Genomic DNA, 72,089 nt, shown 5'->3' on the forward strand with positions numbered 1-72,089 from the left:
ATGCATCATGAATGTGTCCAGGAATCGGACACCATGTATGTGCAGATTTGCAAATCTAACAACAAAACTGTAAATTTGTGCACCGATTTGTGAATATGCATTGTTTCAGGGACCGCACACCGCAATGCTGCTCGGCCGTTAGCCACCGTTAGCACTTTCTAGCGAGCCTGAATACAGCACAGGCCTCCGGTTGCACCGTTAGCAATGCTGACGGTACATCGTGAAAATGAAGGAGCGCCCGTTTGTGCTTGTTGGCAGAGCAGGAAAGGACAGTATACAGTCACCTCTACGTTTCCTTTCACCATCATTGTTCGAGAGGCGTACTCGAGGTGGAAGTGGAACTCAAGTGTTGTCCGTTTTTCCAACTTTTGAAGATACAGTAAGTACTTTTCACACATTATTAAAAAAAGCATTTTCACTTTATTTACAAGTATCTATCTATATGTAGATATATATGAAAAACAGGTTTAAAGGATGTGGAAGCCTTATAGATGGAGACTGTTCTGGATTTTGTGTAATAAAGGGAATAAATACATTGCTGATTCCTGTATAAGGCAGATGTTTGACATTGTACTGGATGTTCTACCGGCAAAGACCAATAATAGCGTTGTTTTGTGTGTATATATATATATATATATATATAAAAATAATTGACTTGACCTGACATCCCTGTGGTTTCAATAAAAGCAAGCAAGAGTTAATTGTCAATTCTCACCTTTGATACACAGGTGTTAAAATGGCAGCATGTGAGTTATGATCTACAAGGTTTGATCCACATGTAAAACTTAAAACTGTGTCGCACATCAACCAGCAGATGGCGTTAAATATTCAGCACTTTTTCATTCCTGATGTATACTGTATTCCGCTGTTGAAAGCTTTCCTTACTGCCAACACTGTGTTTGAGGCCTTGCTCATAGTCTGTGTTCCGGTTCATGGGATGGGGCTCTGTGTAGACCAGTCAGGTGCTTCTCATACAAACTGGGAAATCATTTGGTTTTTCAAAGTTCAGGCACATTATTGTCTAAAATATAATTGTGTGCTGTAGCATTTAGAGCTCCCTCAACGTAGAGATGGCTGAACATTTAAAGACAACATTGTCTTTCATGTGTGTACAGCATTGTAAAAAAAAAAAAACACCTCAGCTGTATGTTCATAGTTTCTTTATATGTAAGTTAAGTGTATGTCTGTATATGAATCCCTTACGCATAGGGGGGGTGATCCTGTGCTGCCATCTAGTGGATTGGACAGAATTTCTAAATCCCAGGTCTCATTTTACCAGATGACACTGAATTCAACTACATGTATTCATAGTTTAGTGTCCGATTGACGCACACCTGTGAACAATATCCCCATTATCTTATCTTAAAAAGTAAGCAAATATGATTTACACAAACTTTTTCTTCACGAGTCAGACACTAGATAATCCGAGGATCCTGCCCTCCCTCCGCCTATGTGCATTTATATTTATGGCACGTATGAACTACCCGGGGGTGTAAGCCAAACACAGTCTTGTCAGATATATGGGCCGCTGCGGGGCCGCCTGGGAGCCGCCTGGGAGCCGGGCTGCTGTTTGGTTTGGCCCTTGGCCACCACGCAGCAGGAGCCATCTCCCTCCCTGTCAGCTCTCATGTGGAGGAGACGTTTATCTCTGTGGAGGCGACGTTACATCACGATGAACACTTTCTCTCCGTGGGCCGGTTTCCTCTGCTGGAAAATGGAGCTTTTCATATATGCGGGGCTGCTTTTATGAGATTCTTCTCTGAAGTTACTTTCATGAAGTGGATGCGACACCTTTTGAAAAGCGGTGTCATTCGCTCTGGGACAAAAACTGATTTCTGACACTTTTCAATGCAAATGACTGTGCTATTGTTTTTTTTGGCTTCATCTTAAACTAAATCACATTTTCATTATTTCTGCTTTCATAAAAATAAATACACTAGTAGTAGATAAATAACTGATTCTGAATCTGATCATTATAACTTTTTGAAACTTAAAATATCAAAAAGTTCCCCGTACGATTCTTCACAATACAATTCCAGTGAATTCATTATGATTCTAATTATTTTGTAACTTATTTTGGCCTAAACACCACGTAATTAGTATTTAAACCAAGATTCCAGTGAGTATTGCCAGATAAACCTGGAATCATGCCAAAAGATGACTCTTCTGTTTCTAGGCAGACTCATTACAACAGGATCCGAGAGATCCCACACTCCCCCCCCCCCCCCCCCCCCACCCCTCTCTCTAGCCTGTCGGCAGGCACATCCATCCTGGGTCCTTTATCACCGCTGAACAGCATGAGTCCTTTAAACCTTTAAATAATGTCAAAGGACAGTTTAGAGCCTGTCTCCTGAAAAAGTGAGTCAAGCTGCAATTGCCAAATAATCCTCATCACTCTGCCTCATTTGTCCAAAAGGAATTCAGATAGACACGGACATGAAGGTACAATACACAGTAATCAATCCAGTAAACGTTTCACGGAATAAAACGGTGCTGAATACAAGATTGGGAGCATTTAGATCGCCTCTCAACGGCTCTCAGCACGGCGACGGCTGAGCCGGAGGCTTGCAGCTAACGGTTCTAGCGTTAACAGTTAGCGATGCATTTGTTTTTTCACAGCATTGGTTGTTTGGCTCAACAGTTTGTGCGGAGATCGTGTTTTCACCACGTTAGCTTTATTTGTCACATTTCATTTTAACAGTGATATTATCAACAACCCTCCAATCAAATCAGGGGAAGTGTCACGGTCAGCGAAAATGAATTGTGAAAAGGGAAATGACAGCAAGTACCAAAGAATGACGAGACTGCTACACTGGAAATGTCCCTTAGATGCTGGTGTGGCCCACTGACACCACACTGTCTGCATGTGTTGTGCTCCGCAGAGGAAGTTTGCCAGCTGTTGCCAATCAAACAGACAATTTGAATTGTGATGCGTTTAAGATTAGCAATTTTGTCTCAAAAGCCTGGAAAAGAAAGAAATTGTTTAATTAGTATTTTAGATTTTTCAGTACTGCATAGTAAATGTTTCTTTGAGTGATTTATGAAATATGTCCCGCTAAATGTAATTATGAATTGTTTTTGTGCTTTTGGTCCTCCTGGCTTTGTATTTTATGATTATTAATTCAGTATTTAACCAAGTTAGTCCCACTGAGATTAGAAAATCTCTTTTCTGAGGCAATAGTGTGTCAACGTAGACACAAAACCATTTAAAAAATACAAAAAGCAAACATGCAGCATCTACAGAGTCGTGTGCCCACGAGGACAGACAGGAGGAATCTATTTGATTTAATGGTGTCTTGTAAACCCATGCAGGCTGGGCATAATTATGTACATGACACATACACATTCATTCATACTGAGGCTTGAGCTGTTTCAACCACAGGTTCTGTTTTCTGTCTCCGTGTCTATCAGCCATGACGGTTTACTGCACACGGTGGCAGCCGGAGGAACACCAAGCTTCGCTGCTGCCGCTTCTTGTTGGCGGTTTTATAAGCTTTGAGGAGACTTTTTATTGAGTGAATATTACTCTTTTTCTCCCCCCGTCATAGTTTCAATGTGCACACTGAACCAGCCTCATGTAGCCAGACAGAAGCAGACGAGTTACCGCAAAGTTTAAAAGTAAAACAACAAAATAGAATTACCATAGTTAAAACATTACAAAATCCATTTGTCGTCACGTATTAAATGACCCAAAATAAACACTGTAAGCAGACTTGATTACCATAAGCAAGTTATTTAAACAGCATAGGAATGATTCTCTCCCATGTTCTTTGATATAATTTTATCTTTGTAATCGTGATCATAAGTGGTTCACACTGAAATAATACATTTATTTTAAAAACGATTGCGAAAATGGATGGTTTCATCCAGCACCGTCTGCAGCACAGAGCGAGTAAGTGGGAGATGAGGACAGAGTATTGCGAAGGCAGAGAGTGGACGTTTGACTCAGATAAATTGCTCCATCAGACTGAACTGACAATGAAATCTCATTTCAAGGACCCAGAGTCACTTCATTGCACGTCAGCAGGAGCTGTTTCCATCAGTGGAGCTTTATTACGAACCCACTTCAGGTGCAATGTGAGAAACAGACGAAGGGAAGTAGCAGCAGACCTTTGCCCCAAAGTGACGTCACCAAAGAACGTTGTGATGAATGATGATGAGAATGTCTGTTAACTTGTGGGAGGAGAGCAGCAGCGAGGAAGGTGTGCGATAGCACCGATTCACCGGATTTCAGCTGAGAACCATTTCCTAACCACAGAATAAATATTAAAATATTTACTTGGAGAAACAAATCTCACAAATGTTGCATTTGTTATTTTATATTTGATTTGGACCCATATGTCTGAAATAAAGTTCAATTTAATAAAAAAAAAACATAATAAAATGTGTATAAAAGGAGGTTTCAATGAAAATAAACCAATATTCAAAAGAACAAAAATAAGACCAGAGCGTCTGGCGAAACATATCTATGATGTTTGCTTTAAATCAAAGAAGGACCAGAACGTGCCGAGTGTTCGGTTCCTCACCTCTGTTGAGCCCTAAAGAAAGGCCGTCGTCACACTCTGATTGGGCCAAAAGGGTGAAACGCACCAAGCTGCTCTCAATTCTTAATCAGGAGCCGGTCCTCATCCCCTGCACAACAGGTGATCTGAATAACTCTTCAGTCAACTCACGGGAAGTGTGACGTTCAGCTAAAATCAACAGAAAGTATTAAAGAACGATGGACTGCTGCAAGTGTTACTGGCAATCCAGCACACATTCAAAATGTTTTGTGCCATCTGTCTTCAGCCAGCCTCGACCAAATCAATAGTTCACTATCTTTAATTAGTCACGGCACACCCGCGCAGATTACAACGAAAAGTTGGGAAAAAACATCCAATGATGACTCAAAGAAAACATGGGGACCTCTGACGAGAACTAGAAAGAGTCACCGTCTGCCCTCGCCCAGAGTTACAGATGCTCCACTCTTATCAGATTGTCAGTAGTGAATGGGGAGACCACTGCTTTTAAATGAAGTCAGAGGAGCCATTGTGATCGGCTTGTTACCAGCCTCCATAACATTCCCATTAGTGTCGGATAATACATTTTCCACATTTCACATCTGTGTTTCCGTGCTCGTTCTCGGTGCATAATACTCCTGCAGCTCCAGAAATAACAATAAAAAGTTTGCTTAAGGCATAAAACAAAGAAAAACTGGTATAGCATGTGCAGCGATAGTTTAAAAAATAATGCTGTTGCATAGTTAATAAATTATACTAAAGCAGCAGTTAGTGTCTGACGTATAGAGAGCTGCAAGAATGAGTCCTAAAACACCTGAAATCAGTCAGAATATTTGCACTTCCTGTTCCCTCGTCTTTTTTTTAACGTTTTTTTCGTTTTTTTCTTGGATAGATGCCTGACATAAGGTCTGTGGTTAACACAACCGTAGGAGATGTTGATGCTTTGTTCTACGATCTAAAATACGTCAGTGAACACCCCTCTCTTTAATTTTGAAGCTTTTACGTGTCTTAAAAAAGACGGTTGCTAACAGGTGGCTAAATGACACTCATGTTGTGAAAACGTGCGCTCATGCGACCGTGATGGAGTTTGTTTATAGCCCATCGTTAGCTTTTTTACTTCTGCCGATTACAAAAATCATAACAGCTGTGTTCATTTGTGACGATTATCTTGCCCAATCGTGTAAGTATCATAAACTTTTGTTTGCCACAGAGCTTATTCTCAGTTTTTTTTTGTCAAACGAACCAGAGCAACGCTTACTTCCGGGGTTGGCCAACAGAAACATGTTCTCTCTGCAGAGCTCTATTGACACTACTCAAGAGTGGCAGCCTCCAAGCGACGTCGGTCAGACCTCATGTACAGCAGGGAGATGACATCAGTGATTAGGTAATAGCCAGTTAGATTTCTCCATTGGTCACGGTGGATTGGACTACATTTACCAAGGGACCCGCCCCGCAGCTTTCTCACAGCTACGCTGCTAACACACACACACACGCGTTACTGTGAGAAAGCACACAGACAAACACCACTCAAACAATAAACATGCATACAAAGAAACACGTGATGCACATTAATACACTGTAGACACACAGAACCTGCTCCAGACACACTCACACACACACACACTTCTATTCCTTACATCTGGGGTAACCGGACACCTGCTCTCTCCTGCTCTGACTGACAGGCAGCAGCAGAGGGTTCAGATCCAGTCCCGGCTCTTCCTAATTGGATTTGTGAGGCATCCTGCCGTAGGCCTCTAATAGCCTCTTGTAAGCCGCCTCGGGCCTGTTGTGGACCACTTCCGACCCCGCGCTGAGAATAAGGGACCTCCTGAAAGGCACTTTTGGCTGCACAGCCTGATTCCTAAGAGCTATTAGGCCCTTGTAAATTCTGAGGGGTTTTGACAACAGTGTCAGAACAACAGAACATTTGGCAGAAAAAGAAAAAAGAAAGACAGAAAAAGAAGGACACGGTTGTAGCATTAGGATGGTTGAGCTGCTGCCAGCTGATGGTGGTTTTACACTAGTGCTTCAGTCGCTCCAGGGACGTTTCTTCAGCTGACTTGCTGTACAAGCCAGCGTTGAACTTTCAAACCCACATCAGGAAATCAACATTTTGTGCATTCACCTTAAAAAAGCCCTTTTAGTGCAGCTCGCTTCAACGACTACATTTTCCTGCGTGGTGAGGCGTGATCGTGTGTTTCAGGCAGGAAGAACTTCACGGTAACAGTAACATAGGTCAACGCGTCAGAGGACTCCGTTTACTGATTGGCTGCGGGTACTCTCTCTGGCCACATTTTGCAACTATGCCTAACCTTTGGTTTGGCTGCACTTCACCGCAGAATCAAAACATCTGCAGCTCGCTGAGCTCAGAGCAGCAGTTGCAGCTTTCCATAGACGATGCATGGCAGCTCGCCGTAGGCCGTGCTTCAGCGCTGCACTGGTGGGTTTTTAGGCATTAAAGGCCACAGCGGGATTTGTATACTAATGTCATGGCTGGTTGGGTAATTTGGCGAACATGGTTTCCTGCTCCATCAGACTTTGTTGTAGCGAAGTCGCCGTGTTCCCAGATCTGGTATTGTAGCTTTGACTGTGCGCATCATATAAAAACAATGGCCAAAATTACATAAATAAATAAATAATAAACCAAATTATCATTTTGGGCGCATTACTGAGTAATACGCCACAATGACGGATTAACATATTTATTTTTACTTTGACTAAACACACTGATGTTGGGTGATTGTTTATGAAGTAACATGATGTAATAAAAAAGTTTAAATTATACAAATATTCATTCTCAAGTCAAGGGAAATTTTTTAAAAGACTGTAAATGTAATATATTGAATCTACTGTCTAAATGAACAGACCGGCACCGTGAATCACTCGGGTACATATTTTAAAAGTATAGAATACATCACAGAAGCAAAGTCAGTTTTTCAGAAATAAAACTCCCCGAAACCCAAAGCAATGAGAACATGTTTTATAATAATGATAGTGAGTGTGTGTGTGTGTGTGTGTGTGTGTGTGTGTGTGTGTGTGTGTGTGTGTGTGTGTGTGTGTGTGTGTGTGTGTGTGTGAAAAAACGACTACTGTATTATCTGTTATATCAGCACTACATTGTAATTAATGACAGAATAAGGCCATTTTATCTGACGAAAGTTAAATGAGCTTTGCACATAGATTTATTTTAATTTAATTAATTGATTTAATTTAATTTAAGTCGCATGCATCAACACTGTACCTGCACCACAACAAAACCACTAGAGGGCTGTGAAGGGCAAACTATCTAATGCTTGGACCTTCACTTTGGATGATCAAAAGGAGAAAGTTTATATATTTAAATAGAGAGCATAGTTCGGAGGTAAGTCAAGTTTGACAACTTCATAAGCGAGCTGCAAGTTCAGATGAATTTTATTATTTATTTATTATTTTATTAATTGTAAATTGATAAAACGCTTTACTTATAAGCCTCGACCGACCAACTACATGTGTGCAGTATTGGTGGGAACAACATTATGTTCATACATAATTTGTCCAGCCTGCCTTTGCCACAGTCTGACAGGAGAGTCTTATGTTAAATTACCCTGAAGAACACAAATCAGTCTAAGAATATTACACTGAGCCGGCGGGAGAGGGCTTGTGAGAAACAACCGGTGGTGAGCCGGTCCATCCATTCCAGAGGAGGAGAAGAAGAAGTCGAACATCAGTGTTGAGCGATTAGAATAACAACAGCGGGCAGACAAGTGTGGATCTCTGCTGTGGAACATACGTGACCGCCGACTCCATTTTTCAGCCGCCGGAACGTTTGATCTATTTCTTCATGTCAACAGCCGTGTGTGTGTGTCTCTCTCTCTCACTCACTCACTCACTCACACACACACACACACACACAGAGGCCTGTCCTCCCCCACACAAGGTAGTGCGGGAAGTAGGGAGGAATGGGAGGGAAGCTCTTATATTAATGGCTGTGGTTAACCTGCGAGGGTCAAACCCATTGGAACTGTTGATGGATCTGGTCTGTAGGAGCTTTCTCTCTTTCTCTCTTTCTCTCTTTCTCTCTCTCTCTCTGTATCACACACACACACACACACATGTACACACATGTGTGCAGGCCCGGTTGCATGACCATCAGTCTCTGGTTGTGGAGTCACAATGTGATGATGATGCCGGGCAGAGAGGTGAAGCGGACGGGGAGGAGGAGGCGGATGACTGATATAAAAAAAGAACATATTGGAGTTTTAGTTACAAGCAAGTTTTTCAAAGGCGGAGGATGAAGAACTCATGTCACTGGATGAGGTAAACCTCGGTGGGCGGAGCCACAAAACCAGTGTTTCAAGCAAAGACTGTATATAAGGAGTGGACATAGTCACCATGATGTCACCCATTGGTTTGTGGACAGTTTTGATGTCTCGAGTTCGGCAATTCGGCCATCACCATCTTGGATTACGGCCGTTGCCATCTTGGCCATCTTTTTTGCAACCAATGAACGGTAGTGACCATATTTTGACTGTGGAGGAGTGACGTACTTGATTTCTTACTGAGGTTTTATTACTGAGGTAATACATCAAGGGAGAGGTCATTTTCTCATCGACTTCTATACAATCTGACTTGTTTTTGCTACCAGAATCCCCCTCTGGAGTGCCCACCAACGCACAAACTAAAAACAAGACAAGCCAGTCAGTTTTTTGTGGAGAAAAAAAAAGAATCTAGCTGTGATTCAACAAGCCATTCAGATTTGGCTCCCCAGCTTAAAGATACAAGCGCTGAAAGGTCAGTCTCTGACAACGAGCATCTAAAAATATTTTACAAAGCTCTATGAAGAACAACTCAAATATTCAGCTTCCAACATTGAGACGAGTTTATCCTCATAGATATGTAGTTAGATTAGACCAAGAAACACATCCAACACTGTTTCCATGGGCACTTCAGGATCAAGGCCTCCGTGTTATGATGCGTGCAGATAACGTACTTGTGTTCATTCTTTTGGATGGCAGTAACCAGGAAGTACCCCAAGGAAACAAACTTGTTTTTCAACCCGAAGCATCTGACACAAGTTAAAGTCCCTAATTGAATCAAGCCTACCGTTCCTATAGACAGGGTTTCCCTGAGATGCTATCCACCGCTGACTGTGATCTCAGAGCAAAACAAAAGGATGATGTCAGAAAGGAAAAAAGAAGAGAGAGGAGAAGGTATGCTCCCAATTACACGACGATAGATTAAAGAACAAGTACTGCATGTTTAAGAGGAAACATGTAGCGCCGGGGCCTCGTGGAAAAAGGCTTCTATTGATGAACGAAGAGATTAACTGTGTTTAATGATCTGACACGACTACAAAGATAGGTGAGGCCTAATTCTAGACGGAGTTTCAGGGGTAAAGTCGATTATGTTGTATATTTTTCTTGTTGTTAACAAATGTCATGCAAAGACCCAGGTCAAACAATGAATTTAGAACAATGTATCCTCATACAACGGTTCGTAAGACATCATACGAACCGTTGTATGAGCATACGTTGTTCTATGTCACATGCAGGTTCAAGAATATACCGCCCCCTATCTGATTACCTCCACCCACAGCTTAGGAACACCACATTTCTCCCATAAGCCAATCAGAGAAGACTGGGCCTTTTCAGGAGGAGGTCTTAAAGAGACAGGCGCTAAAACAGAGCGTTTCAGACAGATGGTGACTACGGGTATATTCAGACGGACAGTGTGAGAAAAATAAAGTGTTTCTTGAACATTAAAGTATGTAAACATGTTCTAGCAGAAACAAAATACATGTACGAGTCTATATCAGCATTAAAACACACGTCTCCTTTAAACACTGTATTTTTCTCTAAAAAACAAAGTGCAGCCATGCTGGAATCAAGTCACATTCATTTATTATACTTCCAACAGATATACATTTACAACACAAACTATTTTAAGACCTGCCTCCTCTGCCTGCGTCGCGTACCTGTGATACACAACAGAGGCAGACGGCAGAGATTACAGAGCTTTGCTGCAAAGCACACGGACACGTCAGTACGTCAAGTTAGTTTGCCGCCACGCTGCGCATCTTCAGTCCTGAGCTGGAACGAGGGAGGGAGATGAAAGGCGCGGGTAAAGAAAGCTTATTCACGGTGCTAAGAAATGGCTGTAGTGGTTTGGGACCCCTCCCTCTGGATCCACACGTACCCACACTGGGATCAAAATCCCACTGGAGCCTGGAGTTTCTCTCGCTTCACCTGCATTTCACTCTTCTTTCTGTCTCAATAAGGAGGAAACACTGAGGACTCCCCCGACCTCCTTTATAAAAACAACAACAATGAAAGCACAGCTCTCACCTCCACAGATTACAAGGGGTTAATCAACCATCTGGTCTGACTGTGGGCCCGGACATTACCCTGAAAGTCACGATGATTTGAATGTATTGCTGTAGTTGAGCTACATGAAGGTTTAGACCATCTCCACTGTAAAGCTACAGCTGGTAACTCTCATAAAAATAACGTTTTGTTATAATTTCTCAAAATGTCACTATATCCTAAAAAGTGGCAATCTCTGGTTCTGAAAAGTGAAAAGTAACGTAAACCTGCATTCTCTCTAATGTTCATCAGGGGGCGACTCCTCTGGTTGTATAGAAGTCTATGAGAAAATGACTCTACTTCTCTCTTGATTTATTCCCTCAGTAAACATTGTAAACATGAGTTTATGGTCTCAATCTCTAGTTTCGAGTCTTCTTCAATACAGCATGATGTTCATTTAGTAAATGATGGTCCATTTAGAGTCAAACAGACCATAAAGCAGGGGATGCTTTAGGGCGGGGCTACTTTGTGATTGACAGGTCTCTACCGCGGCGTTGTCCGGGACGGGAGTTGTCCGTGTTTTCATCTAAGAACTTTAACCTTTTTTACGGTGTGTGTTTTTAGTTCATGAAAGTTAATTGTAATGTTTTGGTCACTTAAAAATGCCGTCTTCAGTATTCGGCTGTACTGAGCTCCACTATCTCGTGTCACTTCTGGTTGCAAAAAAAAAAAAAAGATGGCGCGGGCTAAAATTCAAAGTCTACAAACCAAGAGGTGGCGTCACGGTGACTACGTCCACTACTTATATACAGTTTAGCATCCTGACAGCAGTACGTATGTCAGATGATCTTTTAGTGCCCCTGATCCACAGCGGCAAACAACCAATCAGAGCCAGAGGAGTCTCCAACGCAGCTGTCAATCAGCTCAGGGAAAACTGTCAAACTACGCAGAGCTGATCAAATATTAATTAATATTCTGTTACCAAATCGCCTATTACTCGCCTCAAATGTTTTTCAGAAACATATTTTAGTTTCGCTGTAGAATGAGACAGTTTGTGACCCGGCTGCCATGTCATAGTCAAAACGAAGCACCGCCCACCGACTGGGGCAAACTTTCTCATTTTACAGCTGAACAGTTACTGATATATGTTTCTGTAAACAAATTTGGGGCGAGAACTAAGCAATGCAGTAACAAAATCCTTATTCATATGATCAGCAGGCCTCGTTTGACAGTTTGATCGGAGTTCACAAGCTTCACCAGCAGTGACTGACGGCTGCGTTAGAGACTCTGATTGGTTGGTTTTTCTTCGGGTGCGGTGGAATCTTGCAGATGCCATTAGGAGCACTAAAAGGAGGCAGAGGAACCAGATAGTCTGTCTCGTGTACTACTGACTACTGTCAGTATATAAGGACAGTTTGAGCAAAAAAAAGTAAATTTCATTAAAGTTACCCAACTGTAGCTTTAAGTGTCTTTGAGCACTTCGAGTCTTCGTATTTTAAAGCTAACATCCAGTCCACCTTACTGTAGATCTGCCTCAGACCAGAAACACAGCTGATTGTCAGTCACACAACATTACGGCTAATGTTTTTGATACAACCTTGAGCTTACTTAGTTTTATTAAACCACAAATCCTGACACATTTTCCATTTAACGTACGTTATCCTGACTGCATTTTCTTGAGTCAGTGGAGGACATTTTGGTCAGAGTTACATGTGATGCAGATCTAAACAGCCGGGCAGCTGAACGGTGACATCGGCCCTATCACTCCAAAGCTGATTCACAACAACACAGGTGATATCTAATCTGTAGATGTTGCACTGTGAGCGACTAACAGCTTGCTTTGAATAGGATTTCAGACTCTTTGGGCATTTCCCCCCTCTTGGTACAAACTGGAAAATGTGTGAAAAGTATATATTCTTTTCCATACATGATCCAGACTTTTCCAGACATGCACACGCTCTCACATGGCCCACGAGATGTTGGCCGTGTGCTCCTTGGCCTTCATGCGCAGCACGGCTATGCTGGACGAGCGCCTCTCGAACTCGGGCTTGGTCTCGAAGGCGTGGTGACCGCCGGCGGCCGGCGTGAGGAGGGAGTCCGCGCTGAAGAAGTTGTTGAGGGAGACGTGGCCGAACTGGTTCTGCTGATTGGGGAAGCCCACGTAGCCGTGCTCGGCGGCAACGGCGGCCGAACGGGGGGAGTGGGAGTAGGAGGTGACGCAGGGAGGGGAGCCTCGGGGCAGCATGCAGGAGGAGACCACGGGGCCGCCGGGAGCCGGGCTCGGCCACAGGTTGTTGGGAATCTGTTGGGTGAATAATATTCATTATAATAGATTGATAGTTTAACACACACACAAAGAGTTCTACATAGCTGTTTTAAGTATAAGTAAAGCTTTACACATATACAGTTTAAACACTTCACATAACGTCACCTGACTCATTCCATCGGCTGATGAAGACCGTGACATGTGATTGAAAGCTCAGATTTTAGCTAGTAAGTGTTTTGATTTTAGATTATTCTGTCACACAGAACAGATGTAGTTTATAGGAGCATAGAAATCCTGCATAAAAACATTTTTTAAATGAAATTTAGTAACTAAATCTCGAAATATAAAGTCATAATGCTCCGCTTTAATTATTGTTTAGCTGTACATGTTAAAGTAATATTGGGTTAAATGTTGAAATAAGTGGCTGAAATGCAGATTTATTGCATACACAGTGAGAACTGTAAAGGATAGTTTTAACCATGTTACAAAAAATATATTATCCAATATATTTTCTCACTTAAATCTAGTGGTATCTGGATATGCAGTAGGTTTTGGTTTTATTGACCATATTTAGAGTAATCTGTCCGTCCGTACATACACATACAGACATACACTGTATTTACCAGTAAACTACGTTTACAGAGGAAATAGCCTCATTGAAATCTGTTGACCGCAGTGGATTGGAGATAACAGTAGATGAGATTAACAAAGATGATGAAATGTCATTCGCCTCCATTGCATCAAGGTGGAGGCAAAAACATCAGAGAAAGACTTCTCAAAATCTGGACAAATAAAAACAAAACTATCAACATGTCTAGAAAACACGAGCAGGAAGTGAGTTTCTTTGAGGGGTAAAGTGACCCTTTAAAAGGTAATTGTCTCAAACGCTGAATGAATGCACACGGATCCAAACAACTCCAAAGGTGGAGGTCATTTTATGATTTATCATTTCTAAAATCCGTCATAAAAGTGTCATGCTGCCTGTTTTTTGGATGATCTTAGAGCAAACAGGCCAGAGGGAACAAAGAGGACAGAGAGGAGATAAAGTCCCATCCCAACATACAGTAAACAGCACATGACTGATTTGTAAGAGCTCGAGTCTAAAGAACAGCGTGTCCTTCTTTAAGCTATCAACGCAGACTGAACTGCAGCTCGATCACGAATGACTTCACTCACGCTGACGTTTCTCATTTGGTTTGTTTGTCAGGATCTCAATCAGACTCGAGAAGACAAGCCGGCGTAAGAAAGCAGCATGTGAATAGCATGCAAAGTACGAAGTCAACGTAATGTGCCACTGTAGCTTTCTCCCCCACAGGAAATTATATTTTAAGAAAAAATTTAAACAAAGCAAAATAGATGCTCCAAAAAACTTCCTTAAATTTCAGCATCTTCAAAAAAATTTGAAAACTGCAAAACTATAAACTGAACCAAGCGGTTATTGCTTAGCACAGGAAAACATGTTTTTGCAAAATGCTTTCAGATATTGTGAACAAACCTACAGTGTTGTGGTGAAGAGAAAAGTCAACTCTAACCGTTAAATAAACTTCTTTCGTGGCACGTAAATATGGTTGCAGCATGATGCTGATATCATGTGCCATCCAGGAGCAGGACTTCAGTCAACAATATCAGCCAAAACCTCAAACAAACCAAATTATACAAAGCTCTTTAAAAACCCAGAAGAATGCAATCAATGTCCACTCTGTTCAGGGAGACACAAAAACACCCGCTGGCAGCAGGACGGTCCATTTAATGAGGGTAATCTGGATCAGCTGGGAGAGAGGGTGTAAGACTGTAGGAATCTATCAGAAACATGTGCGGAGAAAACACGAGGCAGTCCAGCAGATTTCTGCCCTGGTCTTGAGCCAGGGCGTAGAAGAGCTGCAACTTCTGCCTTTTCTTTTTACAAGTCTACCTCTTTGAATTCAACATATACGTTAACACACGCCCCTCTGAGGAACTGCATATTTCCATCTGAAAAACCCCCCAAAAAAGGCTCGACAACACTGGGAGGCCCAATCTCAGTTTCTGATAGACAAAACGGACACGCTGCGTCTGCTCTCACCTCATCTCGTACCCGACCTTTGTCCAAAGCAGCAAGACAAATGTGCAGCGAACATGAAACGTGATATAAGGCCGTTCATTGAGCCGGGACACCTCACAGGCGCTCTAATCAGTGTCCGAGCTTCTTATCTGAAGACGGGCTTCATAAAAGGTGATTAATAGAGCGGCAGTGACATGCAGTGATTAATGCAGACACAAGCATTCATGTGCTGTGGCTCGGGGGAAATTGAGTATTATAGGAGAGAGGTCTTATCAGGCGTCCTCCATGCTTTAAGGGGAGACACTGCAGGTTAGGGTTAACATCTTCATTATAAGATACTGTCATTAAAACGTTTAAATATATAAATGAGGCATTATCTTATTAAATAGATTCCCAGAACAGAAAAGCCAGGTTCAAAATTCTTGTTTCATTTTGTTGACATATAAGAGTAATGTTTTGTTACAGAGGGAGTTTTGGATATCTTTTTAATCCATAATTCAGATAATATCGTGAAAGCCATTTAAAAAATATATTTTGTTCCTGTTTTTAGTAATAGAATGTTGTATAAATGAGGCTCAGAATGATATGTGAACAATCTCCTCTGTAGAATCCTTCAGAGTATAGAGGGGAATGAAAGTGTACAGTTTGGTGTAAGAGCTGCTGAAGTCTGAGAAAAAACTCATTTAAAGAAAACATCCTTTAATTAAAGAGATGTTTAGTTCAATTACAGACATTTAGAAGACACTACAGGTGAATAGAGTAAAAAAATGAACTAGTAGATATCACCATGAAACGTCCTCAGTTGATTACTGACATTAAGACAATTGTTTTTTGTACAACAAGTTTTCTGAAATTGTATTTTTAAATATGCAAATGATGCATTATCTAATGCTAATTTATGGTGAATTGAGAATAAATCTATAGAAGCAAATAGACAAAGTAAAAAAAAAACACTATTTCGTAATTTCGATGTTTTCTTTGCATTCGTGTGAAAGAAGACTTCATTGAAGCTAAATACTCTCAAAACTGACCAGTGTATGAAAAACGCTTTCTCCTCAAATAAATTCCCACCAGAGGTTCTTTTGACATCAACACTAAAATCCTTAACTGTTAGAAAAACGTGGATCCAAACTCGCCTGTGTGTAGCTGTCGGCCCTCGGTAACACTGATAAATCGTAGGTGGCAGCAAAGTGAGTTTTGGCTTGTTGGATCTGCCCGTAGCGCTCTCTTTTCCTCCATTTTGCTCTTCTGTTCTGAAACCACACCTAGTAAGAAATTAAATACAATTAGACAAATAAAATCAGTGGAAATAAATGTGACTTTTTGACAAAATACCGAGTGGCGTCTGCTTTGAAAAGAAGTAAGTTCTGGCAAAATATTCTGTTTGGAAAAGAAGAGCAGCAGCAGCCTGAAATTCAAATAAATCCTTCTGCACTGCTTTTGTGGGGAAAAAAGACTATTTTTAATTAACAGATGTGTTTTATTTCTTAAATATGTTTGTGGTGTTTATATGAGCAACATGTTACGCATAGCGGCATCGCTCCACGTGCGTTGTCGTCTTAAAGCCCTTGTTTCGTTATTTTATGATTTATTATCTCCATCAGTGAAAGTTAACAAAATAAGACTCTTAATAACCTGCACTCTGGCCTCCGTTAATTCCGTCCTCATGGCCAGCTGCTCCCTCACGTAAACATCTGGATAGTGAGTTTTCTGAAAGACTTTCTCCAGCTCCTCCAGCTGCGCGCTGGTGAAGGTCGTCCGGTGTCTCCTCTTCTTGCTGCTGGACACGTTACTGTCGCACTTGTCCCCCATGTCGTCCAAATCCGTCTTCTCCTGTCCGGTTGTCACCGGCGACGCCCGCAGGGTGCAACAGCTGTCCATCGGCCTCCCGAGGTCCGTGTGCAAAGGGTCCTCGTCTGTCTTTGGTACACCGTAATTGGCTGGAATGAACGAGTGATAAATTAATAATAATACATATTGATGGCATGCCATTATATTGTAACTGCAACTTAAAAATACATATGAAAATACCAATTAATTCTATAGAAATATAATAAATATAAGTTAATGCTTTAAGTGTTTCATGCTCAACTGTTTTTTGTATTTCCCCCAAAAAAATGGCAAAAACATAACATATTTGCAAACAAAACACCTACATGAAACATCAGAAACGTTTGGGATGAAAAATACCGGATGTTAAATCTTCCACAGTTTTGTTTTCTCTTTAACACATCAACTCCTGTAAAATTGCAATATCGATGAACAAAAGGTGAAATAAAAGAAGCTTTTACGCACCGTTCTGGTCTCCGCAGGGCGAGGAGCGGTGCTCGCCGCTCTGAAGCCCGAAGGCCTGCACACATTTCGGGGACGACTTGCTGAAGTACTGCGTGCTTTCCAGGCTCTCCATGACTTGGTCCATGTAGTAATCGCTGGCCTTCATCGCTTGGCTCTTCAACGCAAATTTATCATCCATATACTCCATCATCTTAACCCCAAATCCGCTTTAATCAAAAGTCACCATGAGGAGAGAAAGAAAAAAGAAAGAAAATAAACTAATCGCCGTCACGCACCGATGACTTTTGTAATGCAATAATTCGCCAATGGAGTTAATTTGCTCCGTCTTCAAGCCGCAACGTCTTTATAGCCCCGAAGAGAACGCGCTCCTTCAAGAGCTCCCCTCCTCTCCAGCACCCAGCTCCTCCCACGTCCAGAACCCGAACCCGGCAGCAGTTCACAGTGGTTCTGCAGCCACACAACAATCAAAACTGACTTTAATTTACAACATGTTTAGACATCCAGAACGAGGCAGTGGTTTATCTACAGCTGCACGTTCAGACTTTAAATGGGATTTAATCTGATCTCTGGCTCTCTGATCTCTGCCGTTCAATCATTTGTGTTTCGGGGAGTTTATCGTGTTTGATTCCGGAATGAAGTGAACAAAATGCTCTAAAAAACACAACACGTTTACTTTATTCTGTTCTGATATAATTGTTATTTCATAACCTTTGTGTTACAGGCAAACTGATTTGTAGACTTGTTCAATAATTCGGCCCTCCCATGTTTGTTAAACCATATATTTCAAATACGTCACTTATTCAACATTTACACATCTGTAAACTAATCCCCCTTTAACGTTTAATTCTGAGGTGTTTTTTTTGTAGTTGAACAAAAACATGTGCAGCTTAATATATATATATATTTTCTTTAGTTTTTACGAAATAGTATAAGCTAGTTTACACACTCCAATCGGTATGAACGTGCAGCCATGCTTCAGACTCGCAGTCAAGATATTATATTCATTAAGATGTTTTTTTGAGTCCTGATATTTTGACAAACGGTAAATAAATATGAGATGTTCAGATGTTCAGAGGCTTCAAATGTAGATTGCGTTCGTGTCCATTGCGTCTTAAACTATGAATCACTTTCCGAGTTGCGCAGAGGAACATGTTAAAGATGTTCAATCCTTTATTTGAACTCGTTTTGTGAGAATCTAATGCCAACGATCTTCGATAGTTTGGCGCATGTTTATCCACGAATTGCAGTTTGCATCCTGGATGAAATTCGCGCTTTGGCTCACATGTTTGCAAAACTATTAATCCTTTTTTCCTCTTTTTCCTTTTTGTGATCTATTTGGTTTTTTTGCACAACATTAAGCAGAGATATGAAACAAAGAAGAAACACACATTTAAAAACCATAAATGCTTCCTAACTAAATACAAAAGGGATATCAGCAAGTCTTTGGAGAGTCATGAAGCCCAAAGACCAAGAATAAGGGATGTATAACAATTATTATTATTATCATTGCGATATATATACAAACATACATATATGTAAATGCATATATATATATACATACATATAAATATACACATATTTATATATATATATATATATATATATATACAAATAAATATACACATATATATATATATACACACAGATACATACATATACACATACACATACTTACACACATATACTCACACACATATACACACACATACTGTGTGTGTGTGTATATATATGTATATATACACACACACACATACTGTGTGTGTATATATATATGTATATATACACACACACATATAAGTATAAAAGCTCTTATCGGTTTGTCTTGACACAATAATTTCCAGCAACAACAACTGTTACTATCTTGAAGGGAGCGGTTGTTGACTAAATGATTTCACATCTTCAACATCTGGTCACTGAGGCTGTGAAAAGGCAGAGAGGAAGGCTTTAGGATGCAGACCGCTAATAGCTGAATCTGCTTTGCACCAGGCTCATCTTCACTGATGTGAGGACAGCAGTAAACTCTTGTACAACAAGAGGTGTTCCTTTGCAGCTGCAACAAAAGCGTTAACCGTAACCATGCTGTTAAATTAAACAACTCACTGCGCTTTTGCTCAGTCAACAGCTATTTCTCTAAACTTTGGCAATTTATCCTTTGTAAAAAAAAAACCATCACATCAAATTAGGGTTTGAATTGACATTATGAAAGTCCTGTAAATGAGGTGTTGATCTTTTTCTTGCTTGAATTAAAGACCAAACATCCTCCTCATGCAGGAAAGCAGAGTTTCATTGAACCCAGCGGCCCTCAGGAGCGCACACACACACACACACACAAGAGGACAGAAAGAGCGAGGTTCTTCTATTTCTTCTTATTGGCGGAATCGTGTTACCGGGAAACTAAGGCCCATCTCCCGCCATCCACATCTCCACCCACGAGCCTCGCCACCTGCAATGCACACCATGCGTGTTGCTTTGGTTCGCTCTGCGGTCAGTGGCAGTCACCTGGAGCTTCACGGTGCCACGGGAGAAGAAGAAAACATTAAAAATAAACAGAGGTGCCCTTAAGTAGCAGGGGGCGGGTGTCTTATTTGGGCTTCTAAGATGACCTCGCTACGCTGGCTCACGCTGAGGAGAAAATGTGAAAAGTTCACTGTGGTCTGGTGCGTGCGTCGTTTCGGCTGGAAATTCCCGCCACAATAGTTGCCGCGTGGTTTTGTGAAGTTGGAGGGCTCGGTCACCTTTAGGCCCATCAGTCTATGCTAACCCTCTAAATTCTGCAGCCAATGTGTCACGTGAGCCACCTGGAAAGATCCTCACCCTCACTTTCAATGAATAAATCATGTGCTGCCAGTTTGTTGTGACATTACGTACGGCACTCGTCTTGGTCAAAATATGACCGGGCCGAGCTAATTATCATTCATTTTTCAGTCTCCGTGTGACTGATCGCAGGCCAACACAACCCGAGCCAGGACCAGAGAGGCCGCTTCAGAAGGCAGAGACATGACATCATGAAGCCTAAAGCCTAATTCAATCTATTGAAGTGTCTTCAAAACGTTGGCTGTAGCCACGACACACACACACACACAAGAAAAAAAAGGCCAGTTTATTTTCCACCACATTGTTGGGGCTTAGGAGTGTCGTTTGAGTCCGCGGGACATTCGGGTCACAAAGCCGAGTGACTGAAAACAGTGAAAGCAGCACATTCCGTGCTTGAAAAAGTTTGATTTCATTTTGGGTTGTTTGTCTTTTCTATTTATTTTTCAGGAGTCGCTGACGAAGCTCTCCGTCACTCCCCTGAAGTCATCGAGGTTCATGTCGAGTTGTTGTACAAGTCACCTGTGACCGAAACCAGAACTAAATCCAGATGCTGTGACACGAGACTGAAGCTCATTTTAATGATGAAATGATCATAAAAAGAAGAATTTTCTCTATTAATCACTAAAAGAACTGCTTTTGCAAAAATCAGGAAAGGCCAGGTGAGCGCACACATTATCACATCTTTAAATGACCTCTGACATTAAAATGTTTATTTGTGCGATTGCATTTTAAAATACACAACAGATTTCGGTGTAACCAAAACTGAAGCTTCTATGACCGCTTTGTTTGAGCTTTGAAATGATTTCAAATAACATTCATCAACAGAAGAACAAACACATAAAGTACTTACTAATTTACAGGGTCAATAAAGGGTGAAAGTAACAACTGTTTTTATTTAATTCTTTGAATACAGTAGCAAAAAGAAAATGTTTAACATTTAAACACAAACTAAACAAACAGATACAATCATCTCAACTGACACTGAGAAACTCAATTATATCATCATAGCAGTGAAACACCATTAAAAGTTTGGATTGTCACAAAAAAAAGGAGATTTTAAAAAGATATGTGTAGATTTATTTCATGGTTAATTTATGTAAATTCAAATTCTGTACATTTCCTAACGCGTATTAAATATGTATGTTAAGCGGTGTGTAGACACATGAATGCAGATGTACATTTACTTTCTTAAACGTCCTTTAAAATACCAGAGACGAGCTCTTTATTAGCTGATCACTTTAAGTGACTCTGTAGTTAATTGACAAATGTAAGCGATTCTGTTCTAATTCAGTTACTTTACAAACCTCCGGAGGTGGTTTTGCTTCCTGTGACATCAGTTCTGCTCTCAGCTGTGTGAAAAGAGCGACTCTGACCCGTTTTCGTCCACGTTTGTTTTATAAGCCAGCAGTTGTTCGTTGGGGGAATAAATTAGCTTTGACTTTTACCAGAGTCCAGCGTAGAACACTTTCTGCTCGTGTGAGTTTACTCCTCGGTGTCTTTATAAGTTGGTTTCACATTTCAAGGAGGGCTAGAACATTCCTCTGAGTTCATATCCATTTTGTCTTTACTTTGGCTCACGGAGCTGCTGATTGTGTCACGAGGCAGAAGTAAACGAGGAAAGACCTCGTGTCCCTCGTGTCGTTCTTCTTTGTCGCCAAGTGTTTGTGGGATTTGGAGTTCAGGTTATTTCACATGCTGACATATTTTACTTATAAGCCATACATCTCGGATAAATTATACAACTAAAATGTTCTGTTTAAATGATCCAAATCACTGTGTTCATCTTTTTATGATGTACTATTCCCTTGAATAATACATATATAGCATTGCTTGTCCTTACTTTGTCTACATTTCAGTTAGTACTGTATGACATGCTGTATACACAAACTACACCTAGTACTAGAGCCACTCATCACAATATTTACTTATTATATTCTTTACATCACAGCTACTCACTTTGTAAAGCAGCACTGTTGTATTCTAGAAATGTTCTTATTTTCAAAAGGCAGCAACTGGCTTCCATTCATTTATAATTCACTCATGAAACTTGCTGAAGCTGTTTGTCTGCGTTCATTTTTGTCAAAGCTACGTCCTTTTTATACCTCCTAAAGTGCATTACATTACACTGAAAATGACCTGCTTGAGTTGTGTAGTTGATGACAGTGTACGTCGAGTCAAGACAGAAATGAATGGAAACCAATGGCTGCCTCATTCAAAAAACGGTCAGCAAAAGTTGTAGCTAAAACTTGCAAGCACACCGTCATGGTGCCTTAATGCGTTTGAAGAAAGCTCTTGGAGGGATATTTGGATACCGAAGCTCTCGCCGCCAGACTCCATCTGACAACATTAGCTGACTTGAGGTCAGGCTGGCAGGGCCGTGTGGGCTGAGAGGGACACTCTTCATCTTATCTAAAAGTGCGGTGGAGCGCTCATTTCACCAGGCAATGGATTGTGGATGTCTTGGGTTACATATCATTTTTACCCATAACCCAAAAGTAAACACATGTAATGAAGACTGGTGGACGATGGCTTTTAACAATGTCATTTCCGAAGCAGTGGTCGGAGAGAAGAGCTCTGAAAGCCGGGGCGAATCTGAACTTGTGTCAAACTGTATTTCACCTGTCTTTTCATGTTACATGCGAAATAAAAAAATCAGAATTATGCAGTATCGCGGTTTTGTAATGACAGTGTGATGACAGAGAAAAGACCCCCTCGATGTCCCCCAGAGAGCCTCAAGAACCGGTCCCCCCCCTGATGGAGGGAAGTGCTCTTGAGTTTCACAACAGACCACGGCATCTCTGGCATACGCCACTCTCCGAGACGAAGATCCACCGTCAGCTCGCGTACAGTCAAAACACGCCCTCCAGACATGTGCAAGCGAATGATAGCGGGAAAGTAAATAGACAGGCATGCATTTCCTGCCAGAGAGCCACTCTGCAGCTCCGACTATTTGTTTTGACATTCATTAAGTTATCATTTCCAGGCGGCGGGGCCAGCGAGGAACCTCCAAGCCTGAGGTTCACCGCCTCCGGTTGGCCAGTGTTTTGCGGACGGACGCCTTAGCTCTACGAATTCAAATACACAGACCAGGCCATTGTGATCCACGACTGAGAATAAGGAAGACATCTTTCTAATTCTAACACTAATGTTTGTGCTCGGCCCGTAATAGTCACTTTCAAGCCCGCAGTTGGCGAGCAGGAGCTAAATTTAGCCACAGAATGGGGAAATTGCACTTAAATCTCTGGGCTTTGTTAAACTTTACCCTTAAGAGAGCAGAAGACGTGGAAAGAGCGAGTCTATTCCCATTGCCACAAGCTATTTTTTAAGTCAAGAGAGTAAATCAGCAGAGAAACAACATGAATCCACAGGTATTAAGAGGTCCTCCTGGTCAGGGCTCTGCAGTAAAGGTTAATAGGTTGCATGGGCAACCGTTTTGAGAAATTGGCAACCCATTCTTGGCCTTTGGTCGCAGTGGAAACCACTTTTTAACCCATGCCCACATGCAAAAAAAATACTTTTAATATATTTGTTGCATTAGTGATATTCGGAACCGGAACCAGACAAAGCAACACGTGCGTTGGTGCCTTCTCTCGCCCGCACAACGACATCTGTTTAAGAGACGATGGCAAAGCAAAGTAGGTTGTTTGATTGCGGGATCAAAAGTTTGAGTCAACCGTCAACATCACAAACCAATCTGCAAATGTATTCAGCTGCAAAAGGGCCAGGTGAACTTGAACAAAAAAACGGAAAGTACCCGCTATCATCGAGCTGGATGGAAAATTATACCGCAAAGCATGTACAACACACACACATTTTCATTATTAATCTTACTGCCTAGTATCTCAATCACTCAAAAGATAAGGTGACTAAAATTGGCGACCATATTTTCAGTTTCGGCGACCAAAAGTTGACGCTTGGTCGCCAGCCTGGCAACCACTTTTGAAAGCTGGCGCTGAGCCCTGCTGGTTCTCATTTCCTGCCACCATTTGCATAAGAAGCGCGCCGTTTAGTTCCGCGGGTTTTGTTGCTGGTTGGCCGCGATCGCGTCCAGGCAGCGTTACTTGAGCCGAATCAACACAATGGAACTGCCTGAAGATATTTGGGCTGGTCAAGGTCCTATTGCTCTTAATTAATTTTCAGGACAGAGAGCTCGAGTTTTCAGTGTAAAAAGAGCAGCTGCAGGGGGGGGGGGGGTTAGCGCAGGCAATAAAATAGCATTAAAAATACAAAAAAATAGTCTTCTTCATGGAGAGGAAAAATAATCTTGTGAGGATGAAATGTAAATCCCGGGTCATTTCATTTTACACAGATGGGGAAGCATACATATGCTCTCCTGAACATGCACATATATTTAAGAAATGCTGCATTCTTTGTAGGGATACGTATCAGAAGAGGGTTAAATATCACACGTGTCTGAAGCTGCTCTGGATGTTGTCGGGTGAGGACAGCAGAGGAGGTTGTTCGTGGTTGTAGAAGAGTTTGTGTTTTACTTGTTCACTTTGTCCCTCTTCTTGCCCCCTCCCCAGCCGCCGCTCCACTGGACAGGGTTGTCTCGGTGGGAGATGCGCTCCCTTTTAGACGGAGCAGAGGCGACCCGTCGAGGAGGTGGAACCTCGTTTCCTGGGGACACGGATGGAAAATGTGTCAATATCTCACATGTGAATCGAGCAGCGTGAACTCAATCCGTCACAGACTTCAAAACGGTAATTCGTACAATTTGTGCAATTTTAAAATGACGTATTTGATGCTATCCACTCACGATTTATGCTGACCAGGTCGGCTCTTTATTTCTGCTCAGCCATTTTTAGGGTCCTTCATATTTGGGGTTATAGTCAATATCATAAAAAGGTTTCCAGAGGAAGGAGCCTTCCAAAATAAACCGTTGCAACAGCTGTCGTTAAAGGAATGAATCAGGAATCAGTTCTTGTACACATGAGGATTTCACCCTGGGGGTCCAAATGTTGGTGGTGTTGTTCTGTCCGTCATGGAAGTCTGATTTCGTGCAACATATTTCATGTTGAGAAACTAAATCTGGAAGCTTTTCTATTGATTTCAAGCAAACACAGAGATTGTTGCTCAAACCCAACAACAAGGAATTTGCTACTTTTGACCTCAAATGAATCAAATTTTAACTTGAGTTTGGTCTCTCGTCTCCGGAGACTCGAGAAACGACACGATGTTTAATCTCACTGTAAAGACTTAAGTCCAAGCAGGTGAGTTTCGTGTTTGCGTGCTCCGACTCCCGGGAGCGCCGTGTGCCGTATCAGAGGCCCCTTCCATTCCACCTGGGGATCAGTACAAAGCTTTTCAAACACACAGTACAAAGGCAGCGCTTCTACCGGGCATGATGCATTCCACGTGTCGGGCCCAGGACGGCGGTCTCCACGCGGCTGCCGCCACACAGGGAGCCACGCGGCGGGGGAGGGCTCTGGAGGAGGTGGGGGGGGGGGGGCCTGGGACGCATCGCAGGTACTGACCCGGCTCCGAATATCTGCACAGCTGGCACACTGTATAGAATATCCGTCTACTCACGAGTCTTCCCACCTCTAGTTTTTTTATTTTTTCATCTTCGTCGTGCTGTAATGCCTTTCCGCTCCTCGAGGTTTGTGTGATGCAGTCTTTTGTGTTTATTTTCAGATATGGTGGCTAAATTTAGTTTATTAAAAGACTTTTGTTCAATTATCTGTCCCAAATCACAAACAGAGCGCGAAAACCCTGCCGCACGTGTTGCCAATTTCAACACGATTTGTGCAGTCATGCTATGAGATGTACGGCGATGACAAAAAAAGGCCACACATTTGACCCGACCGCTGTGACCAAAATAAATTGTTTTCAACCATTTTACTCCTATTAGAGTTGAACGGCAGACAAAATTGAGGGGGCAGATATGCAACTTAAGCGGTTTCCTCCGCACACGTAATGAAAATATTTTCTGGGGCCTGGAAACGCATTTCATGGCACCGACCCAGCAAGCGGTGGGTATCGCGTTACAACGGGTCACAGAGTATTTATGTCGTCTTTACTGCGATGGCAAACGAAGTGAACCTTCTCACTTTAAACCTTCACTTTGATGTATGCGTGCCACTTCAGAAGCAGTTGGATAAATTATTTTAGTTTCGCTCTTTTACAGCCTCATGTGGGCTGACTTGAAAAGGTTTTGGTTTTTTTTCTAATTCCCTGATTTCACCCAAGTAACCCATTTCCTCTGATACGATGGGTTTTTGATGATGTAGCGCAGAGACCATTTAGATGCGCTCTCCAAGTTTATCAAATACCTAATTGGCTTTTTGAGAAAAAGCTCTTGACTTACACATACATTCATATTTCAATTTGTCCTGCACAACTCTGATAAGTGGTGTTTTCGTCGGTGCAGACAAAGAGGCTTTCTTTCTCCCCGGCCTTCTTCCTGAGGAGGACAACAGTCCTGCTTAGCACGACGGTGCTCGCTGCTCCTGCTGCTGCTGCTCCTGCTGCTGCTGCTGCTGCACCTCGTGAAAATAATTTCGAAATCATCACCGGAATCCAATTTGTCTTCGTTAACGGGGACAGGGCTCTCCTTCACTCGGACTCCTGGGCTTGTTTAATGTGGTCATCTGCCGTCAGCCTGTCAGTAGCATCTTTGTCACTCAAACCTCCTGAGCTCCACTTCTCCTGACAGAAGGGCCAGTCATTCTTCACTGAAAGGACTTTTTCTTTTTGTTTTTCTGCCCGTTTCCTGTCAGAGGAGAAATTCACGGCACTCTGTCCCCGGCCCGACCTTGTGGCTCTCCCCACCTCTCACCCCTCACCCCCCCTCACGAAGCAGCCGACCGGTGGACTCAGTCTAGGCTGAATAAGCAGCAGCCTTTATCCCTGGCTCGGCTCGGTCTTGGGTCTGTGTGACCTGAGACCCATGGGTGCAAGTGTGCAAACATAGAAACATCTGTACACACATATGCTGGATGTAAAGGTATACACACACACGTGCACACAAAAATAGACATCCAATCACAATTTGGGATGAGACTATTGATTATTTTCATTGTCGATTAATCTGCTGATTATTTTCTTGATTAATCGATTAGTTGTTTGGTCTATAAAACGTCAGATGATGGTTAAAACTGATGAACATTGTTTTCCAAAGAGGTTTTTTTCATTAAATAATTATTCAAGCCAATAGTTTAATAGTTGACGTCTTATTGATTCATCTTTGCAGCTCTAGTCACAAGGTTTGGCTTGGGCTGAAATGTCAGTTCAGCTGATTAACGAGTGGTATGTACTGGATATATTATACAACAATACTGATACATATAAATCATATATATTGTGTACATATTAGTGTATATGTAATATATTATATATTATATAATATTTCCCTGATCAGTATTCCCTCTGACAAACTTTAAGTTCAAATTAAGCATCTGCAAAAAATGTCTCTGTGACCATTTATCTGGATTGCCAGTTGTTGTGAGAGAAGGTTAAAAAAACAAATCTACGTTAAGAGTGTAATTGAGTCTTCAGAACATTTTCGGAATGTTTTTTTTGGGGATTCTGTTCAAAGTTGCCAGTAACAGATTACATTCTGTGTAGAAAAACAACTGTGGAGTTCACAAGACTCACTTGCGGGACCCAAGAAGCTTGCGTGAGGATAATTGTGCTCTTTGCAGGGCCGGGCAGCTGAACTGTCGTTGGCTTGCGATCCACTGGCGTGACGTGGACGCGCTGTGTATCCCGGGTCGGCCTGCACACACAGAAACACACAAAACACACGTAAATGAGCCCCCAACGTGACGCGTGTCACGCAAGCAGTCCAGCATTTTGAAAAACAAAAAAATTAAAAACATCCAACAACTGGCAGCGATGCAGTCTGAACATATCTAAGAAACAGGAGGGGGGGGGGGGCTCCTCTTGCCAGTGATCATAACTCAAGCTGCTCTATAACGGCGCAGGGAGACCTGCAGTTTCCCCGACTTCAAAGACCTCACGAGCATCAGTATCGTTCACGGGTCCAGGAAAACTGCTCCAAAGTGACACTGGGATTTCTGCAAGCAAAATGAAGAAATTGCAGCTAGTTGATCCAATTGAAAGTGTCGTTGTGGAGCTAAACCTCAGACTAACCCCCCCTCATTTAAATGGAAGCTGATGAGACAGGCTCCAGGAGAGGGAACCTACAGCGCAGGACATGACTGACTGGTGAATGTAAATACTGCATAATGTCACATACATGCAACTGCCCCCCCCCCCCCCCCCCCCCCCCCCTCCACAATGTATTGCAGGGGGGAACAAGAGGCGGGTGAACTCACCACGAGCTGCACTCTGCCTCCATTCAGGACGTCTGAGCTGATCTCCGGTAAGAAATGCACGCTGAGGATAAGAGAACGTAAAAAAAACATAAACATTTTCAGATCAATTCAGCAGTTTCCCCTTTTCAGTTCGATGCAATTACCTCAGACATATCATAACAGAAACACAGATGAGGTGCACGATCATCTTAATGTCCATTGGTTAGGTAGAGCGTAGCACAGGCCTACATGCTCACTGCCCGTTACAGACACCTCCATGCGTTCTATCTCTTTTGCTGTTTTGCTGGTACTTTGCCCTTTGGCACTGAACAAATAACTCAATTTCAACACATACTATAATAATATACTATAATAATAACACCCACCGCTTTTTAAAAGTAATGACTAGAAATAAAAAAAAGTCTCTCTTGACTCAAAAATGTGTTTTACTTAAAGACCATTTGACAGTTTGTGAACCATGATGTCAGTGAAGCACGCAGTCTGGCTACGGAAGCCCGGCGGAGTGCAATAGATTGTCTTGCTCTGAAGGGCATTAACCACCACAGATGGAGAATGCAACCTCAACAAATTGACTTTCCAGATCCGTGTGCTCCTAATGAGTGTGTAGAGTACATAAGCAAGTGGCCCAATAGTTAGTGACCAGATATATATATATATATATACACGTGTTTGGTGGAGAAACCCAGTGTGTAACGTTACACCAGCGAGACATTGCGAGCTACAAGTCACTAGATGCTTCCAACTACGTTATCGGTGGTCATGTGCAGAACGTCAAACATCGTGACATGGACTCAGAGGTTTATTGAGTTTCATCTGTCCAGTGGTAGTCAACAGCTTTAATAGCTTGCAGCTATTAAAGCTTGCTAACTCTTCTGGATGGCTGGGGAAAACGTCACTTCCGTTGCCAACATATTTGACAATATTTTTGATGACGTCATCTGTAAAAGGGTCTGTTGTTACTTGGACGTCTGATGTGCATGAAGAAGGAGACATCTTGTGTCCAGCGGTTCAACTTTTGAGATGAAAACTATCCGTGTATTTAAAGATTTTGCATTATTTATTGCGGAAGCAGTAGGAGATTTTTAATCATTAACTCAAAACATCAAAACTATTTGATGGAAAAACCATATCAGACAGATTATTATCCCAAAGAGAACAAGTAAAACATATAAGCAGGGCGTCTTTAAGAAAGTATGCCAAAAACTTTAGCAACTCATTAAAGGATCAGTTTATCCAAGATTTTAAAAAAAATCATGGATGGCATGGAGCCATGCAAATAGTTTTTATTTTACTAAACTGTATTTGCCCACGTTTTGAGATTTCTCACACCTCCACAATAAAACAAGTACATTTGTGTTGCTCATAGCATTAAAATGTTTGCTTTTGATGAAACTCAGTTTACGACAAACCTCGCTGTGAAATAACAGAGACTCAAATCTAAACACCAGCAAAACCTCTCGCCTCACCTCTCTGAGTCAGGATGAGCAGCCTGGGTCCGCAGCCACTGCTGCGCTCGTTTCACTCGCTCCACCTTCTCTGCGCGCTGAAGGCCCGGCTCAGCCTCGCGACCTGCACTCGACAGAAAACAAATCAACGTCACATGCGATTCTTTTTCCTTTCTCCAACTCCTTTTGTCGGCGAAATAACATCCTTGATGACAACGGTAGTGAAGAATGAGTGCGCTGCTTAATCAGTGAACGTTGCGGTGACGGTTCGAAATGACAAGAGGCTCAATCAACACTGTAGTAAAGGATTTATGTTAACATGCTTAACAAATAAACAGCTCTGAGCTGCAGCAACGTCTGACATGTTTCACTGTAATCACAGCCGGCCAGGGTTCCCAGCGCTGGGAGAGTCAGTGGTCAAAGCTCCCGGCGTTTATGTTTGGGCTTAAGGTGGTGTATTTGTTTGGAGGACTCTGGGGTGTTATTATATTATAATGCGTTTAAAGTTGCTGAAAGATGCAACAGGAGATGATCTGCTTTTTCCGACAATTGCTGGAGCTTGTGGTTCTTCTGTAAAAATGTAATCCAAGCAATGTTCCAACAGTTTGTTAAAGAAAGACGTCTGAGAGGCCGCTGATTTACGAGCTAAGCTGAAATCCCATAATAAGATCGTAATTCAAAGTAAACATTTATGTTGCGCTGACAGTAAGGCTGCCGTGGATGGGTGTGAACTGATAATGACTTTTGACAGGCCAATGCTGGAACTAATGATGCATTTATTTAAGTCATTTACTTGCTTTTACTGAGCTGTAAAAAGGAAAAAAAAAAGGAGAAGAGAAGTTTTACAGTTTTCATGGGTTAATTGAGAAGCCTCACTAAAAATGTCACGTGATAGATGCTCCCCCCCCCCCCCCCCCCCCCCCGGGGCAGCAAAGGCCAGAAAGTGGCTACTCGCACTTCCCAAAGCTCAACAGTACACAGAGTGACGGGGAACGGGCAGTCGAGCAAAAAACACTCAGAGGAATATGGTTTTTTAAACAGCAACTTGGTCATCCACTGCACTGAGTATAGCACTCCAAACAAGGGTTGTGTTCCATATCATAGGATCCTGTACGGATAGTTTAAAGGTTACAAAGGAAGACTGATGATAAATGTTAAATCATCACAGGAGAGAGGTGGAATGTAGCTATGTGTGTGTACGCAGTGATACAAGATGAGCAAGATTTAAAAGAAAAGTCACATTTATGTTGCACTCCAGTAGCACGGAGACTCTCCTCTCACTCTCCCTCTCTGAACTCTCCACGAAAGCCCCCTCCTGACCCCTTACAACCTCCTGAGTCCCCCTCCAGTGCTCCTCCAGGACATCGGGGTTGGGGGGGGGGGGGCTGTAGGAGTCACGCCTGTTAAGAGAGGCTCTTAAGCACATTAGGCGATCTCGTCCCTGCCGAGGGGAGAGCTCCGACATACTATCAGAGACTTGGGGAGGAGGAGGAGGAGGAGGAGGAGGAGGAGGAGGAAGGCCACAGTAAAGTGCCGACCCTTAAAAACGTGTGAGATGGTGCCGTGAATGAGTTGATGAGCATCAGACTGGAAACAACCAGGTTATAAACAAGCCAAAGGTTCAGATTGACAAAACTACTTTATTTGTACGTGCTGTATTGCACATTAAGACTTTTGTGCATACACATCATTTACATCAATTATGGTAAATCAGCAAGTAAGTTGAAGCACAAAGTCACTTTCCAAGAAATGTTTACAAGTGTTAAGGTGTTAAGGTCTCAGTGTGCTTAAAAACAAACTAGTGTGACGGATGTATTTGTGTAAAGAATGAAAAAAGGAAGAAGCTCAATCGCTGCTTCTCACCTCCGCACAACCATCCAGAATGAGGTGGGATTGTTGGATTGTCTGTTTTGCTCATGTAGTCTTGTACTAAATCCGCCCTAAAGAGCATGAAACTTGGCTCTGATATATTTCAAACGTGTCCCATAAGACTTCAAAACAGCTAAGCTACGGCTACCCTCACCTGGTTTTGTGAGCCTTGTTTTCACGGCATTTGCAGAGTGGAAGAAGGATCGCAGTGGTTTTAGTCTGTTGTCTGTCCCTGTGAGTGACTCAACAGTACTTTGGCTCTGCATGTTCCAGTGCATCTCAAACACATACCATGAGAAGGGAGCTCCGCTGCCTGAGATAAATAGAAGCCCTGAGAATACGGGGCTGAAATTGAATGCACATGAATGGTGGTAAACAGCCTGACGTTAAGTTATTTTGGATGATGGATGGTAAACAAGATGATTGTGTTTCAGCCGGACTTTGTAGATGATTTGAAGTGTGAAATCGAGTTAAGTGCTCAGGAGGTAGGGGTTCCAGGCTGAAATAAAAATATATACCCGCCTGTCCCTCTGACATGAGGACGGATGTTTGGCGGGGTTGGATCGCAGTTTGGATGGAAGGAGGAGGTTGGAAGGGGGTGTGTGTTAGCCTGGGGGGGGGGGGGGGGGGGGGGGGGTGAGTGCAAGGCGTTGGTGGAAAGTAAGAGGCGAAACGAGGAGAAAGCGCTTGGAGGCACACAACATCTTCAACATCTGCAGCACCCAGACACTTGATGATACAAACCATCTACAAAAAAAAAAAATAGGGTGGTGTATTCCTACATTTTTTTGCCTCTAAAAGAAAATGTTTTGTGGCTCTGCTCCACTCTCTCCCTCTCTATCTCCCTCTCTGGGTATGTAAGCTGATACCCATTTCAAGTGGGTTACTCATGTCCAGCACATCCACACAAAGAGCTCGGATAAAATAAACACGGCGCGTCGGATATCTTGGAAAGAATCTGTCATGGGTTTGGGGCTAATCACCTCCAGAAGGAGGGCTTGACTCAAAGCCTGAAACGTTAGCCCCTGTCGGGGAGCGCTGGCTGGGCCGGGCCGGGCTGGCTAGTCCCCGGGCACTGGGGATGGATCCGGAGGAGGGGGTGCCTCCCACAGGTCAGGACCAGGGGAGCAGGAGGGGAGGCTGGCTCGGGCCCCGTTTACAGAGAGCGGCGACGCACCGCCGCCGCCGTCGCCGCCTCATGGTCACCCTGTAAAAAGGCAGCAGGAGTGGTCTCCTCTGGAACCGAGCTGGTTAGAGTTACACGTTTTACAGGATCCCTCTCAGTTGAATATAAAAAAATTTAAAAAACGACTGAGGAACAAGGAGCATTAAGCAGAGGAGGGGAGGGCGATGTTCTAACAAGTGACCCCCGTTCCTTTATCAGCTGATGTAGCCGCTTCACCTCATTGCTCGAGAACACCAGAACTGTTTGACAAATTATCTGGACGTGCGTAGAGAGGAGGGATAAGGACATCGGAAAGAAACAGAACTGGAGATATTGTTGAAATCGGTCATTTGGATGGAACCGGCCCTGGACTGCCAGTTGGCTGAGAGCTTATATTGTGCTCAGACACGATTTCAGTGTCAGTGATCACAGTGTCAGACACTTGACATTATACACCAGAAGTTCACAATTAACACGTGATAACAAAATGATACTGTAATAATAATAAAGAAAAGTTATTGACTGATGAAAGTGTTTTAGAAGTTTGGAGTTGTTGCTCGATCTTTGGCTGCACAGCAGTGAATCACTTTTGAGGGAAACGAGGCGACTCCTTCACAACTATTCTGCAAACAAAGTACTAAAGCGATCCGCCCAACAGAGATAAAGTGGAACGGAAAACATCCCAAAGTTTAAGCTTTTTGTTTTTTTAAACTGTAACATGAAATGACAAGCAAACATACTGTTTCTCCACAGCTAATTCAGGGCTATTTCATGCTCATGGCAGAGCTGGACTCGGTCACTTCGCTGCCTGGTGGAGAACGCTGTTGGTTCCAGCGTCACTCTGACTGCTGGATGACCGCAAGCGACCGTGGATCTCTCTGGATGTAAGGCCTTGACCCTAGTGGGGGGGGGGGGGGGGGGCGGGGGGGTCGGGGTGCAGAGGAAAGACGGAGACAGGCATGATAAAAGCCAACTCCCTCCCTCCCCACCCCCATCCCCCCATCCTGCCCTCCCTCCAGCTCTTCCCTCCCTTTTAAGTCTGGCTGTGGACGTCACAATGCCAGATCATCTCTCCACCCCGGGGCAGGGCAGGAGGCCACAGCAGGACAGATGGAGGGAGAAGTTTCCCTCATCTCGCACTATCAGACTACTTTGCACCAAAGCCAACCTGTGGACTCTTTTGACGATTGTTTTTAATAACAATAAAGTTTACGCCTTGAGGAAGAAAAAGCGTCATCTTTGATAAGTTTAAACCTTTTTGGCTATATGAAACAGAAAACGTCTGGAAAATACAAATGTAGTGAAGTAGGTTATGCTCGCATATTGAAAGAGAAATTCCACTTTCCTACTACCTGGGTCTTATTTCTGTATGTGCGGTTATGGCCATAATCCTCTTGATAAAAAACAAATGTGTGATCGCTTACTGCTGATGCTTCTTGTCCAGAAACATGACAGACTTTCATACGTCATTGCGGTCATGTCGCTGTGTTGCCAGATCTCAACAACATAAGTGAGTCCATGTTATTCTCACTGATAGAAACAATTGCCTAAACTTTGAAAATAATAACACGGTTGTAATAAATCAGTCCGAATTGAGTCACCAGTCTCAGGTCTGAAGCAGATGTTCACGTCAGACTTAGACAACTTTTCCACTAAAGTTAGCGTGAATGAAGGTTTTATTTTAAAACTGGGAAAACCTACTACAAATAAGCGAAAGACTCTTTCGCCTTTGCCAGTAACGTTGGACATGTGTGTCTTTGGGTTTTCTTTTCTGTTGTGTCAAGTTCAACGTCATGAATGCACCAGAGAAAGGGTTCGTAGACGGCAAACAAAGTTGCGGCGGTTACTTCTTACTATCCGTTACTAATTCCATCTCTTTTTTTACTCTCAAACCAGAGTTTCTGATTGTTGGAATATTGGAAAGACAAACTAAGACGGTTTTGATGAGTTTTGTTTCTGTCGAGTATGAATTAAGTGTTTTTTTACAATGACCAGCGAGGTCAGATAACTGTTTTGGTCAATGGAGTCTAACGGCGGTTTCTTTTCACAACTAACTCGATGAAATAAGAGTTCATTCCGACCCAACCAGAGCCGAACAGTGAAAAGATAAGGAGGAGTTTTACTTTGTTTCTGTCAGGTTTGTAGGTATCGATGACTGTCTGACTGGAGTCTGGTGGCTTTGAGGAGAACATATTAATCGTATGTTTTGTATGTTAATGAATTATAACGATTGCCTAAATCCGTGTCGATTTTATTTATTATATATTCACCTCAACGCACGTCACATAGCATCGCAACGAGAAAATGTGCGTGTCCGGGTGTCATGTTTCCATCACTGCCGATTGGAGGTGTAGCCGATAAATACAATAAATGAATATCAATTGTAAACATTCCCACTGAAGACAAAAGCCAGATGTTAGTGGGTGTTAGTGTTTTTGTATGTCCTTTGGGAAAGGGGCTTAAGAAAGACTCGTCACTGGTGTTTCTGCAGGGTTACCAAATGTGTAACAGGTCTCAGATCTTACCTTTTATATCACTCCTGTTGTGTTGTGCCGGCCTGTTTCGTGCCGCCACTGGACCCAGCGGGTAACTGCCGTTTCTGAGGGCAAGACGGACGGAGGGATCTAGCAGAGAGAGAGAGCGAGAGAGAGAGAATGAAAGAGAGAGAGAGAGAAAGGGGGTCAAAGAAGGACAAGGCAGGCCAAAAACCAGAAGCAGAGAACCAGGACCAAACATTCTGAAACATTTAGAACAGAGCTCTGGTTCCACTGTGGAATGGAAGATGCCATTAGGAGTTAGTGCAGACATAGACCGGTGTGTCGGTGGAGCAAGATGACAAGAGCCCCCGCCATTGGACTCATGCATTCGCAATTGTGATCAAAGAGCAGCCTGCCTCTACATGACGGTGGCATGATAATCGCGGCAGGACTACTGTTTCTCGGTGCAGAGCGGAGGTGAGGTCACCTTTCACCGCAGACGCACCCGACCACTACAATGAACCGGAATGAAAGTCATCACGGGATGACTTGTCCAGAGGTTTCCTGGCAATCTTTATTTCCTTTGCAGGCTCTTAAAAAAGGCCCAATAGGAGGCGACAGGGCCTGGCTCCTGCTGTCCGTTACGGCTCGTTAACATACACGGGGTGGAAAGGTTCGCCGCTGAAGCGCGGGTGAAAGACGAAGATGAAAAGAGGCAAAATCGAGTGTGGATTTTTATTTTTTTTTCCCCACTTTTAGAAAATGGATTTATGTCCCAACAGCAGTTCCTTCCATATTGTGAGGAATATTTGGTGTTAAAATGTTAGGGATGAAGAGACAGAAAGACACATTAGTTCAGGTGTAGAAGGGTGACTGAACAAAGGAAGCGTTGCATGTTAGGCTTCTGATCAGCCCTCATAATCTTTACATTTTTCATATTTCATATCGTATAATGTATGAAAATGAGTCGGTTAGACCTGAAATATTACACCAGAAAAAGAAAAGAGGTGTTTCTGTTATTTAGCCTATACTCATTGATATAAATGAGGCGGACGAAATAATAGAAGCTAAACTTTATCCACGTGTACCTTATGAACTGGCAACCGAGTGTATATTTATATCCATTCCGTTCTGCACACACTCACCTTTACGTTTCATCTGCCATTGCGTCTTCGACTTCATATTCTGAGCTCTCTTGAGCATCAGAAGAGCTGTGTGGCTGTCGGTGAAGCCCCTGGAGACAACGAGGACACAAGGTCACTCAATGAAATCCACACACACACACACACACATTTTACAGAAGACACAGTGCACGATGAGACGAGGATTTACCATTCTTCCAGAATCTTTTCTGATCTTTCAGAGAGACCGCTGAGCACTGACGTCGAAGCAGGAGATTTGCTGCTGAAATCATTAAAAGTCCTTAAAAGGAGATCATAGAATGCAGAAATTCAGAAATATGACCACACATATTTATCAACCATCATATTGATATGGCACCTGTTGAAAACAGAAGAACGGTCTCCTATTGGCTACTGAACCTACTGGTACAGTGAGGTTCGAGTGTTTCGCTTCACGGCTACATTATCGATCCAACAGGACACTATTTTAGACGTGGACACAGAGTGCTTCTCAAAGTCAAGGGTGCTTGCTTGGTCGGGCAGGTCCTCTCTGCCCTCTTTGCTTGTGGGTTAGCTCGCTGGACTCTGAGTCTGCCGCTGAGCAAACAAAAGTCAGAACAGATTTTTAAATTAGATTATTGATTGATTGACTCAGCATTCTTTAAATTCAACCGTTTAAGGATTCTTCCTTGACTTTGAGAAACTTTTGAGAAAGTGTGGTTGATTTTGTGTATTGCTTGCTTAGTATTATCTGTTTAATATTGTGTTACTGTATCTATCGCACTTTAATACAAACTTGCATGTACTTTGGTACTGGAACAAATACTATTTCATGTCTTTTGCACAAGTCTACTGAGGAAACACAATCGTCATTCTTTGTCATTTGCTTTGTGTTGAATTCACATGAATGTTACAATGTCAGTGTCAGAATGTCAGAGTGATCCAGGTAGATTCTGTCCACTGAAAGTGAGAATATGAGGAATATAAGATCTCTGGCTAACGCCTTCAATGTATTCACCAACTTACTGTGACTTTGATTTTCTACCGTGTACACACTCACACAGCATTGTTGTGATATCAACAAAAAGAACATTTTACTGTAGCTGTAACTACAGTAATTAGGCTTATAATTAGGTGGGTTGGTCTACCTGTTGGAGCTCTCTGGGGAAACTCTCTGTCCAGCAGAGTCCACCTGTTCTCCAGGCAGCCAGGCCTGCTTTGGCCTCCATACAGGCGTTGGGAGGATGTACTGGGAGGGTTCAGGAAAGTGCCCAGGAGGCTGAAACACATACATGAATCAGTGTCAGCAATAATTTATGAGTATTTTTTTAATAGCTTGTTTTTCTTAGGCAGAGGTATATATATATATATATATATATATATATATATAGCTGCCAAAGAGTTTTTCATTTACTGGAGCGGTTGTTTACTTTTAGATTTAAAATGTTAACATCTGCCAGAGTAAAAACTGAATCCTCATTTGAGACGTGTTCAGAAAGCTGTAATGCTGGAGCTCTGAATGGAAAAGCTTAATCTCTGTCTGGACAACATACAGCCCCCAGTATATTTTGAATAAATGGGAAAATGAAATATAGTGGATACAATAATGTCCACTCAAATGTGAGCATGTTTTCTTTTTAGGTATTTGGCTCGCACCGTTTTTACACTCAAGGAATGCCCCTATGTAAGTCAAACTAACAGCTTAATGTCTCTGCAGATCCCCTTTTCTCTTTGTGGAAGCGCTAAATTGTTCATCCCCGCCTTTGATGTGTACCTCAGCGTCAACACACTGAGGCCCGGCCATCACGACAGCTGCACCCCATCAGCTGGCCTAGACCGGCCACCATGATGTACAGCACTGAGCACGCTCCAAAGAAAAGATCCAACGAGAGGTAAATGAAGGGGGGGGGGGGGGGGGACGACAGTCTGCCAGCGTGAAAAATGACATCTGCTGGTGCAGAGCAACCTTCAGCCCCCTCCAGGAAATAATCTTGTTTTTAGAGAGAGTACATTTAAAGATCAATCAGGGAGAGTGAGACAAATCCTGGAGGGGGCGATAACCCAGATGAGACAGGGACAGGGCAAGAAAATAACTCTTCCACTGACATCACACAGGGGGCTGGTGTTTCCCAAAATTCACTTCTAGCCACTTCCACTATATTACCACCATGTTAAGAGTATCAACCAATGTCCCTGTTTCCTCACCTTCACAGACAGAGGCTGCTCTGATGCAGGGTGACGTCCAGGAGGCAAGTCCTCAGAAAACGACAATGTCCAGGGTTTCTCCAGCGCTGCCTTTTGGAAATAAAAAATAAATAAAAATGATATAATAAATATATATATATATAAATATACATACACAGTATATATATATATAGACCGCAACAACAGTATTCCACTGCTTGGCAGCAGCTTGTGTCCAAGTTTACTTCCTGTCAGTGTATGTCATTCACATACACTGCAACAGGAAATGAACTTGGACACATTTGGAATGTTAAAGTTTACTGACTGTCAAATGGTGAATGTTTCTGGATGGCAACAGGGGAAGAAGAACAAAGCAAGGTGATCTCAGATCCAAACATATAATACAAAAGCATAATAATGTATATATTATAATATAATGAAAGGAGGTCTTCAGTGTCAAGAACAAGTTAAAATGGTAGCTCATAAAGATGTGTGTATATGGTTTTGTGTGCGGTGTGTGTGTGTGTGTGCAAGTAATCATATATATTATAATTATTATGTCTCTGTGTCTCCGTATGTGTTGTTGCAGATGTGCATATGTGCAGGATTGTGTGGCTGTGTATGGAAACACTGTTGGGTAAGTATACTTGTGCATTTATAGATGTGTGTATCGTCCTCTGTGCAGGTTTGTGCGTCCGATACAGTCGTTGAGTTAAGGAATCACTAAACCACGATTGTGAGGAACGCGTGAACTCGTGTGCATACCTCATCAAAGACAAATTCATCCACGTCCACCTCCTCGAAGGTGTCGTCCTCTCCGGCGTCGGGGCATGTGACAGCAGCCAGAGCAGATGCGAGCCTCCTCCTCAGAGCGAAGCCCCTCCAAAACGCCTGGAGGTACCCGAAGAAGAAATGGTAAGAAGAAGAAAAAAAAAACAACCTCCATGAATCACGAGGCAAACGTAAATATTGTGTGTTATCCCATTAGAGAGATAAAACATGTTAACCTCTCTTTTAATTGCTGAGTGTTCTGCTGTCTGAACTCTGCGTGACTCCGGGCTCCGAGACAAATGGAGCTCCAGTGTGCCTCTAAATCCTCCAATTCCCAACGGGCTGCGGGGGGCACACTTCACTTCAAGTTGGGCCGAGCAGGAATCCTAGAACTCTTACTACCGTACTTCTTTGGAATCTGATTAATCACTCCGTATCCCAACCCCCCCCGATCCCCCCCCCCCACCCCCACCCCCACCCCAAAACGCACACACACTGTTGTACTCCACCACCGCCCCCACCTTCTCCCTTAGAGAGCCCTAAAGGACTCATCAAACACTTTGTGTTGAGAGGGGATCGGGGAGAAGTGTTGAGCGGCATGTTTTTCAGAACAGCAGTTTACAACCTATATATACAGAGGATTAGCCAAATAAGCCTCCGTTGCACATATAAGGCCTGAAAATGGATGCTCAACGGTGGAAATGGACATTTTCAGATATTCAGCCACAATACTAGAACATTCTAGTTGCAGCAGTGAGGTCCTTAATTACACACTGAGGTTAACAAGCAGTGTCTTTTCTATGCTAAGCTGCGAAATATTGAAACTTTGTTTGTTTAATTCAGTAAAATGAGAACTACATTTGACGATTCCAGCTTCTTAAATGTTCTGCTTTTTCTCTGTTTATTCATTTTTAAAGACCTTAGTGGCAGACGAAACAAGCAACCTGAAGGCGTCACCTTAAACAGGGGGATGGCCATTCTTCCCACAGACTTCACGGTTAATAAATAAACCAAAAAATAGAATCAACCAATTTAATGTAGACCATATGTTTTTTTTGATCATTTCTTCTCTCTTATGTCTATCTTTTATCTCTAAATTGTTAGTTGCTCTAATGCAGATTTCCTTAGACTAAATAAGATCTAATAGATTAGGATTGACTGAACTCTCTCCAAATCGACAATTATTAGCAAAATAAAACAAATAGGTTGATTCAATTCAGATCAGATTTTACACAGCCAGACTTAGCCAGACCATTGTCTCCAGCACTGTACAAGCTCAGAACAAATGACTGCCAGAGCCTGTTGCTGCAGTGTTGGGAGAGAGAAAATGCTCGACATTTGTATCTGTGAAACCAATCTGGGCTGGCAGTCTCTGTCCTCTCACGCTCTGTGGGATGTTTGGTAGGATGCGTAAGTCACATACTCTGCTCCATCTGGACTATTGTTTTATAACATAGCTGCCATACTACACATAAGGAAGTTGTTCATTTCCCGTACGTACAGTAACGGTTTCTTTTCAAAATAGTATCAGAGGGAAACTGTTTAGGTGGAAGATGCAAAAATGGGTAAATGAGAAAGAAACCTTGCATGTGTTGAGCCTGACTCTAGTTGGACTTCCCTTCTGTATAGTAAGTCAAACAAAAAGGTCAGTAATGTCGGACAGAAGTCCAACAGTCTCACCTGGATGACAGTCGCTGCATAATCCAGGCCAACCACGCTGCCGTCAACGTAGGAAGGTCCCGACTCTGGCTTTACTCCATCTCCTCCTCCTCCTCCTCCTCCTCCTCTTCCTCCTCCTCCTCCCTTCTCGGCCGTGGAGAGGCTGCTGATGCTCCCACATTTCTGTCTATATTTCTTCCACAGCTGCTGAATCACGACTGCTGCTGTGCTGCTCCAAAAAGGACACACACACACACACACACACACACACACACACACACACACACACACACACACACACACACACACACACACACACACACACAGTGAGGGATATACATGATGTCATAGCACCTTCGTCTTTCGAAAGACGTGAATTTATTTCTGAGCAGACATCTGGAGAGCAGGACTCGGGAGAGTTCCAGCCTGTCCAGAGCCACCCCTCATATCAAAGATCTATCGTCCTCCCGCAGATAGTGCGCCGTTAATGATAAAGCTGCGTGTTAAAATGAATAAGATGTTCGACATTTTGTGCTGTAAATCACACAGAGGAGGCTCCAATGATGACGAATGCTCTGCAGCAGAAACTAATAAAACGCTATGCTGCTATAAAAATAATTATATATAATAAAAAAGTGGTTGTTTGCTTTAAGTCAGCGGTGTCCACTTGTGTAGCATGAAAGAATTTGGAGGCTTTCATTACAAACGTACTGATGAGATCTGTTGTCGACATGCACAGAAGTTGACACTATAGGCCTCTTTCCCAGCAGACCGTTGGACTTGTCATTGTAGGACATACACAAGTAATACTGAGAACACCAACGGTTGCCCTGTGACATTCCCGTGAGAGTGGCAGTGAGCCAGCATGCACAATACCGAGGAGGCCTAAAAGGAGGAAAAGGAGATATCGCGGCTTCATATTGCGTCATATCATTGGGATACAACCCATAGCTGGCGCACGATCATCAAAGACCATAAACGAATGCTTTCTCTTTGAAAACGCTCTATTGTATATCGGCCGTCGTTCTGTCAGGCCAAAAACGTGACTTACTTTTGAAGGTCCAGGTCTCGATTGTTGGACACAGGTGCCACTTCAAGACTGGAGGAAGTTGTTTTCATCTTTGTTGCAGAGGAGGGAACACTACCAGAGATGGCTTTGCTAACCGTTGGTCCCGTCTTTGGACCAACGGGGTCGAATGTGTCATGTCGACTCCAGTAGCTTCTTCTGGTTGGAAGAACTAGTGGAACCTTTCCAGCGGACTCCATTTCTGTGTGCTCAGTGCGCTTCTCAGCACGGTTACTGTCCACTTCTTCAGGTGTCGCTCGGCCTGCAGCCCTGTGCGTGTCGGCCACAGTGGTGTCACCATATTCATGGGCAAATCTCTGGTCCTTAGCCAGCTGCAGGACCTCAGTGAGGTGGCGGCAGGAGGTCTTCACAGCATCCATGGACGACGAGGCACTGCTGTGAACATTCGCACATAAAAACACACTGTTTTAGGTCAGAATACTCTCTTCTTACAACGTCAGCACTGATTAAACATTAGTGAACTAAACCTTTTCACCACGGCTGCACAAACATAGATGTATATTAGAAGCAGCAGTTTCCCTTTTTAAAAGGATGTTCATGTCAGTTTTAAGTAGATTTTGACTTAATTTGTGGTTACTTTGATTCATTGATTGGGTTTATTGGGACGAGTAATAATATAAGTAAATTATCTCAGAGCTGTGGGTCATTGGACAAGTTCAAACCTGTATGGGGTGGATTCTGCACAGTACAGATTAAATCACTCTACCAACAGTACAAAGAAAACCTTTTTGAAAACAATGTATTTTTCGATTTTATTAAGAAAAATCATAGCTATAATAAAGAAACTACACAAGCAGTATTTTCTCCCGGATTATTTATTTCTTTAAAAAAAGAATCTGTGGCGTTATGAATTTGAACCATTCAGAACACATGACGGTCAGAGTAATTATCAGATTTTGGTGATATTTAGTCTTTATTCTTGACCAGTTCATCCGAGGTAAGGTGAATGAACTGAGTGTGTGTGTGTGTGTGTGTGTGTGTGTGTGTGTGTGTGTGTGTGTGTGTGTGTGTGTGTGTGTGTGTGTGTGTGTGTGTAGCCTGCCTGCTCTGTGTGTGCGTGTGTGTGTGTGTGTGTGTGTGTGTGTGTGTGTGTGTGTGTGAGTAGCCTGCCTGCTCTGTGTGTGCCCTAATTCCATATAATGTCTCTTTCATTGAGGGGATAAACAGACTACAAAGCCACCTCAATGGAAACTTAATTAATCTATTAGCAAAAGCTTGGCTCTCCGGCTCCCTGAGGGGGCAGAGACGCTTCAGTGCCCAGCCGGTCTGGAGGGCCAGTAGCCTTAGGTAGTGCAGCTTCTTCTCCACAAAGACCCGGCTCTTCGTTCTCAGTGGGACAAGAGAGAGGGCAGTCGGGAGGTCCAAGAGGATTGTGACCCCACTGACCCCCCCCCCCCCCTACCTGCTGGTTCACTGCAGGGTCACCGTCGACATGTATACCACTGATATAAGAGAGCAGGAATGATCAAAAAAATATTTGAAAATGTTTTAATATAAGTTATTTTTGACTGGGAAATGGGACAAATAGAAAACGTAAAAATCCCCTTTGGTTACTTGTCTTCTCAATTATATTTCAGGACATTTCTGCCAAACTGAATTCTGTTCTACTGCTTTAGGTTTGGTATCAGGAGCAGGACGGGAATACAGAACATTAGAAGTAGTGAGAAACAGCAAGACATTTATTTTCCCATAAAAAAACAACTCACATATTCTTTTATGGATTTCTCTATCATACATGTTCTCTCGGACACAGAAATACTTTTTATTACGTTTTTTTACAAACCTCTATGTTTGTGTAAAGAAAAGGAGATTTTCATTGCCCAGCTAAATTTATAAAAAAGTCCATTGTAGGTATAAAATAGAGGCATTCTGTAAGGAACAGAGGATTCAGCCTCCACTCAGCACCCTGTTGTGAAATGTTGTGAAACCATACCCCTGGTAAACCCCATGGTTTCCCACCTTACAGTCACCAGCGGGCCGGCGTGTGGCACTCCTCTCACCTCCTCTAAACCTCCGTCAGACACAAGGTCAGGCCAAGGGGTTAAATGGCTGTGTTGGTCCTTGCAAAGCCGGCAGAATGGCTCATTGTCCAGAGGCCGGGGGGGTGGGGGGGTAGAGGGCACACAGTGAGGGGTGAAGCCAAGGGAGCGCCACGCTACCCCCCCCGAGCCATAGGAGTCCTCGGTGTGACCCGCGTGGGGCAGCCGCGGCCACGTTTCATCTTTTGTGCTGTGTAATTTGGAAGGGGGTCATGAAGATAAGCAGAAAGTCGACCACCGTTTCAAGTGCTGGTGGTCCGTCTCGCACGGGAGCGTCAAAGTGTGCAGAGGCCAGTGACACCGAAGGACTTGTGAAAATAGATGGACGTTGTCTTTAGGCTCACTACGCCCTGTGTATCAGACATAACAAGAAGATGGCTGACATTCCATGACTGCCTCGTGTCTGTCTGTCTGACAGGCTGATCAGCACAAGATGAAAGGTGTAATGCGACCTCTTGTAAGCAGGGTGGCAGTGATTTATATGATCTTATCCGGTTTCCTAATCCAAAATCCAAATTCATTTTTCTTTCCAAGTGTGTTATAATTCCCTTTATGGTTCCACCCTTTCCTGTTCATTACTTTTTTTTCCTCTCTTTTTCTTAAACTTACCATCGAACGTATAGTACTGATAAATAAACAAGCGTAATTTTTATTAAGGAAAACTTTCGATTTTCTGGTAATTTGGTGGATTTTTAGGTAATTTGGTGTGTAATTAATATGCTATCCGTGACATTGGAACTACAGTACATTACCATTCATTACCCTTTTTCTATTGGGACACCTTGAAGCCAAATTTGAATGAACAAATCACAAATGAGTTGATCCTTTCCCTCCTTCCCTGCTTCAGAAAACAGCTCTGTGGACGTTTCAGTTCAGAAAATATGAACCGTAAATTTTGGAGTGACCGTATCCAACCACGTTCGTGGGCCGCTGCTAAGTCCTGCGCTCATCCACACACACGAGCCACGCAGTCAGTCCGTCTCTTACCTGAGCTCCCTGCTGTGCTGCTGCTGTAAATCCAGAGTCTGCTGAAGCTGAGCCTGACAGAACTCTCGGAAGCTGCCTGAGGCCGGGCTGACCTGCTGAGCAGCAGGGGGCGTCAGGAAAGAGTCGGCCTGCTGGTCATCGACGGCCCTCAGGCCGGGCACTGCTCTCTGCAGAGTGGACCTGAAGAGGAGAGTTGTGTTACTATAATATCAATAAAAAGTATTTTACTACAAGCAGTCTACTTAAATGGAAAAACACAATTTTCAGCTTAGAAATATATATTTTGAATATTAGTTTTTTGTTTTATGTATTTAAATAAAACAAAAAACGATATGATTATGAACACGTTTGTTTTAAAAATCTTATTCAAATAAAAAATAAAACCATAATATCATATTGGCAGTTAATTTATTTGAAAAACATAATGAAGCTTTCTAATATATTTAAATCCATCATTCACACACACACATTCACCTCACGTTCAGTCGTTTGAGATAACTGCTGTTGCTGGTAGTTCTACATAATAGAACAGTATTTATTGATGCACTCTTTGCCACTGCAGTGCATACAAACAGCTTGGTGAGTTTGAATAAACTAAAGTTTATGCAAAGAAAATGAAGGCTTTCGATTGCGGCATTAACATAACTAAAAAAAAGAGGCTGAAATTTTGGCTGAGAGATTTTTCAAAATGAGATTCAAGTTGGAGAGAGTTTCAGTCAACGAGAAGGAACAAGACAACAAGCTTTTTACCAAACGGTTGTAAACCCATATTTCTATCTGTATAGCTCAACGTTTCTCTAACACTGAAGGGTTAAAGCTTTCGTTCACTGTTTAGTTTGACAAATAAGAGGAGACTGTTTCGGGTCACTTATCGTAAGTGATGCTCTCTATGCTGGCTACACTGCACATTTTGAGAGAATACATTTTAAGATGTTGTTCTCTTAAAGTGTAGTTACACAGCAGCTCTGGATAAGAACTCTTCCCGTGGCGTACGTTAGGTAGCGTCAGCCTTCCAAAGTGGAGGGGAGCCCCGAGTGGCTGTGAGTCTGGGGGAGAGGTAACTGCCGCCCGAGGCGAAGGATGTCCAAGCAGAAGGAATCCCAACTATCTGCCAGAGAAACAGACTCAGAGCATCCACTGGTGGAGGCCAAATGTGGTCTGTGTTCAGTGGGAAAATGTGGAGCTGGAAACTCTACAGGACACCAGGGAACAGCAACAGTAAAAACCCGTAAAAATACAAGCCTTCAGGCTACAAAGTCGATTTCTTTTTTAAACATTTTGGGCTTTTCAAAACTGATTCCCAGAGCACCATTATTTCTTGTTTATGAAATATGTTCTGAGGGTGAATGTTTCATTTCACCAGCTCATAGCTTCATTGCGTGAATATTGGAGCATTTATTAACCCCTTTATTGTATTTCTTTACATGTATATCTCAAGATGCCTATATTGGATTTTTAAGGGTATATCTCGCTGGAACATTTAAAACACGGCTCCATTTTACTGTAATGATCATTAGTTCACAACAGTCTATGCACTATAACTACTGACGGTGCAACCAATAAAGATGAAGCAGAAAGCAAAGCGTTGTATCCAGTGAGAAAAAGCTGACGGAGGAGTAAACGTGGTGACCTTCTGATTCCGATTTGGATCATAAACCCTTTTCTTCAGACCCTTGCAGAGGATTTCAACCCGTACAAATGGTTCATACTGCCCTCCGATAGCATGCAGAGCGTTCCCGTCCCCGCTGCCACCCTGAGATAAACATAACACAAGGACGGAGTCTGTGCGCTGTCAGAGGGATACGTATTTTGATGTGGCCCACTTGGTCTCTCCGACACAGATCGGGGATTAGGTTCCTACCCTTCGGGCATGTCGTCTGGCTGGCTGTCTTCAAATGAAGCTCCGAACCCAAATAGGACCTGTTGACGGTTACATGAGCTCATTGAGGTGGGGAATGTAATTCAATTTGGGAATGCACGCCACTTAAGACACACTTGGGAGGACGCAGAGCAGACCTATGTACAAATAATTGGATGCCATCGACGTGGATGTTTACGATGGAGTAAATAATTGGGGAGTTTTCAGGCTGACGATTCTCTCTGTGCTGTGACGACTTCTGCACTAAACACTCAAAAGTCTTTTTGATGCATAAAGCGTTTTTTCTTTTGGAGCAAAATGTGTATTTAAAAAGGTTAAAGTCAAACAAATAAATTAAGAAGCCTCACAATTAAGATGCTATGAATCTCCTTGCAGCTATATCTACATTCACTATACTTCAACCTGATCCTTTCCAAAAATTAATATAAATTCCATCCTCCTTTCTGAGGGCAACACTGTTCTTGGCTCACATTCCTTCATCTTAATTCTCCAGCCTCGTACGAGCACAAGTCCGTATTTCATTTAGTGAAGACTTCCTCCGACCCACATGCTCTTAAAGTGATTAATCAGGCCCAGTGTTTTCTTCTTCCACGTCTCCTGGATCAGGGGCTGCCTACACAGGGAGCGTAATTCTCAGCGCTTGCCTCTTGGTGCTTTAATTTAGCCGGTGTTATCACTGGCTCGGGATGAAAGGGCCGGGGGCATGCGTGTGGAAATACAGAGGGTTAATTCCACTGTTGGCATTGGAGGTTAAGTAAAGTTCAATGAAATATTAAGGCTCAGTTAAGGCTTAAGAAAATGAAAAATGTCCACAAGTAACCCGTGTTTTGAGGATGTTTTTTGGACAGAGAATAACCCGAGAAGCATGAAAATCTACAAATAAAAACAGAAATGTTATGTTCAAACTGCCGACGGTATTGAACCTGCGCAGCACTTATGGACTCCACCCAGGGCCCACAGATGAAAATGAGCTTTTTAGTTAATATTAATAGTTAATTTAGCATAATATATGTATTGTGCATTGTCCCTGCTCAATAAAAAAACCAACCAACTAGTCAGTAGTACAAAAGGCAGGGATGTTTTTTTTCATGTGCAACTGACATTCTCAGTTATGATATCATGTAATAATTTCTAAATCGAAACATTCGGGGAAAGCAAAGTATAGTTTTTCATATTTTGCTGTTACTAAATGGGTGTGAGCAGCTCTGAGGAGCTAAACAATTTCTACGAAGCTGTAACAGCTGACGTCATAGCTCATGACAGGCCAACAGACGCATGAAGAATACGAGTGGTCATTGCATATTTTTCATATAAACTCACTGCAAGCGTCCTAACTTGGGTGAAATATTTAGGCACGATAAGTGAATGAGCAAATTGACACTGAAAAGATAATTGATTTTTCTGTTGTATCAATATTTTGGGAATTACGAGCATTTAGTGAGGCGTACGTAAGCACAGATGTCGGTGGCGCGACGCGGTAATCTAATAGCGGACGCGGATCACAGTGCTAATCCTGGGAAGTGGACAGGAAGGCCTGCGTTCTGCTGGAATGTTTAGACTACCTGAGCCAGGAGACCGAATGTGTGATAAAGAAATGCTGGCTTCTTCGCTGGTATGTTCCTTTGAACATCCGTCACGGCGAGCGACATTTCGGAGCAAAAGGAAGAAGAAACTGACACCTGTGGCCAAAGAATTTCCAGAAAGAACTGCTGAAATTTCGAATAACACTATCTTGATTTGAAACTGTGCGGCAGGTACTGCAGAGGAGAAGGTGCTACAGAGGTGAACAGAAAATCTGGAGAGTGCACGTTCACGTTCAAATTAGCTTAATCTAACAGCACCGCTTGATTAGTTTTACAAGGAGATACATCCACATCCGAAAACAATGAATTTACCACCACCCAGCCGTCGCCTTACCTCCTCACCACCCATCCATCGCCTTACCTCCTCACCACCAATCCATCGCCTTACCTCCTCACCACCCATCCATCGCCTTACCTCCTCACCACCCATCCATCGCCTTACCTCCTCACCACCCATCCATCGCCTTACCTCCTCACCACCCAGCCATCGCCTTACCTCCTCACCACCCATCCATCGCCTTACCTCCCCACCACCCAGCCGTCGCCTTACCTCCTCACCACCCATCCATCGCCTTACCTCCTCACCACCCATCCATCGCCTTACCTCCTCACCACCCATCCATCGCCTTACCTCCTCACCACCCATCCATCGCCTTACCTCCTCACCACCCAGCCATCGCCTTACCTCCTCACCACCCATCCATCGCCTTACCTCCCCACCACCCATCCATCGCCTTACCTCCCCACCACCCAGCCGTCGCCTTACCTCCTCACCACCCATCCATCGCCTTACCTCCTCACCACCCATCCATCGCCTTACCTCCTCACCACCCATCCATCGCCTTACCTCCTCACCACCCAGCCATCGCCTTACCTCCTCACCACCCAGCCATCGCCTTACCTCCTCACCACCCATCCATCGCCTTACCTCCCCACCACCCATCCATCGCCTTACCTCCTCACCACCCAGCCATCGCCTTACCTCCTCACCACCCAGCCATCGCCTTACCTCCTCACCACCCATCCGTCGCCTTACCTCCCCACCACCCAGCCATCGCCTTACCTCCAGCCACTCTCCTGCTGAAGAGGATTCCCTGTGAGGTGGACCTCTCGCAGGAATACACATCCCTCCAGACTCTCACACACATTCTGGAGCTCTGAGGGAGAAGCAGGAAAACAACTTGTCAATGTCTATTTTTCAGATTATTCTTCACTCTCACCAGTGTCTCATCTAGTTATGCAGAGTTACGTAGAATGGGTGAATTAAATGGAGATGTGTTCCACAGACTTGCGAACCAATGCATCTTATTTCCATGGAGTCATATACTCCAGCATGGACAGCCAGCAGAGAGCCAATCTGAATGCAACAGCATCATATAAAATAGATGGGTGCCTAAAAGGTTTTGGTGCATGTACATTTATAGCTCTTGTAACTGAAAGTAAGTGAAATCAATCTGGTGCTGTGTGGGAGTACGGGACTGGAAAAGCTGAAACAACACAGGTTTTAAATTTGCCCGCATTACATGCACAGTAGAGGTACGTATGCCTTTACGATGAGGAAATGGGATTTATATGGTCCGTTTAATCGGGACAATCTGTTACCTGACATGCAGTTGAATCGAAGATCCAGATTTGCAAGGGACACCGAATCAGACATGGGGGGCAGCTGGGTAATTCTAGGACACAGAGAAAAAAATGATGAAGCTATGTGCTACATCTGAAGTTAATATTCATGTCACTGTTAAACAAAGAAACATTCTGATATGTGACCAGTTGCATGAGTCACTTCAACTTTTTAGTTTACAAAACAAAAATTGCAGCATGTGTTGTTTTCTTCTTTGTGCTTCTAAAATATGCAGGCCTTATGCAAAGACACTCAATTAAACCCATAATGTGTTTTTGCATCTATTAAAAGGGAATATATTCTAATTTTCAGGGTCATACTTGAATTTTGTGTTAATTAATATACATTAATATAGCAGCAAACAACTATTACCTGTAAGGTATATTGGACTTATGTCTACCTGAGCAGAGACAGATGTCTCTCTCCCTCTGTGTGTAGTAATCTGAGTTTTAGCTTTGTTGCCATACACAGGCAGGACGCCCGTGCTTTCAGTGCATGTTAGTGTATGTGGGCGTGTCCCATCATGGTTATGTCATCTCATAAGGCGGCGACAGCTGATGAAGCCGTCCAGTACCATAGAACCTCATGGTTCGCCCTCAGGTAAACACGGTTAGCTCGTTTGCACTGTTAGCGCTGTTAGCACCGTTAGCTTTTAGCTGCTGACATATTGAGAGAAGTTGAGAAACAAAATGGAAATGCCTCCAATCTCAGATCTTGCACCTTTGATGTTTAACAAACACACTTTTTCTCCACTTTAGCGCCTTTAAACCCCCCTCCCGAATGGTCTGCTCTGATTGGCTACTGAGAAAATATTTGGCGCACCTTTGCAAAGGTAATGTGGTTTTCAAACTTTGCCATGGTGTACTGTATGCATGTGTGCCTGGTGTTGATGTGTCCTACATGTATGCTAATTTTAACACTGCCTATTTGACCTCATGTATTTAGTTTGGTTTATTGTTAATATCAATAATATTTTCAATGTAAGGGGAGGTGATTCAAAAAAATCAATAAAATGAAAGAAAAGACTGGAGGAATAAACCTGTTCTGGGCCACGGACAGATGTTGCATGAGGGGGAGCCAGCAGGCGGTGAGGCCCTGCAGGGAGGAGATGCTGTTGTCGTCTAGATGCAGCTCTCTGAGGAGGACCTGGTTGTTCAGGCTGGGTGGCTGATGGGAAAAGAAACGGGGTGAAGTTGTCAGTTAACACTGGCCACGCTGTGGGGTTACACTAACTTTCTGCTGCTGCTGCTGGTCCAGCGACGGCTGAATGACCCTTTCCATCAATGTCAGCTGTTTTAGTCCTGCTGTGTTTACGGCCATTAGTGTCGGCCACGTGTTCAGCCCACGCTGCGATCAAGGGCTGCCTCGTGAAATACTTAAGTAATAAACATTATCATGCTAACTATTTTGCATGTTTTCTTTTTCTTGACTTTGCCTCATCAATCAATTAGCAGCGAGTTAATCTCCCAAAGAAAGAGAAAGAGAAGTGTCAGTAGTTGGACATTCTCTCCAACTGTCGCTTACAGAGCATTCTCATGGAGGACATTTTAACCAACGTAGCTGTAAAGTAACTAATAACATTAATTAGTGCCTTTCATTAAAGGTGTGCCGGTGACAGGGCCCTGGTATGGTGTGAAATGAAGCCTGTCCAACAAGTACTTTATGTTTTCAGGTCAAAGTTCATCTTTATTCAACTTGCAAATTTGCTGTTAAGAGTATCTTATGTTGGAAAAAGGAATGTGCCATATTACACTAAAGCTCCATCGCTCTCAGATCACTTACATTGAGGTTGTTACATCACATCCTTTTTATGGTTGATGGAGGCATTTGTGGGGAGACGTTTCTTTATTTTATCCCTCCACTTAAAACCTGTCCAGGGTTGAAGTGGGCGAGTCAAATCATGTTATGTGACAGATTTTCTATTTCTTCTTGAATTTTAGATCGTGTTTTTGTTATTCTTCCACAGGTGGGGTAAACTTTGAAAATGTTCATTAAAAGGCTGATTTTAAGTTGTAGAGTCACAGGGAAACGTGGTGCAATGTGTTTTGACAAAAAGCAGCTGTTCAAGGTTCAAGTTTGTTCGAGTGCTCCTTTGAGATTTTATTTTGAAGGTTTGACGCACAGAACTTTTTTTAAATAATTATTTAATCTCACTAATCCCAGTCAGTATTTTAATTTTGGGTTAGTGATTACAAAGCAATAAAGGGAACGTTGTGTTCTAATTTTGTTTCTGCATCGTGATAAGAAAATTAAATATATATACATATACATACATACATACATACATAATAAATGACATTTCTGACATTGAAAGGTGTGATAAAAAAAGTATTTAAAAAAACTAACATCTGTTATGTGTGTCAAACCTTCAAGAAAGAAAAGCTCAAAAGTGTTTATTTTCATGGTTTGACACACATAAATGGTGTTTTGGTATTTCAATTTGTTATCACACCTGTCCCAATACATTGTAGATTTCTGATTAAAAAAACAATAAATGCAATGTTGCATTGTAATTTTGTTTCTGCATCTTGATGAGAAAAATGAAAAATATAGTAGTTCAAGTTTTAGATCTTTTGTATTTTTCATAATTGGCTTGTTTTGCTGATTTTCCGTGGATATACAAATTATTGACATCCCTACAAGATAAAAACAGAACGATGTTTGCCTTATTTAATGCAACCTGTTGAGTTACAAGCCTCTCGCTCTCCATCAACAGTTTCCATACAAATCTCACTGAATACGGAGCACTGACATCAGAACCAGCGCTCTTCTGCGATCAGCGGTCGCTGGTTTTCTTACCTCGGTGAGGCTGTTGCCTCTCAGATCCAGCGTGTTGAGCAGAGCACTGTTCTCCAGACCCTCCACGCTCGCCAGGTGGTTGTGCGAGCAGCTCAGGTGCAGGAGAGTGTAGACGTCCCTCAGTCCTTTGGTGCTGATCAGCTGGTTGTGGTCCACTGACAACCTCTGCAGTCTCCTCGCGGACTTCAGATCAGCTAGGGATGAGTTAAAACAAATGAGAGGGTACAACACAGGGAGAGTCTGCACATGAGCTGTAAACAAAGCTTAAGCATGTCTGAAAACAAACAAACCTAATAATGAGTTTTAAAGGTGAGCCACAACTAAATGTTACGGTAGCTGAATATACAATTCAATGCGATTATCCTCTTGCCTGGCCAATATCTATTTATGGCTTCAGCTTCAGGGCTCAAGTTGACTTCAGTCAATAAATCACTTTTCACTGGACATTGTAGTCAAGAGAACGGAGGCAGAAAAGAAGAGAGATGCTGCCCTCTGGTGGAGTATTAACAACTTGTAGATGTGACACAATCCCATTATAATGACAACAATCTGTTTTCTGCTATTTTATATTTTTAAGACAAATATTTGAAACATCAAAGTTAATGTTTCCGAAGGTGTTTGAGGACTTTTTCCAGTCCTCACCAATGCGGGTGATGGAGTTATGCGAGAGGTCCAGAACGTCCAAATTTTCGGCGCCGGTCAAACCGTGGATGGACGTCAGCTTGTTGTGGCCGAGATGAAGAACCCGTAAGCTGCTCATATCTTCACAGTCGACAAATGAGATGTCGTTTTCCTGTGACAAAGCAAATGAAGACGTTAGGACGCGACACAATATGGCTCTTATAATATAATAACCGAGATCTGCAAAATCCAACGGCACAAAATAGAAGGAAGTAAAGATCTTGGATTACTTAATGTGGCATTAAGACAATAAGCTGATTTTACATCGACTTAATATCCACCTGCACATCGATGTAGCAGAGCTGTGGTAACTGGTTGATGCTGTCCAGGGATTTGAGGCCACAGCGTCTGAGGGTGAGGGACCGGAGTCGGGTACACTGAGCGAGAGTGGATAAGCCACGGCCGGGCAAGTCCTCCAGGGTCACTGAGGTCACCTGGAAGAGAGGCGGAGATGCTTCAGGGCTCAGAGGTCTATGACGCTACGTTGGCATGTGTGACACGGGGATGAGTCATTATAGTATCTAATATGGAGCATCCTCTTTAACAGAGTGAAGGGAAATCTTGCATTTGCATTCTATTAGATGGCTCCGGTGGGTGAACGCCTACTAACTAAAGCAGGAGTTTCAAAGGACAGTTTAAATGCTTCAGTGCTGTTTCAGAGAGTTTTCCACAGCTCTGAGAAAAGCGACAACTTTTTTCAGCATGAGAACCCCTCAGATCTCACCTCTTGCAGGGATTTCCAGCCTGTGGACTGAAGCAGGGTGTCCGGGCAGAGAGGGGGCAGACCGCTGGACCCGGCAGCCCCCCTCGGCCCTCTCTGACTCCGGGCAGATCCTCTCCGCTTGCTCCTGTTCTGGAGGGAGAGTTTGGACCAGGGCACGCAGTCCTTCATCCAGGCCAGCCTCTTCTCCTCCGTGTGCTCTGGGAGGCACACGGAGGAGAGAACAGATGCAGGCCTTGCTGCTTGATCCTCGTAGTCCACGGTTTTAGCCATGGAGATCCGACTGATGTTCTCTTCCGGGTCATGCTGTTGTGGTTTGACTTCAGTACTGATTGTAGACTCGCTGTGTAAAGGACCAGTTCTTGAGGAAGTCCTGTTATTGACTATTTTCTCTTGCGGCTCATTTGCTCTTCTTCCCTCCTTTTCCCCGTCGTGAGCCACTCTCGGTTTGCTCTCCTTCTCTTTGAGTCTGATTTCTTCTTCTGTGTTTCTGTTAACCTCTTTCTTGTTTTCTTCCACCTCTTCCTCCTTCAGCTCCTTCTCTGCCTTTACAAGTTTTCTCTCATCTTCCCTTTTCCTCTTCTCATCCTCCTCGAGGGGTCTTGGTTCTTCTTTAGTTTTTCTATCTTCCCCTTCCTTTTTTCTCACCACTTCTGTCAACTCCTCCCTCCTGATCCTGTCCTTTTCTTCCTTCTTTCTGCTCTCCTTAAGTTTTGCTTCTTCATCTACATTTCCATGTTGTTTTTCATCCCTCTTCCTCATCTCTTCATGCATCTTTTTCAGAGCCTCCTCCTCTTCTTTCTTTTTCCTCATCTCCTCCTGCTGCTTCTTCCTCATCTCCATCTCCTTAGTAATTCTCACCTCTTCCTCTATTCTCATATTTTCCTCTTCCCTCTTTTTTTTCTCCTCCTCCTTCTGGCTTATATCTTCCTCCATTTTTCTCTTTTCTTTCTCCACCTTCTTCTTTGCCTCTTCTATCTTTTTTCTTTCCTCCTCCCTTTTCCTCTTTTCCTCCTCTTGCTTCTTTTTCCTCTCTTCCTCCTCCTTCATCATTCTCATCTTCTCCTCCAGCTTCTTCTTTTCCATCTCTATATGTTTTTTATCCTCTTCTCTCCTCCTCTTTTCCTCCTCCTCACGTTTCCTGTCCTCCTCTTTTTTCAGTTTCATCTGCTCTATTTTCCTCTCTTCCTCTTTCTTCCTCCTCATCTCTTCCTCCATTCTTTTCCTCTCTGCCTCTATCTTTATTTCCTCCTCTTCCCTCGTCCTCTTGTCCTCCTCATCCTTCCTCCTCTTCTGCTCCTCTTTCCTCCTCATCTCTTCCTCCATTCTTTTCCTCTCTGCCTCTATCTTTATTTCCTCCTCTTCCCTCGTCCTCTTGTCCTCCTCATCCTTCCTCCTCTTCTGCTCCTCTTCCCTCATCCTCCTCTCTTCCTCCACTTGTCTCTGTAAATTGCTGATCAGTTCCTAAATGGTAAAGATATTCACCAGAGTTATAACAGAGCAAGTAAGAAGCATTTAACACACGTAAATCAAACAGCCCAAAGCCTAAACACCGAATAACATGGAACTATGACTTCTCAGTGTAGATTATAATAATCTGGTATTTGAGGTCAGTAACCCTTAAATATCTCCAACAGAGTGCATGTTGTCTGTCTCTGTGTGTCTCTGCAGGTTGAACATCTGGAGAAAACGGCAACAAGAAGATTCAGGCTGACCTGCTGAAGCAGCAGCTCCTGTTCTAGTTTTTCCTGAGCTCTCTTCCCCATCAACTCAAGTTCCTTCTGTTGGAGCTGGACACAGTGAGAAAGAAATAAACATGATGATTTCACACTTTCTATCTTGCTGTGTCCCAGAGGGAACGTTTGTTTCGACGGATGCCCTCACACCACTGTAGTTAGGCAGCATTTTCTTCAGGGCGCTGCTTCACTACTCAGTATCATACACATCGTGTCAGACATATCTGACGTAACAGGATCTTCCCTTTTTCAGTGAGACGTATATGAGACCCCCATCTGCTATATTAATGAACGACTATGACAAGTAATCACGTTGAGTAGAGGAAGTCCAGACTGACTCACCTTCTCTGCCTCTATTATCTTCTTCAGCTCCGTCTGGAAGTCTCTTTCTATTTCTCTCTTTCGCTCCTCCTTTTGCATCTCTTCACGGAGTCGTTTCTGTCGCTCTGCCTCGTATTCAGATACACAATGATCCTCGCTCTCCTTATATTCATCTGTGACAAACACCAACATGTATGGCTTCATTAGTAGTTCTGTTAGTGAGGAGGAGAACCACACACACACACGACGCAGTGAATACAGTATGTGTACTGTATATTGTACATATATGTCATAGTATTTTGTTTTTCTATCATATTTTTATTGTTTATTTTTCAGATTTTTATAGTTTGAATTTTTCTTTTTTTCTTCATTTCAATATCATTGTTCTCTTCTTTATGTTCTAGACTTTTGCAGAACTTTGCCTGCTTTATTATTTCCTCTTCCTGTTTATTTTATGCAGCAAACACAGAGGTATTGCTTGTAAGTGAATAACCTACTTGGCAATAAACCACTTTCTGATTCTGAAACAAATTGCCTCGTAAACAATGCATTAACAAATAAATCCTGCGTGATCTCACATGAATGATCACTTGAGCAGGTCAGTAGGAATATAATGAGCATGTCCAGCAGCTCAGACACTATGTTTTGTTTTTTGTTGCCAAAAAGCCTCGTTACCATCACAGTTTTGACCGCTGACAAGTTAAAAACATGTAACTCTATTCTCTGTTCAAAAATTGAGATTATGTTCATCGTCATCATTACTCTACTTCACTAAAGTCATTAATGAATCAAAATAAACCAACGGTGGCCTCTTGTGGCCAGCTGTTGTACTACAACCAGACCTAAAACAACGATCAAGATTGCAATGAAAACACAAAGAGAGGAAAAATACGTCATTTAGAGAAACAGTTACTACAATATTTAACATGTGATGACTTGTTTGTTCATGTTAGTAACAGAGACACAGGCCTTGTCCCCTCTCATATATACACACACACACACACACACACACACACACATATACACACATATACACACACTATATGTCACATTAATGACTTCACATTTGTTTATGTTTTACATTAACACAATCTTTTTGTCTATATCTCTGTACATTGCATATTCTTTCTATACTTTGAACTATTGTGTATGTTTCTGCACAAAACTACCACTGCTAAAAACTGAAAATGAAGTATTTTCTCCTATTTTTACTGTAATTTTCTTTTATTCTACATTTACAAGTCTTGATTTTCACAATACTTACTTTAATTTTAATTTTATATTTTATGTTATGTACCAAATAATACACTAAAGCAAAATAAAAAAAGGTTTTATATTCTGAAATTAGATTGTGTTGGAACTCAAACATAAGTTCATACAGCAAGCATCAAAACAATAATGGTTTTTAATGAATCGTGCTTTTTATTCACAAGTACATTTGCGAGAGTTGCCCAGAATGTGTTGGCTTTACCTGTGAAATATGCACGTGGAAAAGATCATTTAAAGATGACTGTTTTATCACCAGCGTGTCTTAAATGAAGCAGGGTCTCACCGTGTGGACATATGGTGAAACCCTGTGTACACATGGGTTACACGGCACCGCGTCGAGCATTTTCACTCCATGGTTCTAAACATTGTACCTTCGTTGTTGGGACACACCGACACATTGTGAGTGACAAGTTCTGTCTCTGTGGGTGCAGGACGGAGGCGGGTGTCAGTGGAAGTGTTGCACTCACAGACGACCTGTATCGGGCAAAGCAGAACTTTAGAGGACAGTTCGCCACAACGATTCTTGATGAGACGTACAGCAGGAGGCGTGAGGCTAGATCGTAAAGAGAGACGTTCACCTGCTCGTTCGGTTCCATCGTGTCCTCGTCGAGCTCACGCGGTAAGATCATCAGGTCCTCGTTGTGATGTGATGCAGGGAAGTCTGGGATCCACAGAAAACACATCATGGGAAACATGCTCAGCCATGGCATCATTTGAAGGTCTCTCATATTGTAAATATTTAGAAATACAGAATGGTTGACTGATAAATAAATTTGTGCCAGGTTAGAAAAGTAATGCAGCATTCTTGCCTCTAGAAGCCTGATGCTGCATTATGTATCGAACACGTTGTGGTACCTTCGAGTTCCTCCAGGATGAGCTTCTCACAAACTGCTGCTCTGCTTTTTGAGGTTTCAAAGTAGCTGAGTAGAGATTGGGGAATATCCTCCGAGTCCTGTTGTCAGAAAGTTGGTTTGTGTTAGTGGTAATGCTAACAACATCCTCTTTTTACTAAGCTTGTGGAGACAATGTGATGCAATGACCGACTGGTTCCATAATAAAGTAATAGCCTCAAGGGTCATTACAGTCATAAGACTTGCAGGCATGTCTGTTGATGGACTCCCATATTGTCCATTATCCATCCATCGTGTACGTCTTTTATCCTGTTTAGGCTCCTCAGTTGTGTGTGTTTTAAAATACGGCTTCCAAAATTAATTTCCTGTATTATTTTGCAATGCATTTATACAAATAAATAGTGAAGTTGTAAAGAAGGCATGGGAAGAGCCCGATAGCTGCCGTGAACTTTCACCTTTGACCGGACACATTTGACTTACAGATGAAACACAGAACATGCAAATACTTGAACATAAAACACAATTAAAACACAATAAAAACACATAAAACACACTGTTTACAGTGCATGATTTACATTTTGTTTGATATTTATTATCACCTGTCCAATTAATTAAGTGTTAATTGAATAATCTTCATCATTTAAAGTGCTCTGGCAGCAGCAGGAGACGTGCTTACCGTCTCTTGGTGAAATGCAAACCTCTCGCGCTCCTCTTCATTGTCGTCAGAATCAGTATAAACAGCTGTGTCAAACATCTCATTAGCTTCCATTTTAAAACGTCGGCAACTCGTTCAGAGGCATTTCACTTTGACATGTATTCACCACCATAACGTCGTCACAAAGTCCCCTCACGTCGCTGTTATTATGGGCAACGCAGAGAGTTGCCGTTCATCTGTAAAACATGCAGTTTAATGTAACATGTGCTAGAAAAGCGGAACAAGTCCAAAAGGTCCATTCGCGTCAAGTAGATAGTTTGTTCTCCATGGAAACGACGCTGCGATGAACTATGGAGCCTCGCGAGGGACAAACTGTGCAAAAGGCAAAAGGAAAGACTCTTCCCCTGTTCTTGAAACTAACATTTAGCAAAAGGTTAATATTTCTTGAAGTGACATTTTTATTAGTATTGATCCCTATTATTATTTACATTAATTTATTTCAGTTTTATTAATATTTATTTTAATCATCATTTAAATAGACCTCTGCTTTTTGGTTTTACTTGATTCTTTATTGATTATTTTAACAAATAGAAAAAGGGAGAAGCATATATTACTCACATACCAACAAAGATACTTAAACAAGGTGAGAAAAAAGTAAATGAAAGGAAGGAAATAAATAAATAAAATAAAACTGAATAATTAAGTTAAAAAAAAATGTAGGGATTATGTATAGTTTAATGAAATGAGAGTCTAGACGTTAAACTAAAGTTCAGAGGAATAAATAAAGGACAGAGGAGCCACTTGTGTTGCATCAGAAGTCTGTCTCAAGATTCTGGGGAGAGATAAGATGAGAACAATGATCACCTTCCACAATAATGTTTCTCATTATAAACTTCAGGAAGATTAGATGCAGGTCCGTCCATGAAGACCTCTGCTATATTGATATTTCACATTTATATTATACAGTCAGTATTGTTGAATTGTTTTCTGTATTGTTGTTTAGTTCTGTAGTTTTTAGGTTCACATCCTTAATTGACCAATTGATCACACACACAGTAACAGTCCGATCTTTACAAATGAAAAGATGGAATGTCTTTACGCTCCAACGTTTTTTTGACTTTCCACACTTGCCAACTTGTTACGCTTTGGCCCAATAAGCAATCTGAGAACAGCAAAGCTGTTTGGTTGCAGCACTGCTCGGTGTAAATGAAATGCAGTGTCATGGACTTGGGCATCCGGCTAGAAGGGGTCAGCGAGCCTAAGACCTTGTAGGTGAATCACAGGACCAGAAGATCAAAAAATATGTCAGGCTGTGAACAATGCACACTTTTTCCACTGCATTTCTGATCACAAAGACCAGTTCCTCTCTCCCGCAGTGAAGTCCCTGCACTCGTGCTGTACTCCTTCTCTTTGAGATTCCAGATTGGCCCACACAGGTTTTCCCATACACATTCCCGAGGGGCTTTCTAAAAGGAACCCAGTCTCCTTCCTCGAACTATCAAAGAAGAACAGCAGGTCCTCCGTCCCAAACTGTTTGCGCCGGAGACACACTGAAGTCTGTTCTCCTCTGTGTGACTTTCCAGGACAAAAACAAAACAACAGAATGGCGCCACATCAGACTACATTTTCCTTCAAAGGCCAAAACTGAATTCCACAACGACAATGAAAGCGACCACATATACAACACCTATGTGGCCCGCGGGGTCAACGCCATCAGAATCCGACACAGACGTGCTTTCATAGAGGTCGTCGTGGGTCAGAGCACAACTTCAGTTCTGACGGCTGACGGCCACAAGCAGGACACGTTGGTGCTGCCCCCGCTGTTGGAGTCAAACTGCCCGTCCCTTATGTTTCATTAGGTCCTCTAAGATTCATTGACCAAGTTCAATTGCTCAAAAAGGCTCCATCAGCAAGCCTTGTCCACTCCGATTAGGGCCAGGCCCTTTGTCAGTGGGCAAGGTGTCCGTCGCCTTTGTCCAAGTGCACGGAACCCAGACAGCAACCAGACAGGGCCAAGCTGCAGATTAATACAGCAGATTACGCCAGTCAATGGCGGCTCCGGCCCAAACGCAGCAGCGGTTTGGATAGCGGCCGTGTGTTTACACTGTCAAGGGTTTTCTGTTACTCGTCTGTAGCCATTATCTTGGCAGCCGTTGGGGACCATCAAGCCTATCATTTCCATCTGGGGGCTTTGGCGAAAGAAGGGATTGGAGGAAAAGAATCACCACCACTCTGAGCTGCCCTTTAACTTTCTCTCACTGCCCGTTTTCAATGAACAGGTTTATCAATTACAAGATATTAACAATCATAAAAGCGGATTATGAGACAAAGGGCCCCTGAACACAAACATGTAAAGGGCCCCGCCACCCCTTCTACATAGGAACAAGACCCAGAGATTCAAAGAGACATATGTTTGGTCGTTTCACATGTCTTTCTAATTGTTGTAAGGCTCTTTCTGGTAATTTTGTGTCTTTTTGTAGTTGTTTTGCATCTCTTTGTAGTTGTTTTGTGTCTTTTTGTGGTCATTTTGTGTTTGTCACTGTGGTGGTTTTGCATCACTTTTCGCTAGTTTTACGTCTCTGCGTGACTTCCCGACAAGAAATGTAAGCAATAACTTAAACAGAAGTTAGGGGGCCCCTGGGCTTGTACCCACTAGACCTGTTAAATAATCCATCCACGTTAACAACGCATTATAATAATTACTAAATTGTGCTTTTGTGCTGTTAAATGTGGTTGTAAAACACTACATTTGGTCATTATCCATCACTGGAACCTAAAATGAAAATACCATCCAGAGATAAGATATTATCCATGCATTAACTCAAGCTGACAGTACAGACCCCAGTGCTGGGAAATGGATGATTGTTCTCAATGCACTGAGCCAGATTATAGGCTTCTGAGAGTAAGGCAATTTGTATGTTGACCTGATGGTGGTTGAAACATATTAGCTGGATGCTGAGAGAGGAAATATTCAAGCCAGCTAATCCTGCACGAATGCTTCTATAAGCCTAATCGCTTTTATGTTGCATTCTTGTAGTTATCTTCTGTCAAATCAATTTCTACTGCACAACTAATATTCTTCACAGATGCTATACCTGCACAACATTGTCTTAAATTTGTGAAGTTCAACCGGTTCAGCCTCAACACCCTCCTAACCGAGATTATCTCTCCAGCAGTGTGATGTGACAACGGCTGTGAATCAGTTGGACTTGACCACAGATTTGGATTGCCTTTCAAAGTGACCATTACACTGCCAGTGTGACCTTAGTACGTCTAAATCTGCTTCAAATGACTGTGGGATTACTGGACCCCCCCCCCCTGTGAGTAGCCTGCTGCAGGTTCACTTACCGTGAAAAGGTCTACGACTTTTTACTCAGCATTTACACACTTCTTCTTATTTGTTTTGTAAAATCTGTGTGTGGCAATGCAAGGTTTATGCAACGTTTTCAAGGTCTTATCCGCACATTTGCACACGTCTTCTTTTGCAAATGTCTAACAGTCACATGCTGAGAACAGAATTTGCCTACAGGGCTCTCAATGGTAACAGTGATAACCAGGGGCAAGATGAACTGTGAGCTCTTTTGTGTCCTCAAATGAGGGATGGAAGACTTTATATGTATGTAGATACAGGATTTCCCACTTTCCGGGGGCAAGTAAAAAGCCCGGTCGGGCTAGTAAATCTAGCAATGCACTTTTTATTTGGCTGGTGGGAAAGAGGATGTGGGCAACACTCTTACTATATGTTGCGCAGTCCGCCACGAGTTTGAGAAGAAGGCAGATAAAACATGACAATTAGCTTTAGTCTTTGTTATTTGGTAACCACTATTTGTAATTTACTTCAGGGAAGTAGATTTCTGACCAACGTAATGTTGAACCCTGCTGCGTACAGAACATCACAAGCTAAACTCAGTATTTGTGCTGAACCACAGTTTACTATGTAAATACATCCCCTGCTGTATGTAGGCAGAACGGCTCATCAGACAAACCAGCAAACTATTGAATACAAAATTAGCTCTTTTAACAAAACCTGTAGAATGGATGAAAACTACATTCAATGATGGTGTTTTTATTTCCTTTCGAGATGAAGCTCTGGTCCCTGTTTGTAGTAATATGAAGTATGTAAGATGTCTATCTTTGTGAAGGCAGAGGAACTATTGACTCAGGAACAGTGCAGCCATTCACAAGAGCGCAGCGCCGAGGCTGCTTACTCTGTATTTTCAGTGTCGACCAAAAAGTCATGAATAAATACACAAGTCATAAGCGTGACAGTGTGCGGGAGATTTAGTTCCACTTTTCTTCATTAACAGGACATTTAACATGGCATTGTAAGGTGGTTGTTGGCAACTCTTCAGGAACTAAGAGCCTTGATTGTAGCTTGATTACCAACAACTTATTAGTTAACCATGTTGGTTGTGAAAAGGTAAATACAGTGTGTGGGGGGTTAATACAGTCTCGAGATTAAAGTATGACTATAACAAACAGTGGAGTGGGTTTCACCTGTTTGCAAATGGATGGATTCTCCAAACTTTTAAATCTCTGACTTTGCTGTCACACATACTGACATAACTCACCCACCCCGGTGCCTAAGAGGGATAAAACTATCCATAAAGAGAGCACATGGCCCCGGTCTGGAGTTAGTGCCGTGATGTACTCTGTCGGGTCCCATGACTTGTTCTTGGCCTCGTGTCACAGGACAGTTCCTAGCGAGAGAGGAGAGGAGGGTTTTCCGCAGTTAATCCCCTCTTTGAAAAAAAAAGCATCGCCACCTCCAGCCAGCGAATGCCAGAGGTGAGCCGGAGCCACATTGCTGCCATTATGTTGTTGAAAAGGAGCCCATGTGCACGTGTGTGTGTGTGTGTGTGTGTGTGTGTGTGTGTGTGCGGTGAATGGACTCTGATGTCACGACCTAAAACATTGTGTGCGAGTGGCTGTAGGGCTGTTCAATTCAAAATTATAGTTCGTTGTTCCTTGGTATAATCATAAAATTCTCTTATCAGGATTTTGTGGCTCACACTTCTTCTGTCTAAATGACTGATATTCAAATTGGACCCAAAATCTGTCGGAGCAAGTTTGCAAATTCTAGAACGTTGTCCTGAAAAACCAAGTATCTTGACTGTGAGTTGAATCTTTTAACATTTGATTTTGAATCATTTATTACATATATCATTAACAAGTGCAGCCATCCATTATCTTTACCTGTTTTTCCTTTTCAGGTCAGTAGGGGACGGGAGCCATTGTAACGTTTTATTCCACGGCACATAATACGTCAGTAAATACCCAATTTGTAAATTTTGAAGCTTTTATGTGTCTTAAAAAAGACGGTTGCTAACCATTGGCCAAATGAGACAACTAAATATCATCAAGCCGATCACCAGTCCGTCTTAAGTTTTGATAACTTCCGGGGTCGGCCTACAAAAATGAGTCAACCCTGCAGCTCTATAGAGTCCCAAATGTAGTGAACCTGCATACTTTTGGACTGAGTGAGGAAACTGTTGCAAAGCAAACTTCATACAGAAAGGCCCCGGCCAATTCACACCACTAATCACTGCACCACTGTGATGCACCTCGTTAACACACTGGTATGAAAACGTTTTTTATATTACCCACAACGCCCACTTTAAGGCTTTGAATGCGTGGAGGTACCATAGTATTTTGTAATCATAGTAGCGAATAAACTACCATGCAGTCGTACTTCCTGTACCACCAATGGGATCATAGGATTTGGGTCATCACCAGCCACGACAGCGAGGCTGGTTTTGTCTTGAGCGTCTCTGTGTGAGTCACCAGTTGCTCATATGTCTGTTTGTGGACAGATTGTATCACCGCAATAGCTTTGCAACCGTGCAAGAGGGAGTCATGAAACGCTACCATTGTGGTTGCTGTGAAATGAAGACCAAGCTCGAGGATGGGTGTGGTTCGAGCAAGGGTGCCGGAAATATAATTGGGCAAAGCCCCCGCCCCCCCGACCACGCCCCTGGCACTGTTTGGCGTTGTGGCTGGTACTGCCACTACGAGAGTAATTATTGAGATCAAACGTACAACAGCAATAATGACAGTGTAGCATTATAGAGAAACTGGCTCAGTACCGTTTAATATCAGGAACTTAAATTCTCTCTAATGGCCACCAGGGGGCGACTCCTCTGGTTGTATAGAAGTCTATGAGAAAATGACTCTACTTCTCTCTTGATTTATTACCTCAGTAAACATTGTAAACATGAGTTTATGGTCTAAATCTCTAGTTTCAAGTCTTCTTCAATACAGCATGATGTTCATTTAGTAAATTATGGTCCATTTAGAGTCAAACAGACCATAAAGCAGGGTGTGCTTTAGGGCGGGGCTACACAGTGATTGACAGGTCACCACCACGTTGTCTGATCTTGGAGTTGTCCGTGTTTGCGTCTTAGAACTTTAAGCCTTTCACAGTGTGTTTTCAGTTCATGAAAGTTATTGTAACATTTCGGTTGCTTAACTATTCGGAGTTCAGTTGTACTGAGGGCCAAAAACCAACATGGCGACGGGTTAAACGACAAACTCGAGGCTTTAAAACAGGCAGCCCACGTCCACGTCGTTATTACAGCCTGTGGAGTCAACCTGCGTCCAGAAAACTATTGATATTTCTGTGTTTTATAGTTTGTTCGGAATTTAATGAAGGAAATACGAATACTACAAATAAACAGAGAAGAATCGAGCGACATGCAGAAAGTTAATAAAAAATGTACAAAAACTCAAGATAAAACACCACCGCATTACTGGCCTCAGTGTTTGAAAGATTGGCACCATTGTTGGTCCTTGGCCCTGTAATAAGATAACCACAGCTCACAGAGTGATAAGCGCACGGGGGACACACAAGTCTCGGCAGCAGCAGAGCTGTAGCAAAAGATGAGAGCGCCCAGGACACGACCTGTGCCAACAGCTGCACCTACTGTCTGGTACACGGGGTGGCAGGATGTCGTATCTACGGCTCTGTGGTTGGTTGTTCTACAACAGAAAAGAGGACAGATTGGAAACAAAAGGCCACAAAAAATCCCCTGGGTGAGAGAAAACCTATCCTTGAGTAACCCAGAGTAAAACAAAAAAAAAAACTAGAACACTTTGACTCAGACAAGACACAACATGGTGGGATGCAGATAGCATCAATCACCATCTAGTGTTTCCATTCTTATATCGGCCATCTGAAATCCAGCCATCAGCACTTCTCATGGCCTCGCGCTCCCATCTGACTCTTGTCTTCTCGTGAAAGTAAAACACAAAACTGAATCAAGGCTGTCAGGGTGAACGTCACTGTTGCCTCACCGCTGGCTTGTTTTCTTTTGTTTTATCAGAGCAGGTTTGAGCTGCACATTGCCTATCATATCACACAGGCTTTTTTTTCTTTTTGTTTTTCCAGACAGCACATGAAATTCCCCTGGGTGAAAACGGAGCTTTTTCAAGACAATAGCACACATGCGAGGTCTGTAAGTTAAGGAGTTTATGATGTTATAAATAGTTAATCTAAATATACTTACATCATAGGATTGGATAACAGTCGCAGGATGTTACCTCTTTATGTGGGATTCTATAACGTCCGTGATGCACAAAGGTCTTTTTGGTTGCCAGACCTGAGAGTTCAAAGTTTCCAGTGTTTTACTGCCTTTTCTCTACTTCCATACATCACTTGTCCCTTAATTAATGCCGTCTCAAAAGTAATAAAATACTTCTCCATCACTTGTTATGTACAGAGATAATTGTTAACTTAGTTTGGTGCTCCGATGTTTGAAAGAAACAGAGCAAAAGAGGAGAAAGCATGATGAAGCGCCTTCTTCTCCCAGTGGGGAAGACAAGATGCAGCACAATAATGGGTGCCCTTACACGGAAACACGTGATGCATTTCCCTCTAGGATGTTCTACATACCTTTATTATTATTATTGTTCCCCCCTGCCCCTCAGCCAAGCGTGGGTCCACCACTGAGGAGCAACATCAAATCTTTGATTCGCCCCATTCACGCCAGCTCTGGGCGATTCCCATTGGCTGACAACGTGCGTCTCTGTGACACAGTGAAAACCAATATGCCTCAACTTTCCACCAGAGGTCTGGCAGGGCTAAAACCCGTGACAGCTGGATTGCATCATGTTACCAAAGTCAGCGTCAGGTCATGAAGAATTCAACAGGTAGGCAAAGTAAGCCGCCATCTGTGACCGGCTCCGTGTTTACCATCGCAAAATCAAAACAGCAGCACAGAATGGAGAACACCAGGTAGTCAACAGCCCATGTAAACGAATCACCTGTTTATTCATATTTCAAAACAAGACACTACATTGTGGTTATGAGAAGAAAAAAAACACAACATTTCACAATTGATGGATTACCTTTTGGGGAATAAATTAAAGTCCAGCCTTTCTCTCACTAATGTGTAATATTGGGTTATAATGCCAAAGGACACACTCATCCACTGGGTCGTGTGATTCACGGGCTCCATATGAGACAGCTGTTTTGTAGATGGTTTAACCAGCTGGAAAACATACTAAGAATAGATTATAATTTAGACCATGCGGAGGATAACACTGGCGATACTGGAGATGATTCAGAGAAAGAGTCGCAGCATGGCGAGGGGGCAGCAAAGGAGTCATTCAAAGGTTTAAATGAATATATGAAGTAAGACATCTGGTGACTATGAAATCCATATGATTCACATCATTCTCACACAAACCAGTCCGTGACCATTCCCATCATTATAGAAATGTTTCATCACAGGAGAAAGAGGATCGTTCAGGATCAGGCAGTCAGGTCTGTATCGTTCTCTTGATGTATGCCACATCAACACAGCAACACAGCTTCTTTTATACATGACACAATTGATACGATTACTGGATGTTATTGCTATTTTGGTTTTATCCCTCACTCACTCATTTTTCACCCATCTGTATGTGATAAGATATTAATAACAATTCACGAGAGGCTCGATTACTGTATCAAGAGGTTTTTTGACTGCGACGTAAATGCATAAATCAGTCAATCAATCAATCCATGCAGACATTAGAGCGTAGTTATACAGTAGCACAGTTAACCTTCATTCTATATCTAATCCTAAATTCATTCCATTTTTGGTTACAATGTAATTTAATTTAATTATGTAATGTCCCAACAATAACCAGCTATAACAACATCAATGCAAATATTCAAGACCTGTTTTTGTGAGGTAAAGATAAAAAACATATGAATTATTTTATTTGTCGTTGCATTATGAAGATGGTGTTGTTTATGTAACTGCTGCTACATGAACGTAGCATCACGGTAATCCTCTCCATTAGGTGTTTCATCAGCTGACCCCAGACAACCTTAAGGAAGCTTTTCACCCTTCTGGAGGATGAAAGTGATCTTTTCAGACTTTACACATGGCAGACATGCAGCGCGCCACACAGTCCGCCTCATGAGCGAAGTCATCTCATCATCACACTCCATAAAGAAAGGCGCATTCTTCCAGCCGGCCCAGTGACGTCACCGATTTCTTTGCAAGCTGCTGATTCCTGAATCGTCATCTACTTCCACAAAGATACATATCGAGCAGTCACACACACATACAGACGCAGAAACACACACACACACATCATCATCATGCTCCATACCAGGAACATCCCCGACACAATGCACGCTTGTCGAATGTGTGACCTCCATGAAACTAAAACAAGAGACTCGCTGATAAAATATAACATCAGTGAATGTAACTTTCACCACAGGGACTGATTATGAGAAGCACTTCTGCAAGATTAAGTGTTTTAAAATCATAAACTGTGACACTGCACCAGGCTCAACAAGAAGTTTGTTCACTGAAACATCCATCAGAGTACTGAACACTATTATCACCTTTCTTATCCGTGACACTTATCAGATATTTTGACTGCAGTATATTGAGCCCACTGCTTGCAGATGTGACGACAAGAGTTTAGTTTCAGTGAGATTTGAGTATGAGCATCGGTAATTGTAACATTTACTGACTATAATCTTTCATATGCAGTCTGCTTTCAAAATCACAGACATTTAATTGTTACGTTTAGTACATACTGCCCTTACAAAGTACTTCATGTTGCATGCAGTATGCATTAAACCGGGATATACTACTTTTTCATGACAAGTATATTCGCTGCAGGGGATTGTGGTTCATAAGTCTATGATCTGGACATACTTCATCTTTTTCTGTCGTACTAAATGGTGTTGGTAGTATGGGAACTGGAAGGCACATGCAGTCCAAGGTAAATAAGAGATAACAGGACATGAGGGGAGAGAGAGAGAGAGAGAGAGAGAGAGAGAGAGAGAGAGAGAGAGAGAGATGGGAAACAACATGCCGCAAAACAAACATGTAAAGGTTCACGAGGAGCAAAATGGTTCTTTGGTTTTCCATAGATTGAGCTGTAAACTGGTCATGGCTCTGAAGCCACTCTGTACAAGAAATCACCTTGAGCTTCTGCCATCTTATTAGCCGAAGCTGACGGCGGCTCTTTTCAGCTGCTGCTTTATGACTTTACAAAATCCCTGAGCACAAAAAACCTGAATCACTCACGGTCACCTTAATACACAAGTCTACTGCGTCCAATTCCCAGCGGGTTCACCCAAGCGTGTCAGCATTGCTCAGCCTCAGCCGGTCCCGTGCGTCCACTGCATCTTCAGTGAATGTACGGCGAGGACGGCAGAGCAGCAGAGATACCAGCTAGGTTTTGGTTTTGGAGCTCCAGACCAACATCCTCTTTCATTTCCCATTTCCTCATGAAACTACAAAGGCTTGCTTTCATTTAAATGTGTCAAACAAAAGAGTATTTAGTGAATGGAGGCCTCCCCTGATCCTAATTGCGGTGATTAAGAAGTAAGCCTATTGAAAAAAATGTTGCCATCGTAGCTGCATGGCTCCTCCGGTGGTCCACCTCTTTGACTGAAATATCCCAACAACTATTGGAGTGCCTTGAAAATGTGTCATTCATGGTCTCCAGAGGATGAATCTGAAAAGCCTCTTGAGGATCAAGCAGGGTCACGTAGTTCAGCTGCACCATTAACCACAACACGGGCATATTGTGTGCAAGCCCGAGAACTAACTCACTGAAAAAAACATAGTTTTACCGCTTAAAAAAAGAATAAATCATCCTAAAAAATCCTAACTCCAGTTTTTAGGACTCATTCCTGCAGCAATATATGAGCCCATGCTTGCATGACAACACACTTAATTGAGCTGCTGAAGAGTATACCTGTTAAACATCCTCATGTCAGCATTGTCATTGTTAGCATGCTGTGCCTAAGAACAGCTTCAGAGTTGAATGGCTTTAGACACTTGTCACCTCTTATTTACCTCATACAGGTAACACATCGTTCACCACTGCACACACACACACACACACACACACACACACACACACTGACCACAGGAGGTGATCTACTCAAACAAACTCAGAAAAGAGAAAAAGAGAAAAGAAAAGCCACCACATTTTTACAGCTATTGTTCAACAATAAAACCACTCTTGGTTTCTGAATGGGTGGTGAGTTGTACCTACATAATGTATACGTGAACTACAGTTTCATCAGCCAAACAAAATACACACATGCACTAATAGAAATTAACATGAGCATCGGTCTCCTTTCACCGCTCTCTGGGTTTCTGTGCGGCCTTTCTGATGAGATGGAGGCTATTAGCAGGAATCAATGAGCGCGGTACTGAGGCGGCTCTCGCTGAGCTCATGCAGAGAGGGAAAAAGTGCAGCGAGCAGGCAATATCCTGGACATTTTGTACGAGTTCACGTCAGCGTGCAGATATACGACACAATACTCTTCATCCTTGAGGGGAGTCATAAAGAGCGGCGATAAGGGCTATGAACTGGAAGTAATAGGATTTGTGTGAGCATCAGATACACACTCTCACACACACACACATTTTGGCCTGGAAAAGACCTCCTGACGTCGGCTGTGAGATTACTGTGAGGATGTCCTGGATGCACCTGAAACACTGTGGGTGGATATCGCACCAGACTCGGGGAGCAACTCAGGACAAAGACACGGGCGGTGTCTCTCCTCAGCTCTGGGGTCAGATCAGTCTCAGTGTTCATGAAGGCACACAGAAGCAAATTGTGATTTAAATATAAATGAATCTCATCACAAACAGATTTTTCAATGCACATAAAAATAGTTAGATTCTTTATGATAACATTAAGTAAGTAAGCTACCAACTTAACTTAGCTAATGTTGCTAAAGTCAGCTGTCTGACTAGTCTCCTCCTTTCACTTTCCTCCTTCACTACCCGAGTATGCAAAACAGCATAAGCTCATGTGACTGGTTGAAAATCTGATTGGCTACAGATAATTCCCTGTTGATGTTTGTATATAAATGTAACAGCAAGAAAGCAGAATAGTTTTCTGAAGAAATAATAAAGCCGGTTTGTCTTGAAATCTCATTCCTCCTCTTTGCCAGTAATGCCACCTTACCTTCCTCTTAGACTGAGTCATTCCCCTTTGTCAGGTTCGGTCTTGTGTGTCGTGCACACAACATAATAATTATGGTCCAATCAGGGTCACTTTGACAGTGGAGTAGTAACGTGCAACGCCCCGTAAGTTTCAGTAATTGTCGTCACTCTTGATCTGTGACTAGTAAAGATATTTTACAAAAGACAAAGGGAAAGAAACAATCCAAAGCATGGGAACGAAGTCCCTCCTAGAAGTCCTTATTGTCCGTAGA

General features: G+C 42.7%; 2 protein-coding genes across 2 annotated transcripts; both read right to left on the minus strand.

The window, feature by feature from the left end:
- Positions 1–12,740: 12,740 nt before the first annotated feature.
- On the minus strand, positions 12,741–17,572 carry alx1 (ALX homeobox 1; the record flags this gene model as incomplete). Its single annotated transcript, XM_079163293.1, has 4 exons — positions 12,741–13,082; positions 16,224–16,352; positions 16,723–17,027; positions 17,383–17,572. The coding sequence occupies 4 exons, from the start codon at positions 17,570–17,572 to the stop codon at positions 12,741–12,743; spliced, it is 966 nt and encodes a 321-aa protein (XP_079019419.1).
- Positions 17,573–24,682: 7,110 nt separating this feature from the next.
- lrriq1 (leucine-rich repeats and IQ motif containing 1) lies at positions 24,683–59,515 on the minus strand (the record flags this gene model as incomplete). The annotated part of the gene is made up of 27 exons (XM_079163464.1): positions 24,683–24,816; positions 27,796–27,916; positions 28,479–28,539; positions 29,945–30,047; positions 36,580–36,668; positions 36,767–36,856; positions 37,704–37,834; positions 38,761–38,850; positions 39,505–39,630; positions 41,191–41,227; positions 42,221–42,631; positions 44,216–44,485; positions 45,283–45,462; positions 49,808–49,901; positions 50,347–50,420; positions 51,408–51,535; positions 53,168–53,361; positions 53,810–53,960; positions 54,130–54,282; positions 54,573–54,875; positions 55,947–56,033; positions 56,285–56,359; positions 56,648–56,799; positions 58,267–58,369; positions 58,474–58,556; positions 58,751–58,847; positions 59,423–59,515. The coding sequence occupies 27 exons, from the start codon at positions 59,513–59,515 to the stop codon at positions 24,683–24,685; spliced, it is 3,630 nt and encodes a 1,209-aa protein (XP_079019590.1).
- Positions 59,516–72,089: the final 12,574 nt, after the last annotated feature.

The sequence above is a fragment of the Pholis gunnellus genome (assembly GCF_910591455.1).
Source record: "Pholis gunnellus genome assembly, chromosome: 7".
NCBI classification, from domain to species: Eukaryota; Metazoa; Chordata; class Actinopteri; order Perciformes; family Pholidae; genus Pholis; species Pholis gunnellus.